Raw genomic sequence first — 68,033 nt, forward strand, 5'->3', positions numbered from 1 at the left:
CTTGTTTGAATTGTTCCTTCGTAGACAACACCAAAAGATCCTCTGCCCACTTCTTCCCAGAAGTTACCTGTAGCTTCTGCAAGTTCTTGTAGGTGAAGCAACGTAATTTATTTCCATTGTGCTTTAAGCTGGTGGGAATTTCTTCTTGTTGATGAAGAAAAAACCGGGACAAAATGCACTGATGAGCACAACATTTACAAATACTAAGCTACCTAAAAGAACTCCTGATGTTACAGGAATTGCATCCAGGTTCAGATTCTTATTACCAGGGACTAATGGAGGAGCATTAGCATCAATTTTCTCATATTTGATAAAAGCCTTACTGTTGACACTACTATCTGCTCTTCCATTAGAGAGTGGAAGCTTCTTCTTCCAGCATTCTTCGCCTCTGGAAATGGCAATGGCACTAGACAATCATACAAGCAATATCTTTTGCAATCTTCTTCAGTAGAATTCTCAAAATGCTCGTAGTCAGACAAGGGCCAATCTGTATCTGTAAGTATTTCAAAATCATAAAGATCTTCACTGGAACTCTGGCCTTCTTCATTACAGCTTAGTTCAAAATCCGGCTTGCAGCTTCCATGCGTATCAGTCTCATCAATCAAAGAATACCCCAATCACATCTTGGCCTTCTACCATCTTGCAAGACTTTTTAGGCACAGATGAATATTCTTGCTTATACTCTTCTAATTTGTCTGAAGAGTCCACTCTGACTTATTAAGTTTCCACATTTAGGAAGCTTCTGAGAACAATTATAACAGATTTCTGATCTATTCTGGAACTTAAAATTAATTTGTCAAACCCTAAAAAATCTTGATATGGTAAGTATAGGCCAATTTCCAAACATAAAGCAAATTTCAAGCTTCAACAATATTGATGACTTATGCTAAAGTTTAAGTTCCCAAACAATGCTTCAAAGCCAACTGGGTATTTCACTTAAATATCAAAAATTCAAACTGCATATTTCAGCTTTCAAACTCATTGTGAAGTATAAGTACTGCTCTTTTGTTACTCTCCAGTAACTAATCCTGTTCTTCTGAGTTTCGTATGCATATATAATAAAGAATCTTCTTCAATTATGATCATTACCACAACAAAAATTAGATGTTGATAAATAATAGTCACCAACGTAAAAAAAGATCGCATTATACTGAAAATTTTCTTCTTGTAGGTGCACATTTGAAATCTTCAAACAATTCGTGACATTTCAAGTTTAATATGAGGATAAACCCCCTTGAGCTATTTCTTAGTATTTTCATTTCCAGGGGTTCTACAACAGAATCATAATAATTGACTGAATTAAATTTTTTTTTTTTTTTTTTTTTTTCTGAACATGATTAGAATGCTACAAATGCTTCATATCTTCACTTTAAAAAAGGCCATACAATATCCAATCTTTTTGTTCCCATAAGTACGGTAATTAAGTTCAAGATGTTTAGTTAATTAAGATACAAATGATGGCTGGTTTAGTTTAATGATATTTTCATATGATAAATTATCTGTTTTTTTTTTTTTCTTTTTTTTTTTTTACACTCTGTTAGTTTTATTCAAAAGCTTCATCACTTCTCAATCTGAGAGACTCATCTTCAGCTATATGATTATTCGGAAAGTGGTATCAATCTTGAATCTTGATGTGCATTCCTTCATTTCAGTTCAGAAATGAGAAATTCTGAAACCATTATAGATCATATAGTTGATGTTTTATAGTTTTTTTATGGAACATATTTAATTACAGTAGCAGCTTCATAGATCTTTGAAACCTAGCAACAAATGCACAAAAAGATGAAGCATTCATCCCTATACTCATCAATTGAAAACAGTAAGGCGATAGACGTAGTGCAGCGGGAACATCTAAAATAAACGTCTAACTAGTCAGTATAACAGATCAACTTGTAACGGAAGCTTTTGGAATCAACGATATAAAACTAGCAGTCTTTGAAGTAATCTGATAATATTTCTGATATATTCCTACAGAGTTCTGTTAATATAATTCACTTCCTCTCATCCTAAATCTACTTGAGAAACCAAAGGTTGCAAAGGAAAATAATTAATAAATACATGGAAACATAGTGACTTAAAAAAAAAAAAAGTATAGAGATCCAATTCTCCTACCTATCCAACAATAAAAGTAAGAAAACTGCAAAAATTCAGAAAGAGAGTTTCTCTTTCTAGCTAAGATCTCTACACAAAAGCTGATAAAATTTACTTGTTCTGGCTAGGATTTGATTCACTTGGTGGCTCCTTCTTAAGGCTCGTCTCCATGGCTTTCTGGGGATCATTAACAGCTTTATGCAACTTGTTTAGATTTGCAGAAAGTGAAGTAACAGAACCTCGCAATCTCCTTGGTTTGTTTCTTTCTCTATAATGACTATGTCCCTCATGGTCAAGAGAAACTAGTGACAACATGAGGAGAAAAACCAGAATTAAGGCAAAGACAGTAACCAAAGCTCTATGAATAGTTTTCATGGTGTAGCTTGCTTGAAAAGGAAATGTAAAGTAATAGAGATGGTTTTGGAACCAACAAAATTGCAAGGACCTTTCTAAGGTAGTTAGAAATGCATGTTTCTTACATATAGTTTGTGCTCAAGTCTGACAAAGTGCAATACATAGATGCAACTTAATAACTGTATAGTCTAGTAGGAGACTGTAAGGTTGTTAGGCACTTATTCATTTCACAGTAAAATAGCAATGGTAACTGACAGATGTGAACTATTTCCTACCAGGTTCAGAAATGATTGGAACAGGAATAAAAATATTTGATTAGTATGAACTTAAGGAAACTTAGAAGACTAAGTAGGTCAAAGAAATTTATAATAACAAAAAAGTTGCATGTTAAGATTCCCATTTTTAACATGCTTTAGAATTTGGTAGAGGCATTATTTGACTAGCCTAAGTCCCTGGTAAACATTTAACTTGGCAGATATAAGCTTAGTATTTTCCTTGTTTTGTTCTTTAATGGGTTGGAACTTGGAAGCAGCTGAGCATGTGATGGTGAATTGAATATTATATTTCTCTGACTTCTCTGCAATCCCCAAATAGTTAAACAACATGTCTCATGTGACTTATCACATGAGACCAAATCAGTCACTGTCCTCACTGCTTTATTTTATCTTCATAAGTTTTGTATCTCTATTAAGTATAATAAAACACAGCTAAAGTTAGCTGGGTAAGCCTACTTTTCTAGAAATGAATCACCATCATCTTCTGGGAAATGCCAGTTTATCTTCCACTTTTTCCAACAAGTATATTCTCTAATTTGACTTGGCTCTATCTAAATCTTCTAGTTTGATCCCTGTCTTAAAGCATTGAATTATACTAACAAGTTCCTGCGCACTGTTAGTGTCATAGCAGCAATGGCACCTATAATCAATATTCTACCCCAACTAAATTTAGCTGGCCTGTCAGCCATGACCAAAATCCTTAGGATTTGTATCAAAATCTTTAATTACAAATTTCCCTCAAGGCCGCCTGTTTTCCTGAGATTCAAGTATTGGTGGAATATAGAACACTGATCTCCCAAGGCATTTTAAAAATGAAGTATCCACCTGGAACAATTTCTAATGCAAAATTAGAAATATATCTAGATTTAGCAGGCTTTCCTACACTTTTACTATAGTATAGGATATTCAATTTTGCATCAATGATTAGTCAGCAATGAATTTCAGTAGTGACTGAAAGCTATCTATTTGCATAAAATGCAACTCCATTACCGTAGCTAGCAGAAAAATGGGCAAAGATGTCTGCTTAAGATAATCATATGGCAAGATCTGCTCAAGTGACTCCTGAAAGTTAAAGAACAGAGATTTCAGTGTAAAGTTTTCTTTGGATATTCAAAGGTTCATGTGTATTGAAGATTCTCATTGTCCCAGAAAACATGTGGTCTATTACCATCAGTATGAGAATAGAAGATGCAATGCTGACTTTGAAACCCTTTGATGAAAGATCAGACTGAGTGGCAGACTTGTATTTATGCCCATCGATTGTGTATCAGATTCTCAGAAAACAAATTTTGACAAGATTTCACGGATCAGAAACAGTGATCCATCACTTAACTGCCTCAACAGTTAAGAATCATCATAATTGCCAGAACTCTTATCAGGTTTATACATATTTTTAGTAGTCCTATTACCCACCAGTCCCCATAGTTCCGAGGAGAACTGTTTTTGAAGCTCTTGATCTATTTTTAAAACCCAAATTTAGTTATCAGGCATCACAAGATCCTAAAATCCATTTTCCATGCCTACAGTAAGTCCTGCACTGCAGGCTGCAGGTTTGCAAAGGTGTCTAAAGATTAAAGAAGATACAACTTCAAACACACGTTATTCACAAAAATCATATCAATGAATCAATAATGTGAGTACAGAATTGACATAATTGATCTGCTTGGAATACAAACCACAGCTCACTATATTTTCTCATTATCCTACATTATTGATACATTATCCTTCCTGATAAGACTAACATAGCCAAACTGTCTAGCAAAACAAGAAACTAACTGCTCATGAATTACATCTTCTGCAGGAAGCAGAATACCTGTTTCCCTTCTTAAAGATGTTACTTCTTTATCTGGAATCCCGCAAGGCACAATATGCTTAAAATAGTTTAAATCGGGATCAATGTTGAAGGCCAATCCATGAGAAGTGACTCCATATTGTATCCGAACTCCAATTGCACCTATCTTTCTATCTCCAACCCAAACCCCAGTTTCACCTGTATTTCCAGCACGAGCTTTTACTCCATATAATGATGCTAATTCAATCATAGTTAACTCAAGTTTTTCCACATAATTCCGGGCACCAATTCCAATGTCACGAAGAGAAACAATGGGATATAATATTGCTTGATGTGGACCATGAAATGTAATGTCTCCTCCTCTCTGTGTGTAATGAAGTTCGGCTCCTATCTGTTTTAGTTCAGACACGGGAATTAATAAATTGTGATCAGTCCGGCGTTTTCCAAGGGTATATGTGGGTGGATGCTGTAGGCACAAGAGAGTATCTGGGATCTTATTAATTTTTCTATCAGACATAAGTTTTTCCTGCAGCTTAAGTGCATCCAAGTAGCTGACAGTCCCCAATTTCCAGACCTCAAGAGTTCGAGGAAGTCTCATCCCCTGTAGATCAAGACATGATTAATTACATAGCATTGCTTCATCATCACATGGTGCCATTTCAAATTATTGGGTTAAATCACATGGCGCCCACTATCCACTATGGACTAAAGACATACTTTGCATGTTTCAAATCCATAGATACCAAAACCTAAAAGAAAGCAAATGCTACCCCACACATGTTAAATTTGGCCAAGATTAGCAATTCTAAATTGTGAAATCATCTAGTATATATGATGTCAAATGGCTAAATAAAGCAGACTAAATCATTAAATCATATCACTTTTTTCTAGGATAAGATAATCAGGAAATCATTTAATCACCAAGAAGAAATAGGTAACAACAAAACCATAAGAACATGATAAGTACTCTTTCCCAAAAACATATTTCTTTTTTCAAGTTCAAAAATATGTCAATACATGTTCAGTTAAATTTGTAAAGAGCAGATCTCAAAAAGCACCACAACTTTTTTCCCCTTCATAATGTTTGAAAATGGAACTTTTCTCCCTTAAAAAAGGCTCCAATATCTCCACATTCTCAATTTAAAGTTCAAGAATTTGATAAAAATAACAGAAATATTACTACTAGATGATTATTTGCCATTTTTATAAATTAAGATACCAGAAAAGATGTGAGACATGTTTTCACTGTTTTATAATTTTTGTATGCTGGTTCAACATGCATTTTTACCATTTTTATTTTCTGAAAAAACATTCTCAAAATAAACTATCCGTATCATTGCAGATCTAGAACAAACTCAATTTCTCATTTCATTATACAGAACAGTGTTGCAAAAAGAATTATGCACAATTATCCCCAACGGCTACTAAACCACTAAAATTATATTGTGTGATAGCGGCTGAGAACAATCATTGATGAAGATACAAGATCTACAAGATCTTACAAAATGGGTATCACCAGAAATTAACAAATAAAAAATGAGAGACCAGCATCTTCCACTTCATTGACAAATAAAGCATAAGACAACACCACTTCTTCACAGCTTCCCTTCATGCTCATCTGTTTTCCCTTACCTAAATCGATATCATCTCTTTTATTCTTTTTCTCTAAATTCTTTTATTCAAACTTACGTATTTAACCAAAACTCCTCCCACAGCCGGTGTGAGCGAAATTCCATCCCAAGACCTCTTATACAACCCGAGAAAATCTAAACAACTGAAATAACTAGCACCTACACGTCTCATATTAGCTAATTCAGTTTATATGATCCATCGTGGTTGTACAAGACATTTTGAGATCGAATCGTGCTCGTAACAGGGTGAGATAAATTGGTTTAATTTTGTAACTTTAAAAAACAAAAATAAGAATATATACATACCCACAAATCTACATACTATCTACCCATCAAGGCTAATTAAGAACTACATAAAACTTCCACAGAAACCCAGAAACAGAATTGCGAAAGACGCAATTAAAAATGCACATAAAACTCACAGCGGCATTTCATCGAACAAATTATTGACATATTTCAACATTACATTTTTATTTTTTTTTTGAAGGATTTTATCTGAAAATAAAGCTTTAAAGTCCATAAGAAATCACAAGTTATCAGAAAATAAATTGAATAAAACGAATATATATAAAATATAAATTTGGAAATTAGAATGAGCAGAGGCTTACCGAATCCGACCGTTACAGGCTGCTTCTGAAGATGAGAAAGCAGGATAATTTAAAGGAGTTAATTTTCTGGAGCTTTTTATGTTATAAAATTTAAATTAGATTTTTTTTTAAATATTTCTGTAAATAGTTAAAAAAATATATTAATTTTGTGAATAGTAAAAAATATAGCTCTTTGTTTTAGGAAAATGAAAAGGGGTTTGATCTTTTTAAAACGGTCTGTGAATGTGATCCTAAAAATTAATATAAAAGTAGAAAATAATTAAAAGTCAGTTTCTACAGTTTTCTATAAATTATAGTTCTTAAATATCATATCAAATAAATTTTAAAATATTAAAAATATCCATATACGACTCAAAATTTGAGAAATATTTTTATTTTTTAATCTCAAATCAAACATATGCATAATTTTTTAATTACTTTTAAGTGATAGGTATTTCTTGAATATATAGAATTAATTTTTTCAATAATAAATAAAAATGATACGATGATTAGTAAAAATGCATATAGAAGGAACTTTTAACAAACATTTAACATTGTTTCAAAATAATATTATGAATCGAAATTTAAAAAATAAAAAATAGTTTAAATTATACGATGTACTATTAAATATTTTTCTACATCAATTTTTAAGTATATTCATTATTTTAAAAAAATATGTTCTTTTAGTTTCTTTTAATTTTGTTTATTCTTATTTAATCTAGAATGTAGGTATTGAGATATATTGGTTTGAGCTATTTTTTAGAATAAAAAATAAATAAGAAATAAAATTATAATCTCTTAAAATTTATTTATAGAATATAGATGTATGTGAGATAACAATTTGTTATTTTATTGAATAATCATTTTATTATAAAAATTATTTTTTTTAAGACTGGCATACAATATAAAATCACTATTAATTAATTAATTTTGTTACACTAAATAATAATGGCATGGTGCAAAATTTTGTCTAATGATAATTAGAAAATAAAATAATTTTATTTAATAAAGTAATATATTTAAGATTTTATTACTATTTATCTTTAATATAATAATATTACTCTATACAAAAATATAACATATAAATTGTGAATTATATTTATTTACTTATTTCTTATGATAATTATAATTCTAAAAATAACATGAAAAATTAAACTTTGATTGCAGATAATTTTCCATGATCCAGATGAGGATAATTTTGGAATAATTTAATCATATATATCCTTTAGGAATGTACAAAAAATAAATAAATGTAACAAAATCCCTTAAATAATCATTCAATCTATCAAAGAAAAGTCACACAAATGTTGAACCTATTTCCTTAATCAGTTGAAATAAGACGGCCATTTTGTATGATTTATTTGAATAGAACTTATTAAAGAAGAGTTTATTTTGATAGAACTTAGGAAATCATAACTTTTATGAAAAAAATTATTAATTGTTTGTTTAAAAAAATTATAGTGTTAATTTACCAAAAAGCGTTTAAAATAACATAAAACAATGACATTTTTGAAATTTCAACGCTTTAAATAAACTTAAAAAAAGTTTATGGAATATATTGCATAAAATAGTTTATTTTAAACCTTATAAGCATATTTGAAATACAATAAGTTACCGAACAATCCAAAAAAATAATAATTCAAAAGTGTTAATGACTTTGAATACGCTCTTTCAGCCCGTAGATAAATCCAATTAAACAAACTCTTATTATTATTTATTAATTTCTTAATTATTGTCTTTCATATAACAATTTATATAAATAATTTCCTAATAAACTATTAATTACTTTCACAATATTCCAACAACCAACATGCAAACATGAATATCTCCTAAATTTTATTTTATATTTTAGTTAAAAGTAATCATGAAAATGTATTATATAACTACCAACATAAAATATATACGAACATGTTTTCCCTTTAATCTTTGTTATTTATATTCATGAATTTTTTTTTGTATAGTTATAAAAGAGATGAGAAGAAAAAGATTTAAAAGTTGTCAACCAAACAAGAGAGAATATTTAAAAGAGCATTAATAGAAGAGAATATTGGAGAGAAAAAAAAATTCATATTTAATTACATGCAATTATGCATTGGGCAAGACGCAAGACCGCTGGCGTGTACCATTAATAACGCTTATATATATATATATATATATATATAAGCAAGACGGATCCAAAAATTTATGTTAGGGTGAGTCATAATAACAACTAATTATATATTAATATTTTTATCAGGATAGGTTAAAATCCAGAAATTGTACATATTAATATATATATTTTTTTTTTAAAATTTGGGGATGAGTCATGCTAGTTCTACATCTGCAATGTATATGAGGATATGTGAATTCATACAAGGTAAAAAGAGCTCACTGCTAGGCCTTCAATTGGACCAAGGTGCCATCTAAAAATACAAATGCATTGCGAACTCAATACCTACAGCTTTCTTCTTCCAAAAATTTGAAATACCCTGGTTTGGAAACAAAAATAAATAAACTATATACAGAAGATAAATCTGCTTAATCTAATCGAAGAGAAAATAACATAGAGCCCTGTGAGGCAAATCTAAATCAAGAAAGTTTCCTTTTAGTTCACTCCAATATCTCAATCTTCAATTATGAAACTAAACTAACCATTACAAAATCAAAAATAAGAAGGAAAAATTAATATGATTTATGTATTCATAATACTACTCTATACAAACCATCACATATAAATTGTGAATTATATTTATTTAATTATTTGTTATTAAAATTATAATCCTAAAAATAACATGAAAATATAAACTTTAATTGCAGATAATTTTCCATGATTCAGTTGAGGATAATTTTGAAATAATTTAATCATATTAATCATTTGGGAACATACGGAATTAAATAATGTCATAAATCCCCTAAATAGTCATGCAATCTGTAAAAGAACAATCACAAAAATTGTTTATATCACGATTGATCATATATATAAATAATTTAGTATTATATTTGCATTTTTTTTTAATTAACATTTTAGATTGGGTGATTTTAACTTTCGTTCCTAAGATTTGAAATATATTGCACTTATCTCTAGTACTATAGAGTAAACAACATTTTCCTACCCAAATAATGGCTTAATAACACTTTCCTACTCACAGACTTTTAAGATACTACTTTATTATCCAAATTTATGTTTCATTTCCGATTCTGACATCGTTGCAATCCCACACCACCACCATTCGCTTACTCGATCATCACTCACCAAACCCCTCCGACCCATCTCTCATTGATCCCGTTAATCATCGGCAATCGAGCGATTAGGGTTTACGTAGCCGTCCTTTCCAAGTCAAATTTCAATTAATCCCAACCACCAAAATCTAACATTCCACCACCAAAAGACTCATCGACCTTCTTTCTTCAAAAGCCTCAATAACTTGGACCGAGTTTGCTCTATGTTCACTGTCGAAATATAAATTTAAGTAATAAAATAGTATTTTAAAATCTGTGGGTGAAAAAATATCATTAAGCTATTATTTGGGTGGGAAAAAGTTATTAACTCAGTAATATGGGATACAAATAGTTTAGTTCAGTTAGGAGAAACTTTTCAATAAAAAATCTATAGTACCCTTATGTTCTAATTCTCATGTTCATAGAAATAAATAAAATATATATTAAAAAAAAAAAGCAAAAAGTAAACAGTACACCTCTAAAAGAAGTTAATCTTTTTTTTGTAAGAGTAATAATTAATATCCAAATATAATATAGATTATTTTTAGTGGATTATAAAATCTGCTTAATTTAACAATAATGCAACAATTAAAACATCATCTAATAATCACTCATCACAATTCTAAACACAATAAAATCATCAAAGCTAAAACCAGAGTAACACAAAAGATTTAAAACATCCAACCTTTTAATTTATTTTATATTTTACTATTCCCAATAATGCATCATGAATTTTACATAATCAATAATATATTGGGTTATTTATTGACCTTTTAAAGTTTAATCAAATAGAAAATTTGTCTTTGAAATTTCAAAAAATAGTGAAATCTTCTTACTTTGATGAATAACAACTTAATTATCCCTTTTTCGTTTATTTTAATATAAAAAATTTATGATAAAAGGTTAATCTTTATTACTATAACTATACATAAATTTTTGTTATTAATTATACTTATAAAAAATTATTGTAATTAACCTTAATTTATATGTTAAAGTATTATAACATGAGATGCGTCATTTCACGTTCACAAATATTTTGCTAGTGAATGGTCGTTCATTAACTATGGACGGCCGTTCACTTACGATGGACTCCCATCCATATTATATGGACAGGAGTCCATTTACTATGGATGGAAGTCCACATTTAAAGGACACCCGTTTATCAGTAAATGGAAAAAACAATATAAACAAAAATAATGGACAGTCGTTAGTAGGTTATCGACGATCATCCCTAAATAAAGGATGGGAGTCCACATATAATGGACGCCCGTCCAATCTTTAAATAGTAAAATTTTTATAAACAAAAGTAATGGACTGGCATTCATATGTTAATGGACGCCCGTCCATTATTAATGGGTTTAAAAAATAAAAAAAAAATTAGGGATGCCCGTTCATCATTTATGGATGGTCGTCCCTGAATTTTGGACGGGTGTCCTCAAATAAGAGACACCTGTCCATAATGTAAATTAAAAAAAAAAAAAAAAACAAAATTTGGGACGGGCGTCCCTAACTTGTGGATGGGCGTCCACATATAAAGGACGCTCGTCCTTTATTTTTGAACAAGCATCCGTATTGTAAATTAAAAGAAAAATTAAAAAAAATTAGGTTAAAACACAAATTTGGGGGAAGTTTTTAAAATTAAAACACAACTGCTTCATCTTCGGTCTTCTTCTTTGTCTTCGTTCCCCATCTCTGCTCTTCTTCTTCATCTTCATTCCTCATCTACGCTCTTCTTCTTCTTCAAAGTTCTCATCTGCCTCACTCTTCTTCTCCGTCGAAGATCCTCATCTGCCGTGATTCTTCTTCAAGTTCCCCATTTGCCATTATTATTGTGAGGTAATTAGTTATTTTGGCTTCTAAATTTTTTTTTTTTTTTTTATGTTGGATCAATGTGTTGGATTTGAAATTTGTGTTGAATGGAATTGGGGTGGAATATTATTTGTGTTGTGATTTCTTGAATTGAATTGATAAAGAGAAATCTAGTCAATTTGGTGGGACTGGTTTGTGTGACTAATAAATAGAATTGTTCACAGTTTGTAATTGTGATTTATTGCATTAATTTTCTCACCTCAAAATCCTCCCAACGTGTTGTCAAATAACAACCTGCAATTGTGATTTGTAATTTTGCTTTTAAAAGCCACTTCAAAGAAATTTATCTCTTTTGAGTGTTTTTGGCTTGGAAAAAGCTTAGATTGTGTTTACTGTAGAGTTTGGGTTGAATGAACTCATATTCTTATTCACCAACCTTGTTCACTAGCATCTTCGAAAATGTATTATCTTATATTGCTTTGAAATTGTCTCAGTATTGAGATATTTATGATAATCATGCTTCAAAGAATTTACCTACAGAAATATGTATAGTAACCATTGACATGTAAAATTTTATTCTCATTTTCTATATACTCCGTGTTTCCTATAAAATAAAAAAATGACAGTTTGAGATGACACTAATTTAGAAAATCCAGTTCACTTCATAAATTTATCAATATTTGATTAAATCATTTATCTTCACTGAAGAGAGTATAAACAATGGTTAATTTTCAAAAATAGTAATTTATTCTATCCATTTAGTGCAGTTTAGAGTAAATTGACTTTAATATATATAATATATTATATATATATATTTTAAGTTGCTAGGTGAATAATCATTTTCATGTTAATTTCGTGATTATTTTAACTAAAATAAAATTATATAAAGTTTAATTTTTTTTTTTTTTTTTTTTTTTTTTTTTTTTTTTGCTGATTATTGTGAAAGTGGCTAATATATCGTTTTTTTTTATTCAATATAACTCAAATATAGTTTGTTAGGAAATTAATAATATAAAATACAGTAATACAGTTTAAAGTAAATTGATAATATGAATAAATTAATTACATTTTTTGTACTTGGTAGCTAGTAAAAAAAAAAAAAAAAAAAAATGTTAGATTTGATCTTGTAATTGAGAATTTGAGCTAATTGATAGCATTCTCGTGAAAAATCATGCTGACCTCATGAAAAATCATGCCAACCGATAATTTTCTATATTAACATGCTAGGTGTCACAATTTCATTTTTAAAGACAAGTCAAACAAACTCAACATTTACACTACTAAATGTAATCAATCACAACAACATCCATCCAACCAATCTCTTAGCTTTGGTTTCCCGATTTACTGTAGAGAATGTTGAAGACTTTTTTACCCATAAAAAATCCGTGCACCCGCCCCCAAAGTTTAATTTAATTTCCTCAAATATCTCAATCTTCAATTTAACAGAAAAAGGAAAAACTTAAATACATTAGTGTTATCATTTTGATGTAATACCACTCTACATATTTATATAAATATATCATAAATAAATTGTGAATTACATTTATGTATTTATTTATTATTATAATAACAATAACAATAACAATAATAATAATAATAATCTCAAAACAACATAAAAACTTACTCCTTGATTGTACACAAATTTTGTGTTCATCATATTAATAGCCACTAAAATCTGAAATATTAATTCAAAACTGGTAAATTAACACTAAATTCATTTTACCATATTTCAATGGAGAAATCATCAATTCTAGAAACTCATAATTTATACATAATAAACTTTAAAAGAAAATTGAAACTTTTTTAGCAATAACATAAAAATAAAAAAAAATCCCTAAAGAAAATTCTAAGTTTATTTCATATGTGTATAGGCAAAATGCATAAATTAGTACTACACCCATTTCTTAGAGTGAAAATAAAACATTAATAATAATCTCAAAATGTTTGAGAAAAAAATAAGCTCTAGTTTATCCGCGGTGGTGAAATTGTACTTTTAATTTTAGTCACAACTGGTTTTTTAGTTCATTCTAATATGTCAATTTTCCATTCAAAATTGATACCATAAGATCAGAAAAAGAGTAAACAACAATTTCCCACCCAAGGTTTGGCGATCTGCAAGCTCCCACTATGGTTTTATAAATTTTAGATTTTCACTCTTAAATTAACAGAAAACTGTTTAATCTAACAATTAAAATGGTTAAATGGTCATTTCAAATAAGAAAATTTCAAAATAACCCTTAACTTCTCAAATTCATCCCGCCGAAAATTTTTTAAAATAACCCTTCACTTCTCAAATTCACCCCACCAACAATTTTAGGCCATTCCAGCTTGTTCCCGGCACAGTCGACCACTCTCGACACTACCATTACAATGCCCTCAACCCCCACATCAAAAGCCCCAACCTCCCCGCCTAATTGAACCCCCCAATTGTCGGCTGCTACTCTTAGTTTCAATCGGTGTTTCATCCAAATTCTGACAGGTCCTGGCACTGGAAACCACCCCTGACAGCACCAATAACATTATCGGCTTCCCCCCCACCGAAACCCCCAACATCATTGATCGAAATTGCCTGTCGATTGCCGCTGCTTCTCCCTCAGGTTTTCGCATGTTATCGCGCCATTCCAGCCAAATTCCAGTGCACTCAAGTGAAAAAGTTAAGGTTTTTGGTGAGGAGGATAAGGGGATGTTGATGGTGGTGTAGGGGAGGTCTAATGGTGCTGAAATCAGTCTGGATTTTTGGCTTGGTCGAGATCTCCTATAGGGGCTATTGGAGAGAAATTTGAGATGTGGAGGTTATTTGGAGAGAAAACTAACAATGCTAATTTAAGGGTGAGAATCTAAAATTTATGAAACCATGGGTGGGAACTTGCAAATTCACCAAACCTTGGGTGGGAACATGTCGTTTACTCTCAGAAAAATGAAAAACTTGGCCGCTTTGATTTGTAATTCAAAAATAATTTTTGAGAATCAAAATACAATTCAAAATTTTTAGTTGTATTTTAATATTTGAAAATATATCTTATATAAAGTTTTAAAATTAATTTTAAATTAAAAATTGTAAAAAGCTGTGAAAACAACTTTTAATCTTTCTTTAATATTACATTAGTTTTCAGGATTGTATTCGAAAAAATTTGAAAACAATTCTACTCATTTTTAACAAACATATTTTCATAAGATTGGTTGTATACCTTGTTTTAAAAAACCAAATAATTGTATTTAAATTTTATATTAAACGGACCCTTATATATCTTATCGTCGTTATTATGAAGTAATATTAATACTACTTTGCATTATATATATGTATGATAAATAAACTATGAATTAGATTTATGTTTTTTTTTTTTTTTTTTTTTTATTATAATAATACAAAAAGCAACATGAAAATTTACACCTTGATTGCACATAAAATCTAAAATAAAGAATTATATAATATGTATGCAATTTATTAAAATAAGGTTGCGGTGATGTGGCTTATGACTTGCCACGATGGAGTCAACTCTTTTATTGTGATAAAGATCAGATTGTTTGATAAGAACCAGCTCCTCATTTTGTGTCCTTCGGTCCGTATCTTTTGCAACCATCTCATTCTCTCCTTACACCTCAATAGAAGCATAGGTATGAAGAAGATTTTAGGTTGTGGTTCATCTCACAACTGTGGAGAAATCCAATACAGGTGGAGGCTGATCTTAGGAGTGACTCTTGTTTATAAATCAATCTTGTTGACTATGGAGAAAAGATAGAGCATTCATAGGGGAGCCTAGGGGTTTCTATTCAAGTGTGTTCTTTCTTTGTTTTCTTATCTGTGTTGAAATTCTCTGTACATCTTGGCATTGTGATTAATGATATTCTATTTTGAGCGTTGGAGAGTGGATGTAGGCCGCAAAGCCGAACCACTATAAATTTGTTGTGTCTCTTACCTTTTGCTCTTTCATTTTGATTTATATGCTTTGAGTGATTTGAGTTAGAGTATTCTGATTTTCAGATCTGATTTGTCATTTTGATTCCATTACTAAGCCATTTGTGATAATTCTATAAATCCTAGAATCTTAACAAAGGTTAATTATGTATTTATTGTTAACATAATTATAGATTCTAAAATATTAATTACTTTTACAATAATCAACTCCAAAATTTATAAGTTGACAATTAAATAATTTCATTAATACTTTTATGAAGTTAAATTTTTCAATAAAAAAATATACAATATACATAGAATAATTATTTCTCTAGTCAGAACGTCTTGGTATAAGTTTTTCTGGACCATGTATATACTGGATTGTAAAATATCATTTCAATCCAATATAATGAATGCAATGGTGAATACGTGTATCCTGACACTAACAGAATTTATATCAGGACATTCTAATTAGAGAATGACTTTACAAACATGAATACATAGTTGAACTTATTTATTTATTTTTGTTAAATTAATCATAAAAGCAACATGAAAATATGTTATCATTCTTGCATCATGGATTCATGGCTGCACATAAATATAAGAACTATACTTATATATCATTTTAGAAAACTATCTGAAAATATATTTTTTTTAGATGAAAAATAAATGTCACATATAAATTGTGAATTATATTTATTTACGTATTTGTTATTATAATTATAATCCTGAAAATATAAACTTTGATTACAGATAATTTTCCATGATCCAGTTGAGCATAATTTTGAAATAATTTAATCATTTAGAAACATACCATAAATAAATAAATGTCATAAAATCCCCTAAATAGTCATGCAATCTTTAAAAGAACAATCACAAAAATTGTTTATATACATATATATTTGAATTAATATTTTAGATTGGGTTATTTAAACTTTCATCCTTAAGATTTAAAATATATTACACTTATCTCTAGTATAGGATACAAATAGTTTAGCCCCGTTAGGAGAAACTTTTCAATCAAAAATCTATAGTACCCTTATTTTCTAGTTCTCATGTTAATCGAAATAAATAAAATATATATTAAAAAAAAAAAAACCTCTAAAAGAAGTTAATTTTTTTTTTCTAAGAGTAATAATTAATGTCCAAATATAATATAGATTATTTTTAGCAGATTATAAAATCTGCTTAATTTCACAATAATGCAACAATAAAAACATCATCTGATAATCACCCATCACAATTCTAAACACAAAAAATCATCAAAGCTAAAACCAGAGTAACACAAAAAAATTAAAACATCCAACCTTTTATTTTATTTTATATTTTATTCATTCCCAATAATGCGTGAATAAGATAATAGAGGTATTATAGGCTTTTTATTTAAAAATCTCACTTGATTGTTGATGTGGTATTATATCTTATATGTATCGTGAATTTTACATCATCAATAATGCGTGACAATTTTTGCTATTTGATTAAACTTAAAGGTTATTTCTCAACCTTTAAGTTTAATCAAATAGTAAAATTGTCATTGAAATTTCAAAAAATAGTACAAATCTTTATGCTTTAATGAGTAACTACCTAATCGTTGTTTTGTCATTTATTTTATTATCAAAACTTAATGGTAGAAAATTTTTGTTATTACTATAACTATAAGGGAATTTGTGTTATTAGTTATACTTATAGGAAATTATTGTAATTAACCATAATTAATTTATATTTTAAAGTATTATAACATCAGATGCCTTATGAATTTTCGAAAATTAATAATTTATTTATTAGAATATTGTAAAGTGTTACATAATACAAAACAATCCATATATATATATATGGATAAAGATTTTTTTGCAAATATTAAACAGAATAAAGATTATATGAACAAGATGCTTAATTTAATCAATGGCATGTATTAATTTAGGTGGGAAAAAAATTAGCCAAAAATAGAGGGGGTTATATTAATTAACCAACTCTTCCAACACCATACGTCGATACACATATAACCAACATATCCAAATCAAATACCAAAACTACCTTCGTCCCTAACCTCCCAACACTTAAAAAAAAAACTTTATCCATTTTTAAACTTTCACAACATAAACAACACCATACCCAGAAGAAAAAAAAAAAAAAAAAAATCACGTCAACCCAGCTTTTGCACAATTCATTATCTAGTTTGCATAATTTTCCACGCTAACTGGTTAAATTGCACTACATGTAGTAATTTCATTTTCAAGGCCAACTCAACCTTAACACTTCTAAATATAATCAATCACAACAATACCCACCACAATATGACAATAACAACATCCATAAAAACTTAAAGAATCTCTAACGATTTCTTATTCAAGCAAAAAATTCGTTCAATTATCTAAATTTCATCGTTTAATTTCTTCTCCCACCAGAAAGTCTATGTATTTCAACAAATCTTGTCACTTTAATCAAGAATCTATAGCCATGATTGATGTTGCATCCTACCAAGAACCATAATTTATTTTCTCTTAAAGGATAGAATTCATTAATTAATATATGGATAAATTTGTCATTATAAAATTCATTAATAAGTGAGGTTTCTTTAGTCTATCAAGGATAGTGAGGTTTCTTTTTCTTATGGGGGGGGGGGGGGGGGGGGGGGGGGGGGGGGGGGGGGGGGGTGGAATTGTAACACTCACATTGAGGTACGTAACTCTACTTATGTCTTAATACCCTTAGTATTATGTATTCTAAGGTGAAAGATTGAAAGCGTTGACATTTTCACTTTTCGCCGCGGCAAAGGAGTTTTGTCGCCGCGGCAATGAACTCACTGCCCAATTTGTGTGTCAGAAATTTTGAACTCCACTGAGGCAAAGAAACAAGTTTGTCGGGGCAAAGAATTCTCCAGAATTTTTGATAAAATTCTGGAAAACTTGCTTAAGGACAAAATGGTCATTCCACCCATAATTAGTTGAAAGTGTGCGGAGTGAAAAGAAGTAGAATGCAATGGAAATGAGGATATTATTGTAATTGACTAAAGGGCAAAGATGGAATTTCATCACCCACATCGAGGTACGTAACTCTACTTATGTCTTAATGCCCTTAGTATTATGTATTCTACGGTGAAAGATTGAAAGAGTTGACATTTTCACTTTTTGCCACGGCAATGAACTCATTGTCCAATTTGTGTGTCAAAAATTTCGGACTTCGCCGAGGCAAAGAAACAAGTTCGTCAAGGCAAAGAGTTCTCCTGAATTTTTTATACCAAAAATGTAATAAATCTTTATAGCTAGTATACTTTGGGAAATATAAAGTGAAACTCACTAAATATGTCATAGAAAAACATATATGTATATAAGGTAGTGGGCCCAAAAAAATAACTTTACTTTATATACAAATCTCTATGTCGAGTAACAAAGTTACAAACATAAACACTTAGTACAATCAGACAGTGTTGCCTTTCTTCTCTATTACCTGACGTTCCATCCGACCACATCTTATCTAATACCTGCAAAAACAGTAAAATTCACGGAGTGAGCACTAATTGCTCAGTAAGTAAACCTACTATGCTACTCCTTCTTCCTCCGTCACTCATATTCTGAATTTCTTTCCTTACATCAAACTTCTCTATTCTTCTCTGGTCTTTTTAAAATTCTAGTTTCTCGCTTACTGATATGTAACCACAATTAGTAAAGCTAATTCTGGATAGTAGAAATGGCATAATGCATATGCACAAATGCATAGGAAATGCATTTTCTTTTATGTATTTCTGTTTTCTTATTCTATTTTCTTTCTTTTTCTGTGTTTCTCTTCTTTCTTTCTTACAATTCTTTCTTTCTTACAATTCTTTCTGTCTTACTATCTTTCTTTCTTTCTATTCTGGTTTGCTGATCATACTCGGTTGAGACATGGATTTGGAACCCTGGCCGTGTGAGTGTATTATGAAATTCTTACTGGGTACAGTCCTCATCCACATGCACTTCTAACGGACTGTATAAATTCTTCTTTCTACTCTGAGGCCGCTCACTAAAGGCGGCGTGCATGTGGGGCTATTCTGTTTCTTTGTCACTCATGGGCTCCCTATCGCAAAACCTTCTCTTCTCTTATCTTTCTTTTAAATAAGAATTCAGTTTCTTTTCTTTTCTTTAATAATTGATCTATAATGAATTTTCTTTTCTTTCTTTCTCTTTGTTCTTTAATGTTCTCATATATGTATGTATGCATGTAGATGGGCTTATTCTTGTTATTCTTTCTAAATTCAAATGTTTAAATGCAAGAATGCAATATGGCATGTGGACATGTCATTCTCTACCATCTATAAACTCATATCAAAATAACAAGCTATCATATTTTTGCATGCACTTCACTTAGACATTTCATCAAACAATTTGTATGCACATACAAACACTAAAATGGCTATACTTCTACATCTCTCTCAAGCCACCAAAATTTGGAGCAAAACTCCCTAAAATCAACTTCAAACCTGGCCAGGAAATCACACTCTACAATTCTACAATTCTACTGCAATTCTTTCATAAGTCATCCAAACTTCCACCAAGTCACCACATACATACATATAAGAATCTCTCTACATAATTATTGCTCAAATCATAACTAGGGTTGGATTCAATTACCTTAGATGTGAGCAACACAAACACTTTAGTCTTCCCTTTGTACAACTCTCTTTCTCTTTAACCCTAAGCATATAAACCATAAGAATTCAACACTTTTAAAAAATTTAATCTCACATCTTAGTGCAAGAATCTTACCTTTGAATGCTTAAGATTGAAATTCCACCAAAAGTGAACCAAATTCTATGGATTTCCTTGGACAATAATTGGAGAAAATTTGAGAGTTTTGGGGGAGGAAGGTGGCATGAAAAGGGGTAGAAGTGGCTAGGGTTTCATCTCTTGAACCCTTAATATCACATAATATTATTTATAGGTTCTCATTTTACCCTTGCAAAAAAAAAAAAAAAAGAAATGCTTAATTTGATGAAAAAAATAATTGTTTGTTATAGACAATTTTCCTTTTTTTTTTTTATTAATGCTGATTTTAACAAGTGATTTATATAGTTTGTATTATTATATATATATATATATATACTATATATATATATATATATATATAAGTCGAGATATGTCTATAAAATTTAACAACTTCCATGAAAGATTCAAAAAATGAATTGAAATTGAAAGAAAAGGAAAAGGAAAAATTAATTGCACACAACCTCAAACAAAACAATTATACGTATATTTATTCGTAGATACAAGATAATATTAACCATACATGTGTATTCTACTCTTCTCGCTCTAAAGTTTAGAGAAAAATCAAACGCTTAGCTTTGGTTTCCCGGTTGATTGTCGAGTAAGGAGAAGCAATAAAAAATCCATACGCCCTCCCCATCTATTTTGGACATTAAGAAAGATTAATTTTAATTTACTCAAATATCTCAGTCTTGAATTTAACATAAAAAGGAAAAACTTAAACACAATAGTGTTATCATTTTGATGTAATACCACTCCACATATTTATATAAAAATATCATAAATAAATTGTGAATTACATTTTTGTATTTATTTGTTATTATAATAACAATAACAATAATAATAATAATAATAATCTCAAAACAACATAAAAACTTACACCTTGATTTTACACAAAATTTGTGTTCATCACACTGATAGCCACTAATATCTAAAATATAAACTTTGGGTGAAAAAGTAATATTTTAAAACTTTTTGAGTGGAAAAAGTCATTAAGGCAAACCTTGGGTGGGAAAACATTGTTTACTCGTAATAATATTCTCAAAAGTCAAAACATAATTTTAGACACAATTGGTTTTTTAGTTCATTCTAATATGTCAATCTTCCATTCAAAATTGAAACAACAATATAAGAAAAATGAAAAATTGAACCTATTTGATTTGTAATTTAAAAATAATTTTTAAAAATCAAAATACAATTTAAAATTTTGAGTTGTATTTTAATATTTAAAAATTTATCCGATATAAAATGTTAAAATTGATTTTAAATTAAAAATTGTTGAAAATTGTGAAAATGACTTTTAATCATTTTTTAATTTTACATTAGTTTTTAGGATTGTATTCGCAAAATGTTTTTGAAAACAATTCTACTTATTTTTAGCAAACTCATTTTCATAAAATTTGTTGTATACCTTGTTTTAAAAAGCAAATAATTGTATTTAAATTCTATATCTAACCGACCCTTGTATATAATATTGTTGTTATTTTGATGTAATATTAATACCACTCTGCATTTTATAAAAATGCATATATCATAAATAAACTATGAATTGGATTTACATCTTTCTTTTTTTTTTTTTTTTTTTGGTTATTATAATAATACAAAAAGCTGCATGAAATTTTACACTTTGACTGCACATAAAATCTAAAATAAAGAATTATGTAATATAATTATACATAATATAAATGATTTAACATAATTTATTAAAATAAGGTTAATTATGTATTAATTGTTAACATAATTATACATTCTAAAATATTAATTATTTTTACAATAATTAACTCCAAAATTTATAAGTTGACAATTAAAATAATTTCATTAAAACTTTTATGAAGTTAAATTTTTCAATAAAAAAATATACATTATAGATGGAATAATTCAATAATGCTAGGTTTGCAACCTTTTTTTACAACATTCTCTCACAATCATCGACGCAGCAACTCATCATTAGTCAATTCGCAAATAAGTAAGTGAGATCCATTTTACAAGTTGACCAATGACAAACTGTTACGTCGAAGATTGTGAGAGAATTTTATGAAATTATGTTATAGACCTAGCATTACTCAGAATAATTCTCTAGTCAAAACGTCCTGATATAAGCTTATCTGAACCATGACATATGCTAGATTGTAAAATATCATTTTTGTCTAATATAATGAATCCAATGATAAATACATATATCCTCACACTAACAAAATTTATATCAGGACATTTTTGCTGGAGAATGACTTTACAAACATGAATATATAGTTAAAACACTTGAACTTCTTCATTTATTTTTTTTTTGTTAAAATAATCATAAAAGCAACATGAAAAATGTATTATTCTTGCAGAGTAATGCTATATACACTAACCAATGTGTACTAATCCCAATACTAACATTAAAAATTGTAAAAAAAATTTAAAGAGAATTTCAAATTGAATAATACTGTGCGTACTAACGGATTTTACTAACCAATGTACTAACCTTTGTTAAAATCACACATAGTACCCGTACTATGCGCATGATACACGTACTATGCTTTAAGTTAGTACACCAGTTTGTAAAATCCATTAGTATCCATAGCATTACCCAATAAGAATAATACTTTGCGTACTAACGGATTTTACTAACCAGTATACTAACCTTTGTTAAAATCATACATAGCACCCGCACTATGCGTATGATACCCGTACTATGCTTTAGTTAGTACACAGATTAATACCCATCCGTTAGTACCCATAACATCACTCATTTAATAATCTCCAAAAATCACTAGAACGCTTGAGACTTTGCGATCGCTTGAGGTGGATTAAATTAAACACATATATACCCCTTAAAACACAAGTTAAAATAATCTATACAAACAATGGAAAAGTCATTAGTAGCAGTCCAAAATTATGCAACTAGAGATTATATAAACAAGATGATTACTTTATCGAAATTTTGCCAAGAAACTTGCAACAAGCAAAATAAAAATAATTCATTAATTTTAACTAAATAAAATATTTCCAACTGCATAAACGGTTAGAAGTGCATAAACAGATAAAGGGTATACAAATTCTACATTTTTATTGTAGCAGCAAAAAAGAACTTGATTCTGCTATTATATACAAGAAGTTGTAAATCTTCTTTTGGGTATATATGCATATAACATAATGAGCAAGAAAGCGGCAAAGTTTACGAAGAACAAGAAAGCATACAAACACCAGGTCGATATGCCCAGGCTGGGGGCAGGCGCGCATATTTTTCCATTCCAGGTTGCTCATCGTATGGTTGTTCCATGATCTTGAGAAGCCTTTGAACTTCTGAGAAATCGCCTTGCTCAGCTACGTCAATAGCGCTCTGGCATAAATAGTTTCTGAGAACGTATTTGGGGTTCACTGAATCCATGGACACCTTCCTTTCCTCGTCTGAGATGCCACTAGAAGCCAGCTGTGGAAGCAAGGAGAAATTAGATGTTGGCTTCGCATTAATGAACTAACAGGTCTACATATTTCGAAAAGCCACGTTTGCCCAAAATAAAGGGATTTGTATGTGCCATGAAAGCTGAAAATGAGCACTCGAAACTGAAAAGTGCAGCATGATCCAAAGGTTTCCAACTTCCAAACAAAATTTTTTGTAAAATTGCCAACACAAGGAGGAAAATGATTCAAACATCTCATCATCAGGGAAATGAAGATGAAAAAGGATAAAAAAATGTTTCATTTTACCTAGAAAAAATTCATTAGATATAACACAATTTCAATATTGGTTGTAAAAACCTTACAAAAACATATATATTCAAATAGACAAAAGCTGTATTTTACCTCGTGAATATAGGATTGCACCCAGCTGATCCATGCCTCCTTCCGCTCCTTGCCAATATCTAGCAAAGCAGCCTTCAGTGGAACTAACAACTCACCCTCTGGAATGCTGGTATCAGCTTTGAGGTTGGATAGTAACCGGAAGAAATTTGTGTAATCAACTTTATCAACAGCCAAGTTGTTAAGAAGTTTACTGATCAGCTGTTTATTGTACTTTGGGAGACCAAGTTTCTTCGTCATAATAGCTTGATACTCGTCCATGAATTTTGTTCCATATCTGTAACAAGCCAAAGCATGCATGCATCTGTCATCAACTGCCCACTACAGAACAAAGGCGGCTTTTAAGAGGAAGACAGGATCAACTAAAAGATACCTTTCCATGGCGTAATTTGACTCTTTATCATCTATCAGCTTGGCAGCTGATAGAGTTGAGGCGAATTGTGCAATATTCCACAAGCCAATATCGGGCTGATTAGCAAAACAGTATCTTCTTCCTGGAAGATCCGTAGTATTTGGGGTATAACTTGGATCAAAAGCATCCAAAAACCCAAACGGACCATAATCAATAGTGAGACCCAAAATGCTCATATTGTCCGTATTCAGCACACCGTGAGTAAAACCAACACCCTGCCATCTTGCAACCAAGGAAGCGGTACGCTCAGCAATCTCCACTATCCATGCTGATGTAATCCAGGAAAAAATAAAAAGATCAGAAAAAAGTTAAAGTTGTACCCAAAGTATGTCCAGAAATAATCAATGCACTTGCAAAAACCCATATATAAAAAGGTGGATCTAATGGTAGATGAGAGAAGAAGAGTTTGTTGACAAAAAGTGAGCACACAATCAGTTTTAGCATTATAAGCTGCAGTAAATGGCATGCAGCTAATATTGAAAGTTAAGAACATTTAAAGTTAACATCACAACGTGAACCTGGCTACCTGCCTCAAACAGAGCCTTCATTTTTCCCGATAGGAAACAAAAGAACTTCCATTTGTTACATCAAAGAAGAAAATGGATAAATGCAGACACTCTCCAACCAGTCATGAGCCCCCTATTTCAGTTCAAAGTAGCTCATAATTTATGTATAAATTCTTTCCTAATTTCACCCGGAACTTATAGGGATCACATAGTGAAAGTAAGTCCATCCCAATCAATTCCAAATCTATAAAACCAGAGATAGGACCAGGAATGCTGGTCACTAAATGATTATCCTAAATAAGCATAAGAGTTTCATCCAGTGAGAACAACCAATCCATAGCCGTATTAACTGAAATTGTGCTTTAAAACCTTCGAAAGAGCACAAAGACATTAAAGACATCCAGAAATTAGAAGGATGGACACATAAATTTCAAAAACGGACCTACTCCATTTGCAGTCCAAATTTTTCAGCCATTTGAAAGAGGAATTGCATTTCACAAACAATCATCTTGAACACTATATTGGCATCTATGCCACAATATAGTTACTCATATTAACATAGTTACCTGCATACTTGTTTGAAGTTAGGTCAACAACAGAATGATCTTCATCACCTAAGCTAAAAGATAAGCTATCGCTTTTACTCATATTCTCAATATGGGGGAAATGATGTCTAATTGCATAGTCTGCCAAAGCACGGACAATATCAAAGTCCTCTTTTCCTCTAGAAGCATGTATTTGATATGAACCAAAGCGCAGAAAAGATTGAGCAACTCTGCAAACAATTGCACCAGGTTCTTCCTTTGGATTGCCACTGCATGAAAAGAGACAGAGAACCATTATCAAAACCAGCATATATCGTACACTAACATCTATAATGATTAATAAAACATTATTTAAATGGCCAAGATTTTGCAAGTCCGGGTAAACTTTAATATAGGCTTAAATCAACCTATTGCAAAAGATAACCAAAATGTCATAATACTTATTCTTAAGGATACTAAAACCACTGGCTATTTCAATTGTTCCAACAGAAACTAAATTTGCACTCATAATGCAGCTTGACCATGCCTAAACTATTTCAATTCTCTACCAAAAATCTTTATTGGACATTACATTATTGAATTTAGGAAATTATATAGCCTTATGGTCGGAAACATATCACACAAAAGTAACCATTTAACAACATACTCATCATAATTAAAACCCTGTTAGTTTCAGGACATACTCATAAAACATGTCTCGAGTAACATATTTTCCTGTTGTCACAAGACAAAGTGCACGAGTTGTAGGGATTCCTAGAAAGTGCATTGCTTCACTGCAAAGAAATTCCCTAATGCTACTACGCAGTACAGCAAGGCCATCGGCAAACCGGCTATATGGAGTCTTCCCAGCACCTTTAAGCTGTAATTCCCACCTTTCAGACTTTGAATTTATAATCTCTCCAAGAGTAATTGCCCGACCATCACCCAGCTGACCAGCCCACATACCAAATTGATGTCCTCCATAACATTGAGCATATGGCATTCTGTGATAGGGAAGAGATCAATTATGAACAACACAAGTATCACAAAGGATATGGGAGTGCAAAAGACATGAATAGAAAAACTTACGCTCCCACCAAAGGAGAAGCCCCAGAAAAGAAGAGGGGAAAATCTGGTCTCTCAAATCTGAGATCATAAAGAAAGTTTTACAATTAGTCCAAGAGATAATGAGACACCATACATCCGAAAAATAAATTAAAACAAAAAGGCAAAGATCTACATGAATTAAGTGTTGAAAATGTGGAAACTGGAGGTTTCAGAAGCATGGTAAGCAATACTCTTGTGCTTAGTAGTTTGCAGTAAATTGAGAGCTAAAAACAACATGAATTCAAATCATATCATAGAAAAACTACTTAAAGTGTCTTCACTTTGAAACGATAGAATTACCTCCAGATTAGCCTTACGATAATATATGAGTATGTACAAAAAAATAAAAAAAATAAAAAAAAATTATAAAATTTCAGGTATTTGTGTTCTATCATAATATCCAGAAATTATATGCTAAAAAGTAATTCTCGACAAGAGCAAACACTAAAAGGCTTATCTGTGGAATCACAATTTCGTAGTTAAAAAGATGGTTAGTTACCAAGATTATAGTTACTGTTAATCCTTTGACTGTAACATATAGAAAGGCTAACAAAAGACTGAATACAAGACTATCAAAAGTCATTTTTTTATCTATTAAAGCTTCAAAGAAAAAATTTGGTGGCTTCAGCTTCTAACATCCATCATTTTAGAAACAACATGAACTTGCCAAGAATGTGAGAGAAGAAAAGACTCACTCTTTAGGATCCAACTCAAGCAACTGAGCAACTGATTCTGACCCAGCAACAAGCTGAGGATTCTCTACTTCAGCTGATGGAGAAACTTTCGTATAACAAGCATGCAACACCTATAAATTATAAAATTGAAGAAAGTGGATCAAAATATATTGACGACGTCGAATCAGTCAGTACAGAACTAGATTGTACAATGATGTAAAACCTCAAATCAACAACCTTCTTATCACATCACCTCAAGCTAAAAATAAAAAAAGACAACAATATTTCATTCATTTCAACATTCCGCAACTTTAGCACACAAACACAACAACAAAGTCAACAAATCAACAACCTTATTATCTCATCAAAACCAATGTTTTATAGATGGAATTTTCCTTATCTTAAGATGTACATTCTTATTAAACCCAAACAACCACACCTCCTCTTTTAACAAATTCGATTAACAAAAGATTCACCTTTGGTTAAATCCCATTTAAACAAACACATCTTTACCCTTCTTCAACCCAAATGTAAGTTCCACCAACAAAAAGATCATTTTCGCTATCTTTAATTACCCCTTTTGATCTCCCAGAATCCTCGACTGTTACAACAAATTCAACACCTGAGACTACTAGCAAACTCTAGAACCTTGTTAATATAAAATAAATAAATAAAACCAGCAGGATATAATATCCACACCATGGCCTTAATTTTAACAGAAAATATTTAGATTTTCTAGCTCATCAAACTCCATATCACACCCGTAAAGTTCACAGCTTTACAATTTAAGTTCAGACTTTAACCAAAACAAACAACACCACCACATAAACAAATGTCCATTTTAACAGAAAAAATTTGGACTTTCTAGCTCACCAAACACCATATCACACCCATAAAATTCAAACTCCAAACTTTAACTTGAAAAACCAACAACACTACACTAATAAAAATATTAAAAACAATAAGTTAATAAAAACAAAAAAAAAAAATTGGCCTTGATTTTAACAAAAAAGAAGTAAATTTCTAGCTCATCAAACACCAGATAACACCAATAAAATTCGCGACTTCACAATGCAAGCTCCAAACTGTAACTTAAAAAACCCACAACAAAACACTTATAAAGACATTTACAACAATAAATCTACAAAATAAAAATACAACCTTCAATTTAACAGAAAATATTTAGATTTTCTAGCTCATCAAACTCAATATCACATCCACAAAGTTCATAAACTCTAACTTCGAAATACAACACCACCACACTAATAATGATAATTAACAACAACAAATCAATAAAAATAAACATATGACACTACTTTTTACAGAAAATTCTTAGATTTTTTAGCTCACAAAATTCCATATCAAACCCATAAAGTTCATTAATTTACAATTCATGCTCCAATATTTCACTTCAAAATGCAACACTACCACACTAATAATGATATTAATAACAACAAATCAATAAAAATAAATAAAGTGGCCTCTAATTCTAACAGAAAATTCTTAGATTTTCTAGCTCACCAAATACCATATCAAACCCATAAAGTTCATAACTTTACAATTCAAGCTCTAAACTTTCACTTCAAAATACAACACCAACACACTAATAATGATATTAACAACAACAAATCAATAAAAATAAACAAATGGCTATCATTCTAACCAAAAATATTCTTAGATTTTCTAGCTCACCAAACACCATACCAAATGCATAAAGTTCATGACTTTGCAACTCAAGTTCCAAACTTTCACTTCAAAATACAACACCACCACACTAACAATGATATTAACAACAAATTAATAAAAATAAATAAATGGCTCTCATTCTAACAGCTTGTATTTTCTAGCTCACCAAACACCACATCAAACCCATAACGTTCATGACTTTACCACTGAAGCCCCAAACTTTAACTTAAAAAACCAACACCAACACAATTAAAGCCATTAACAAAAAGAAATTAATGAAAAAAAAAAAAGGAAAAACCATACACATAAAAAAAATTAAAATTCCAAAAATTAAAAATAAAACTAACCTCACGTGGAAGTATATCAGTCCTAGGATCACCAGGCAACTCTCTGACAAACGAGTGGTCCCAATTCAGATCTTCGAGTTTCAACTTAACCTTATTCGCATCACCGTCACGGCCGCCATCCAAGCTCTGATTCTTCAAATCATGCGTGACGGAGTCGACGGACGCAGCCGCAGGCAGTGAACTCGACTCCATGTGAACACAACTACTCCTACTACTAAAACTAAAACTACTGCCGCGTCGGCTAACGTGGCATGCGAGGGAGGAAGGGAAGAACGGTAATTTGAGGAAGCGAGGAGATTGGGTCTGGCGGAGGAAGCGGAGAGAAGAAGAAGCGAGTGATGGTTTTGGTGAGATATGAGAAAGAGAAAGAAGCAGCATTTTTTTTTCTTTTCTTTTTTCTTTTTTTTGGGCAAAAAGATTAATTAATTAATTAAAATGAAGGAAATTAAAAAAAGGAAAAAGGGAAAAATGGGGTTTGAGAAGTGATTTTTAGAAAAGCGCTTTTGACTTTTTTTTTGGCTTTTTTATGGGGGGTTTTGTTTGGTCGGTTCGCTGATTGGGGAGGATTAGGAGTGTTGTATGGACGGTCTAACGGGTATAGATTACGTGAGCAAGTACGCTTCACACGTGTCAATTGTATTTTTTTTTAAGACTTTGTACTTTTTTAAATATTAAATATATTTTTAGTATATTTAGAAAATTAAATTAAATTTCCGAATAGTTATTAGGAAACCATATTTTCATAAATTCATTGTCAAGAATATTAAGTTTTGCTTAAAATGATCACTCATCGTGATTAATTGGGTATAAGAATTTTTTATAGTAAATCTTCAGTGTGAAGTCTATTTTGTAGTAAATACCCGTTTGTTTCATAATTGCGAACTTCCATTTTTTACGGATTATTAAATTATTTTGTTTAAATTTGAAATTTTACTAAAAAATTTAACAGGATTAAAAGGTTAATATATTTTTTAGAAATTAAATTGTTAATAAAATTTAAAAAATAATTTGATAAAATTTCTAAAACCAAGCATACTTACTACACAAATAACTAAACACACAAGAGTTTGTTATAAAAAAATAAAAATAAAAACCTTGAAAATAGTATCGTAAAACTAAGTAAAAAAATAAAGATAATTTATTTTATTTTAAAATTTCAAGAAAAGATAAGGGAAAAATCATGCTGATATCTGAGACGTTGATGGTCATGGACACTTGTCTGGATGTGGTATATATTGGCCAGATCTAAATCAAATTGGGAGCGCCCCAAGCAAACACCTGCCACGGTGCCACCCCGAACATTGGCTTAGGAAATAGGAATCACTAATCAGCCAACATCTACGACCGTCTCTCATAATTTTCGACTTGACAATTTGCCACTGATTAAATCACAATTTGCCACTGATTAAATCACAAAAGAGTGGACGAAACTTACACAAGCAAATGAAACTTATTTACGAACGGATCAATGACAAATAGATAAAACTTATATTATAAATGAATTAATAATGAACTATTGTGTCAAGAGTTATGAGAGAAAATTGTGATATTGAATTATAAACCTAACATTACTCGTCTTTTATACAAGGTAATATGGCATAAAACAAATATACGAATGAATATTACTGTTCATTTAATAATTTCATAAAAAATATTTACAACGATGAGATATGTAATTATATATCAAAAAACAATAATTACATGTTTGTTTGTTACTTTTCAAATTCTTAAAATATTTTTATTCTAAATTAAAATTAGTTATACTAGTAAAGCTTATGTCAAACTAATTAATCTAGACTAAACCATCGCAATTTATATTAGTTTAGTTTGATTTGGATATAAACCAGTAATTTCATGTATAATTCTGTACTTTTTTTTTTAATCTTTATTTAAATAGCATTTAAAATATTTTTGTTGATACAGAATTCTGCACCAACTAGCGTGATCCGATCGACCTTGCCAAGATCGAAACCGATATGTATATGATTAGTGAAAATCAGCAATGAATATGAATGAAATGAATTAAAAACAAAGAGATTTTTAGATTGGTTCGACAAGGTTAACAGCCTACGTCCACAGTGTTTTTGTATTTGCTGTGAGAGCTTACAATGCAATTTTATTTAAGGGGATTTTTATACAAGATTTGTACAAAGAAAAGAACGAAATTAAGGGAATTACAATTGATCTAAATCGCAATTCCGATATTCTCGCAATTGGGCGCTGTGATTGCACAGTGATCGCTGTTGATCGAGTCATCCCCGTAATATCCGGGATCTGAAGTAATCTGGAGATTGATTGAATGATTCCTTGAATTGTTCACGACTAGCTTATGTTGGGTCAATCAATCATAGTTGCCGAGCTCATTCTGGGTCAAGCTATATCCTTGAGTTAACGCGAGCTTGGCGGAAAAATCACACATAACATCTAACCCCTAATGTTTGATGCTCGTTTCAGGCTTCGATGACTGTTGCTCGATCTGATGTCAAGCTCGGCTTCGACAGTAAGTCTCCGAGTGCATGTTCGATCGGGCCCCCATGATCAACCTTGTGCTTGGCCTACATACCTCACACTTGGATCGTTATTCCTCATGGTACATGTCAAAACTCAGAATATGAACAGTTAGGGTATAAAGGTAATTTCTGCGTGGTCATGCTGCATTAAATGCGACAACCTTTGCCAGTTACATTTCATCGCACATGGGCAAAGACAGATGTTCACACGTGAATTCGAGGTGACGTGCAACGACAGTTATTATTATAGCAATCTGATGGTTCATCGCTCCTTGCAGATGGTCGACACGTGGCCATGTCTATGGGCTGAGATTACTCGATGAATGAAGGGTTAGGATCGACTGTAAGTCGACGGCCACGATTAAACTCCGCCCCTTCGTCTCCCATGCAAACCACTATAAAAGGTGGTGAAAAACCTCAGAATAGTCACGCTGACTCTGGTTCTCTTTTGCCAATATTCTTACGTCATCACGGTGGTTTTTCTCACTAGTTTCCATCACTTTCCTTGTTCTGGTAAGGCTCTTCCCCCTATCTTCTTCTGTTTTCCTGATTTTCGCATCATAGGGTGGCTACTGTAAGACCCTTACCAAGAGCAAGGGCAGGCGTGTGGTTTTCATCCTTAGCCACAACCTCGCTAAAACAACACACGGGTGTGCATTGAAAAAGGATGGCTGAGATCAGGTGTGGGGTGTTTGAGTGTTGGGACGCTGAACACTTACTGATGAGATAGCTCGTGGGTGTGGACACTTGTGAGCTAAGACGTGCGCGAGCAGGCGTGTCGTTAACGTGGGTGTGGGTACGCCCTCGAGCAGGCTAGGCTGCCATGAGCAGGCTAGACTGTGGCACGAATAGGCAAGACAGTGGCACACGAGCTGGGGCATGTGCGAACATACAAGTTAGATAACAAGCAGCTAAATTCAGGCATGGGGCAGAGACCAACGTGCGTGAGGTGCATGGGGGCGTGCACTAGATTGATGGGAACAATCAGACAAGGCTGCATGGTTGTTGGACTAAGGTTGTGGGACTGTTATATGTGTCCAGATACATTTGTATGTAAACCAACTGTCATGTAACTATTGATAAGGTTGTAAAACTGCTATGTAACTGTTGTGCCCATTTGTATATAAGGCAGGCAGGCTGTATATTCGTGAGAGAGTGAGAGGGCAAGGGTTATATGTGTTTGTAAACCTTGTTGTAACTTGAGTGCTAAGTCTGTGATAGAGGGATCAGATTGTAAACAGTGGGATACACTGTGTGAGTGCTTGAGTTTCCTTGTATTCGGATTGAAATAATATAAGGTTGGGTTTTCTCGTGTCTGTTGTGCATTTACTCTCACTAGCCTCTGTTGGATTGTGTTTGCAATTTTGTAACAGGGAAACGCACAACTTGGTGAAGGCTGACAAGTGTTGGTGCGCTTGTGCCAGGCAGTGCCTAGAGACGAGATTAGGCCCTATGACAGCTACTATAGTGGTCACATTAAACCAACTGTCATGTAACTATTGATAAGGTTGTAAAACTGCTATGTAACTGTTGTGCCCATTTGTATATAAGGCAGGCAGGCTGTATATTCGTGAGAGAGTGAGAGGGCAAGGGTTATATGTGTTTGTAAACCTTGTTTTAACTTGAGTGCTAAATCTGTGATAGAGGGATCCGATTATAAATAGTGGGATACACTGTGTGAGTGCTTGAGTTTCCTTGTATTTGGATTGAAATAATATAAGGTTGGGTTTTCCCGTATCTGTTGTGAATGTACTCTCACTAGCCTCTGTTGGATTGTGTTTGCAATTTTGTAACAGGGAAATGCACAACTGGTGAAGGCTGACAAGTGTTGGTGCGCTTGTACCGTGTAGTGCCTAGAGACGAGATTAGGCCCTATGACAGTGGTATCAGAGCCCGGTTTTAACCAAGTTCGTTTTTCTAATTTCTTTATTGTTGTTTCATGCTAGAAAGAGTTGAGATGGACGCTATAAGGGAAAGATTGACGCGGTTAAAGGAGATGCTGGGTGAGACTCAAGATGGCCAGAATATGACCATCAATGAGAGACTTGATCAGGTTGATCAAAATTTTGAAATTCTCCATAATCAATTTATGGAAATGGTGGACCAAACCAACAGGAGATTGGAGGCCCTAGAGAATGACAATGCCTTGTTGAAACATGCTCTCCCTCGTAGTCTTGATGGGGGAAGTACAGCCAAGATAAGAGTGCACGAACCAAAGGCTTTTCAGGGTGCTAGAAACGCCAAGGAGTTGGAAAATTTCTTGTGGGATATGGAGTAGTACTTTGAGGCAGCGAAAGTCCCTGATGTGGAGAAAGTCTCGATCACTAGCATGTATTTGGCTGGTGATGCAAAATTATGGTGGCACACAAGGTTAGCAGATGATGTGAGTGCGGGTAGGCCCAAGGTTGATACTTGGGAGAAACTAAATAAGGAATTGAAGGATCAATTCTTGCCGGGGAACACATCATGGAATGCCAGGGACCGAATGAAAAAGCTCCAACAAAAGGGTACTGTGAGGGAGTATGTCAAGGAGTTTAGTTCCTTGTTGTTAGACATACAAAATATGTCCGAGGAGGACAAATTGTTTAACTTTATGTCAGGTTTGCAACGCTGGGCGCAAGTGGAATTGCGAAGGCAGAAGGTGCATGATCTGTCTAGTGCTATTGCTGCAGCAGATGGGTTGATTGATTTTAAAAGTAGCAAGGAGAGAGATCATGTTGTTGCAGTAAAAGCCAAAAAGAAGGACAACCGAGAATTTAAGGGAAGTAAGAAAAAGGACTTCCACTTTCAGAAGAGAAATTCTGCTAGTGAAAAGGGGAAGGTCGTTGCTACTAGTAGTTTTTTCCAAGGAAAACAAGGAGGGAAAAATGATGTCTGGTTGTTTCATATGTGGAGGGCCACATAGGGCAAGGGATTGCCCAAAGAGAGAGAAGCTAAATGCTTTGATGGGTGAAGAGGGAGACCCTAATGGTGAGCAAGTCACTATGAATCTGATGTAGTTTATGAATGCTATGAGGGCAAAAACGGATTCAAGCAAAACAAGGGTGATACTTACCTTAGAGTTGTGAGCAAGGGTGCCGCTCGAAATGCTCTACTGTTTGTGGATTTGAAAGTGAGGGATAGCCAAGTTAAAGCTTTGCTGGACACATGAGCAAGTCATAACTTTGTGGCAGATCGGGTTGTTTCCAAGTTGGGGCTAGCATTTTCCAAGAGTCCTACAATGGTGAAGGCTGTGAATTCGAGTGCACATGGGGTGACTGGAATAGCTTACAACATGCAAGTTTGTGTGGGCTGCTGGACGGGTAAAATTAATTTAATTGCTATTCCTTTAGATGATTTTGATGTTGTTTTGGGAATAGATTTTTTTAAAGCAGCCAAGGTGTCGGTGGTGCCATACTTGAATGGCATGATGATAAATCATGAATCAAGTCCTTGTTTTGTACCTTGCTGTTCCTTGGGAGTGAGTAGCAAACCAGGACAAGCTAAGCTTACTACTATCTTAGCCACGGCAGTAAAGCGTGGGCTAAAGAAAGAACAGGAAACGTATTTGGCAGCATTGATAGAAATCAAACCTGATAAGAAGGTTGAAGTGCCGAATGCAGTGGCAGAATTGTTACAAGACTTTGCTGATGTTATGCCACGGGAGTTGCCCAAAGAACTTCCTCCAAGACGAGCAATTGATCACAAGATTGAGTTGGAACCAGGGGAGTTCCCACCTGCTCGTCCACCCTATAGAATGTCACCCATGGAGTTAAAAGAACTCCGAAAACAACTTGATGATTTACTTGATGCAGGTGCAGTGAGACCTTCAAAGGCTCCGTATGGTGCTCTTGTGTTGTTTCAGAAAAAACAAGATGGTTCCCTTCGGATGTGTGTGGACTATAGGGCGTTGAACAAGGTGACGATTCGGAACAAGTATCCTGTTCCCCTTGTTCAAGACCTCCTGGATAGGCTGAGTGGGGCTTCAGTTTTCACTAAGTTAGACTTGCGATCAGGATATTGACAAGTCAGAATTGCTACAGGAGATGAGCCCAAAACCACTTGTGTGACCAGGTATGGTTCTTATGAATTCTTAGTCATGCCATTTGGCTTGACAAATGCACCGACTACATTTTGCAATTTGATAAATGATGTACTGTATGAATTCTTGGATGAATTTGTTGTGGTATACTTGGATGATATTGTGATATATAGTCGAAATTTGGATGAGCATTTGATTCATATGAGGAAGGTACTAACGCAGTTGAGAGAACATCAGTTGTATGTGAAAATGGAGAAGTGTGAGTTTGCTAAACAAGAAATAATGTTCTTGGGGCACTTGGTGAGTAAGGGCCAAGTGAGGATGGATCCTAAGAAGGTGCAGGCGATTGTAGAGTGGGTAGCTCCTACAAAAGTCCTAGAGTTGAGATCTTTCTTAGGATTAGCAAACTATTACCGCAAGTTTATTGTAGGGCACTCAAAGAAGGCAGCACTGTTGACAGATTTGTTGAAAAAGGGGCAACAATGGGACTGGACATAATTATGTTCTAAGACTTTTGAAAGGTTGAAGGAAGCCATTGCCTCTGAACCGGTGTTGAGATTGATGCTTCGGAGAAAGCTATCGGTGGGGTGTTGGTCCAAGAGGGACATCCCATAGCTTTTGAGAGCTGAAATTTAAATGGGGCAGAGCAGTGGTATTCTGCTCATGAGAAAGAGATGGTAGTCGTGGTTCATTGTTTGCAGGTGTGGAGAGTATACTTGTTGGGCACAAAATTTGTGGTGTTGACAGACAATGTGGCTAATACTTTCTTCAAGACACAAAAGAAATTGTCCCCAAAACAGGCCTGGTGGCAAGAGCTTTTGGCTGAGTAAGATTTTGCATGGCAACACAAGCCAGGAAGGCACAATCAGGTTGCTGATGCATTGAGCAGGAAACAAGTGGTTGCTGCTCTATATGCAATAACTTGGGCTGAATCTGACATGTTAGACAGGTTGCGAGTGGCAGCTGATCAGGATGCTAAGTATAAGGACTTGGTGACACAAGAGACAGGGATGATACTATACGGCGTTACTGGTTAGAGGATGGGTTATTGTATGCCAAAAGAGACAGGGTGTATGTTCCAAGTAAGGGTGGACTGAGACGAGCGTTATTGAAGGAAGTCCATGATTCACCTTGGGCTGGACATCCTGTTAGGGAGAGAACTTTGGCATTATTGACAAGAGATTATTATTGGCCTAGAATGGAAGCTGATATTGAGTCCTATGTGAAAACTTGTTTGGTGTGTCAACTGGACAAGACAGAAAGGAGAAAGGTAGCAGGGTTGTTGCAACCTCTACCCATTCTGGAGAAGCCTTGGGTGTCAGCCTCTCTTGACTTCATCAGTGGGTTCCCAAAGGTAGAAGCTATGTCTTCTGTCCTTGTTGTTGTGGATAGATTTTTAAAATATGTAGTTTTTATAGCAGCACCAAAAGCTTGTTCAGCGGAGACAGCTGCTGCCTTGTTTTATAAAAATGTTGTGAAATATTTCAGAGTACCAGTAGACTTGGTTAGTGATCGGGATGCACGGTTTACTGGAAGGTTTTGGACTACTCTATTCAATATGATGGGAACCGAACTGAAGTTTTCTACAGCTAATCATCCACAAACGGATGGTCAGACTGAACGGGTGAATGCATTGCTGGAGGAGTATCTTCGGCATTATGTTACAGCTAGTCAACGAAATTGGCTAGAGTTGTTGGATTCTGCACAGTTTTGCTACAATCTGCACAAATCATCTTCGATAGAGTTGAGTCCTTTTGAGTTGGTGTTGGGGCAGCAACCTCTGACCCCAATTGAGATTGCTAGACAGCTAGCAAAGGGAAAATTTCCTACTGCTGACAAGGTGGCTAGAACAGACAAGAGATAATTAACCAAGCTCAAGACAGCTTGCGGAAGGCAAGCAAAAGGATGAAAAAGTATGCTGATGCTAAGAGGAGGCCGTTAGAGTTTGATGTGGGTGACCAGGTGCTACTCAAGCTCACTCCTCAGATTTGGAAGAAAATCAACAACAAACGGGTGCATAGGGCATTGGTTCCAAAGTATGATGGACCGTTTAAGGTTGTAAGCAGAGTGGGTGATATTGCCTACAAGTTGAAACTACCTGAGCGGATAAAGGTACATCCCACATTCCATGTGAGCTTCTTGAAACCTTTCCATGCAGATAAAGATGATTCTTCAAGGACCCAAGCTAAGAGAGCTCCTCCAATGATCAGGAAACAATTTGATGATGAGATTGAGAAAATTTTATATCACAGTAGGATGGGGCAACATAAGAAGAATCGCCGAATTAAATATTTGGTGAAGTGGAAGAGGGGGAAAGACAGCAAGGTTTCGTGGGAAGGAGACATAGATCTGTGGCAGTTTGAGGATGTTGTGCAGGAGTACATTTCCACCATTCCGACGAGGACGTCGGACTCTTCGGGTGGGGGTGGTTTGTAAGACCCTTACCAAGAGCAAGGGTAGGCGTATGGCTTTGATCCTTAGCCACGGCCTCGCCAAGACAACACACGGGTGTGCGTTGAAAAAGGATGGCTGAGATCAGGTGTAGGGTGTTTGAGTGTTGGGACGCCGAACACTTACTGATGAGATAGCTCGCGGGTGTGGACACTTGCTAGCTAAGACGTGCATGAGCAGGCAGGTCGTTAACGTGGGTGTGGGTACGCCCACGAGCAGGCTAGGCTACCACGAATAGGCTAGACAGTGCCACGAACAGGCTAGACTGTGGCACGAATAGGCAAGACAATGGCACACGAGCTGGGACATGTGCGAACATACAAGTTAGATAACCAACAGCTAAATTCAGGCATGGGGCAGAGACCAACGTGCGTGAGGTGCATGGGGGCGTGCACTAGATTGATGGGAACAATCAGACAAGGCTGCATGGTTGCTAGACTAAGGTTGTGGGACAGTTATATGTGTCCAGATACATTTGTATGTAAACCAACTATCATGTAACTATTGATAAGGTTGTAAAACTGCTATGTAACTGTTGTGCCCATTTGTATATAAGGCAGGCAGGCTGTATATTCGTGAGAGAGTGAGAGGGCAAGGGTTATATGTGTTTGTAAACCTTGTTGTAACTTGAGTGCTAAGTCTGTGATAGAGGGATCAGATTGTAAACAGTGGGATACACTGTGTGAGTGCTTGAGTTTCCTTGTATTCGGATTGAAATAATATAAGGTTGGGTTTTCTCGTGTCTGTTGTGCATTTACTCTCACTAGCCTCTGTTGGATTGTGTTTGCAATTTTGTAACAGGGAAACGCACAACTTGGTGAAGGCTGACAAGTGTTGGTGCGCTTGTGCCAGGCAGTGCCTAGAGACGAGATTAGGCCCTATGACAGCTACTATACTGGTCACATTGAATGTCTTAACATTTCAGCAAGGTTTTTTGTTGCGTCTTCAGCGATCTTAGGTTTTAAAAGAGGTTTAACATGGTGGCTACCGGTATCTCGAGTAGGTCACGTACCTTCGTCGTATTGCGCAAGCTTTCTTGGGTGCCTGAAATAGAAGCGAGTGTGGAATGGTCGATGATTTGTTCGAGCTCCGACACATGTTCGCTTCTTTTTTTAGGTACCCAGAAGCAAGCTACAACCATGTCTTCCTCCAGTAGTTGTACCATAGACCAAATGTTTGATTCGCCAGTAGGCTCGGCGGCCCTTGAGGATGTGTCCCCCGAGGTCTCTGAAGAATTTGTCACTTGAAGCTCGGAACCCGATGCTGTGGGCTTATGCGATCGTGCTTCGATTCAGCTAGCCCAATCTCCGCTGTCTCCAGCCCATAGGCTATGAAGAGAACCACAATCCTCGATTACTCCCGCAAATCTCAAACACATAAGAGCAGTCTACGCGCCGCAGCTTAACTTGATGCTTTTGGGGGAATATTCTCAGGAAAAACCCCCCACATGGATGGGTAGCAACCTCTGAGACTCTCCTTAGGTGTGGGGTATCCATTCCCTCGCACTACTTCATTAATAACATATTGAGGCGATTCAACATTTTTCCTCTTCAACGGATGGCCAACTCTTACGTGATCATTATCGCGATGTACATCGCATACATGATCGTTGAATTGGGCGAGTCATTCGTCAAAGAGCTCGTCTGCTTGTACAGGCTCAAAAAAGGGTAAGACCAGACGTACTACCTTTCCAAAGTGAGGAGAGTATGTTTTAATGGGCTGATCAACATCTCGAAGAGAGTTCCACACTGGGATTCATAGTTCTTTTTCTACGAAGCCCAAGAGGCCAGTGCCTTCGCTGCGAAAGTGAGTAAGGTTCGGGCCTTCCGTGTACGTGCGAGGATTGTTCTCGAGTTGTACATTTTAATTAATCATCCTATTTTGTTTTTGCAGTTAACATCGAACAGAATTATCTTCTAGCCACACAGAGGCTGCAACATTTTACTTACCTTCTGGACAATCAGCATAACGTTAACGAGCTTCTTACGCTTCCTCACCTGAAAGCATACGGCTTCTTCCGGGACGAGGCCAATTTCTTAGCACTTTTGGAGAAAGGTTAAGTTGTTCCTTGCTCACGCTTACTTTCTTGTGCAAAATACATTGCTAATTCTCTTGCCTTTTTTCTTATAGAAATGTGGGCCGAAAAATGGAAAAAGAAGAAAATGGCTGCCTCCGCAACGGCTACGAAGGATCTGGCTACTTCGGGGACAAAGCAACCGTTGAACTTGCCAGCTCGAAGCGTGCCAGTGGCGAGCTTAGGTGAGGCCCAAGCGCGAAGAAGCCCACAACTGCCACTAAGATAGTTGGCAGGAAAAGCATTACAAAGCCCCAAAAGGGGCCAGCGAATAAAGCGTCCGAACCAACTAGAGGTTCAGAAAAAAAATAAAGCACCCAAGCAGCAAATTGGCTCGGGCAAAGAGGTCGCTACGCAAGCTGGCGGCCTTCGAAAGGAAGCTGCCAAAATCTTGGCCAAGAAGAAATCCGCCCCTGCTAGCGAGGTAGGTGCTTATAGGGGGAGCAAACCTGGCTCGTCCCAGCCAAAGAATAAGGAAACAAACGAAGCAATCCAAGTTACGATCGATAGACTGATCAACTAATTTCGGCCACGGATTGTGTCACCATGTGAACATTTGCTATCGTCAGGGACTCGTCTCCCTCCCATATGTTGGTTTTAACCTGCTGCTATGCGGCAAAGGTACCGATAGTTTGCGCCCCCTTTTCTTTTGCAGGTTGTTCTTGCTTCTTTTTTACTCCTCTTCTCCTCTTTTCAATTTGCCATGGTGGCCAACTCCTGTACGAGGAATGCAACAACAATTTAAATGCGAACCACCAGAAATGACAGGCTATAAAGACGGTGAAGGAAGACGCTATGGCTAAGGCCGAGCTTGCAGAGAAAGAGGTCAGGCTTTCTGAGCTCAAGCGGCTCAGTGGCGAAGTCGCGACCTTTCAAGTCAAGGAAAGGGAATTCCTTGACAAGCTTAAAATGAGTGAGGCTGCTCGGGCTAAGGTAGTAGAGGTCGCAGAGACTTTGGCGCAGCAGCGATGTCCCAACAACAAACTGAACTCTAAGATATCCTTGACTCAGAAAGCTACCCCGAGCTGGGAGGCCAAATCCAAACAGTCTTCGCTCGACCTAGGCTGAGAGGTGGAAGATCGTCAGGAGGTTGAAGCTGAGGCTAGACAGCTCGGGCTTCAGATTAACGAACTGAACGAGGCCATTATTACTCAGGCTTTGGAAACATTTGTCTTCCTTGTCTAGAAATTGTGGGATGCACATCCTTCAATCAACTTCTCTTTCCTTCTCCGAGCTTATCAGAAGAAAGTTAAAAGGATGAGGGTCGAAGCCCAAAGGGAGACCTATGTTTACTCGGACGAGTCAGAGGAAGAGGGCGAGGACCAAGGGGAGGCTGAAAAAGGCGAGAAGAAGGTCGAGCCCCAGCTCCAGGTCGAGGATTTAACTCCCCTGAACATGATTCCACTAGCTGAGGTTCCCGACCTTAATGAGGAAGTCACCGCTCCTCCTATTGACGAGTCATCTGTTCCTCAGGGTGTCGACCTTCTTAGACAGGTTGAGGATGAAGCTCCTACTCCTCCATTAGTCCGAAGGATTCCTTTTTTTTTTTTTTTTTTTTTTTATTATTTTAATAATTGCCCAGTTGTAATCGAGCTATAATTAATGAAAGAAAATTTTTCATCACTTCTTTTTCGAGCAATGGCTGTTATATTTCTGTGGAGTCATTTAATTCGTCCTAGTCAAACTTTGAGATCCGAATTTGCTCTAAGTCATGCGTAGCTCGCTTCTTTAGGAGCTTTTTAGATTTTTGCGAGAAAATCTTTATGCAACATTTAGCATCAATTTTGGATTTGTTGTCCTTTTTGGGCTTTCATCCCTGGCTTAAGGTCGATTTTCCCCGACATGCTTTTTCTTGGATTTTTCAAGTTTAACCTCGTTGATTTGGGATTTTCAATCCCGATTTTTGCAAGGAAATCTAATGCGACAATAAACTTCGATTTTAGACTTATTGTCCCTTTCGAGTTCTTTGGTCGCCGGCTTGAGGCCGATTTCCTTCGATGTGTTTTTTCCTTGAAATTAATTTCAATTTTAACTTCGTTGACTTGGGGATGTTTCACCCTCAATGAGTTGGATTTTGGCGTGGCTTGTTTGAGATAAGTTGTCTTTCCTGGACTCTTGACTCCATGTTTTTAGAATATCATCGCTTAGATCGCGATTTAGTAAAACGCTAACGATCTTAAGATGTTAACAATGAATGGAAGAAAATAATGAATAGTACCTCGTTTATTAATCAAGTGTTTTGGCCGTGAATGGCCTTACAGTAAATACTAAACATAAGAACGAGTGAAACATGAGCTGCTTATTAATAATACCTTCACAAGTGCTCGGCGTTCGAAGCTCGCATTATTACTTCATCGTTGAGACGTTCCAAGCGAAAGGACCCTGGTACGAGCTTTTTGGATATCCTAAAGGGACCCTCCCATTTGGGCCCAAGTGCCCCCAAGTTTGAGTTTTGAGTACCTTGGATGACCTTTCTAAGAATCAGATTGCCCACTTCAAAGTCTTTGTTTTTGACCTTGGTATTAAAGTATCGTTTGGCTTGCTGTTGATAAGAGGTGAGTCTTAACTGAGATTTGGTCTAATGTTCTTCGATAGGTCTAGCCTTAGGCAAAGAATGTCTTCGTTTGCTTCTTCGTCAATGACTTCTCTTCGAAATGAACTGATTCCTACTTCAACCAAGACCATCGCCTCACATCCATAAGATAAAGAAAATGGGGTTTCGCCCGTCAAGCTTCTAGCGGTCGTCTTGTAGGACCATAAAGCCTCTGGCAGCTCGTCAGCCCATTTGCCTTTAAGGTTGTCGAACTTCTTCTTTATGGTGTGCTTGATTACTTTGTTCACAGCCTCTACTTGTCTGTTGGCTTGAGGCTGATAGACGGTAGCGAAACTCTTCTTAATGTCGAGCTGCTCGCAGTAGGCCCTGAAATCATCACTATCGAATTGCTTCCCATTGTCGGTTATTATTGTGTGGAGAATGCCAAACTGACTAAATGATGTTCTTATAGACAAAATCCTTCAGCCTGCTCGACATTATTGTTGACAGTGGTTCGGCTTCTGCCCACTTGGTGAAATAATCCACGACAACTACCGCGAATTTAACACCCCCTTTTCCTTGAGGCAATGGGCTAATAAGGTCGATGTCCCAAATCGCGAACGACCATGGGCTTGTTAGAGTGGTCAATTCTTGCGATGGAGCTCGCGAAATATCTACAAATCTCTAGCCTATATCACATCTGTGGACATAGTCTGTTGCATCATCATAAACTGTTGGCCAGTAATATCCCTAGCGAAGCACCTTGTAAGCTAGAGATTTGCCCCTTACGTGGTTTCCACAAATTCCCTCATGTATTTCTCTTGGAACATAATTTGCATCCTCGTGGTCAATACATCGCAGCAACAATACATTGAATCCACGCTTGTACAGTCTATCGTTGATGAGCGTGTACCGAACTGCCTTCACGCGGAGTGCTCTAGCTTCGGTTCTGTCCTCTGGTAGTGTGTCGTCCTTCAAGTAAGTGGTGATTGCATTCATCCAACTGTACCTTTGACTTGTGATCAACACTAGGCCTTGTAGAGCAGGGATGCTTGGTTTCGGGTAGAATTCAACTGGAATTGAATTGGCCTTTTCATTTTTCATTGCTGAGGCCAAACGACCTAATGCATCTGCCTGCGAGTTTTTCTCCTTTGGGATGTGGTGAATGGAAAAGGATCTAAACTATCCAAGCTTGGTCTCTACTTGTTGAAGGTATGATGTCATCCTATCTTCCTTTACTTGGTATTCCCCAGTAACTTGATGGACCACGAGATGTGAGTCACTACAGATCTTGATGAACTATACCCCCATTTCCTTAGTGAGACGAATACCTGCAAGCAATGCCTCATACTCAGCTTTGTTATTGGAGGCATTGAACCCGAACATTACCGCGGCTCTTATTGGGTCTCAATTTAGACTTTCGAGCAAGAGGCCCGCTCCTGCTCCCTTTTCATTTGAGGAGCCATCCACGTACAGAGTCCATAGCTATAAGTCATCACTCTTTGGTTTCCGTTGCTTGATTTCTCCTGAGGTATCTGACTCTTAAGGGCTTGGCTTGGCCTCTGGTTGATAGGAGAACTCAAATATAAAATCTGCCACAGCCTAGCCTTTGATTGATGTCCTCGGGATATACTTGATGTTGTATTGACTCATCTCCATCGTCTATTAGATCAGTCTACCTGATCCCTCGGGCTTCTACATTATCTTCTTCAATGGGAAGTTTGTTAGCACATGGATGTAGTGTGCTTGAAAATAGGGTCGTAGTATTCTGGCAACAACAACGAGGGCGTAGGCAAGCTTCTCCATCTCTGGGTACCTCATCTCCACGTCGAGCAGTCTCTTGGTCACATAATACACTAGTCATTGTATTCTTTCCTCTTCATGTACCAACGCCGTGCTGACAGCGAGCTTTCATACCGACAAGTACAATAATAGCAGCTTGCCCTAGATGGGCTTTAACAATAGGGGAGGCATTCTGAGGTGTTTCTTCAGCTCTTAGGAGGCTCTTTCACACTCTTTTGTCCACTTGAAACCTTTCTTCCCCTTCAAGGTCTCAAAGAATAGTAAACATCTATCCGTGGCTCAGGAAACAAACCTGCTAAGCACGGCCACATGTCTAGTCAAGCTCTATAACTATTTTATGCTAGTTGGACTTTTTATGTCGAGCAGGGCCTGAATCTTCTCTAGGTTAGCTTCTATACCCCGTTGGTTCACGAGGAAGCCTAGGAATTTCCCAGAGCTCACCCCGAAAGCACATTTCAATGGATTGAGCTTCATGTAATACTTTCTGAGGATGTCGAACATTTCCCCTAGGTGCTCAATATGGCTTTCGATGACCTTTGATGACGAGCATGTCGTCCATTTATACTTCCATGGAATGGCCGATTTGGTTGACGAACATCTTGTTCACTGAGCGCTGGTAGGTCGTCCCTGCGTTCTTGAGGCCAAACAGCATAACCCTGTAACAATAAATTCCATGGTCAGTAATAAATTAAGTATGCTCTTCATCAGGTTGGTACATCGGGATCTAATTATATCCCGAGTACACGTCCATAAAGCTAAGTAGTGCATTTCTCGTTGTCGCATCTATTAGCTAGTCGATTCGTGGCAGTGAAAAGTTGTCTTTCAGACAAGCTTTGTTCAGATCCGTGAAGTCAATGCAAGTCTGCCACTTGCCATTCGGCTTCTTGACTAGGATTGGGTTGGCAAGCCAGTCCAGGTACTTGACTTCCCTAATGAAGTTGATTTCCAAAAGTTTGTCGACTTCATCCATGGCCCTTCTTTTCTGTCTTATAGGCCGAGTCTGTGGGTACAGATTCAACCTGTGGCATATCACCTCGAGGCTGATCCCAACCATATCCGCATGCACCCATGCGAATACATTGAGGTTCTTCTTCAAGAACCCGATCAGATTATCGACCATCTCTCTGGTCAAGTTGTTGCTAATCTTTAGTACACGAGTTGGATCCTCTTTGCTAACACTTATTTCTAGCAGCTCTTCGGTCGGTCCCACCGCAGGCTCTTCTTTGTGTATGCGAGGATCTATAGTGTCCTCTAGCAGTCCGGGTTAAGCTTGGATTCTACGATGATCATTGTCTTTGGGTGCAGCCATTTCTGTACAGCATTTATAGCCTGATTGTAGCATTCTCGAGATTCTTTAGTGTAGCTTCTAATTGTCGCGACTCCCTCGGAAGTCATAAATCTCATCGTCTGGTAGTGCATCGATGTGACTGCACTTAAATCATCTAAGATTGTCCTTCCAAGGATGACGTTATACGTGGTCAGGTAGTCCACCACCAGGAATTCGGTCATCACAGTTCTGACCTTTGGCTCTGTCCCCAGAGTTATGGGAAGGTCGATAGTATCTTTGGAAACCAGGTTGTCCCTAATGAATCCATAGAGTGGCAAGGGGCATGCTCGCAGGTTCCTTTCTATGAATCCCATTCCTCGGAAGGCTCTCAAGAAAATGATGTTTGTCGCCCTCCTGTTGTCGACCGTAACCCTTAATACCCTTGCATTGCCAATCTTGATTGCGATTACAATCACGTCATGATTATGATGAGGGGATGTTTCGCACTCATCGACTGTGAACCCCACTACCTCGCTTTCCTGTTTGGGTCACTTGGGCGGCTTCTGTTCGTAACTCATTATTCAGGAAACTGAGTCCGTTCTGGCCTCCCAAGCGTATTGCTTGCGAGCTCGTCTCGAGCTTCACGCTATATGCAGTCCTCTGTAGATCATATTTATGAAGACCTCGTTGGGGTTTGGCAAAGCCTATTGAGCCGAGGTCTGTACCTGACTTGGGACTGGGTTATTTTGCTCGCTAGGATTCTCTCGAGCTGGTTCTGCCTTAACAAATTCTTTCAAATGACCTCTTCTTATCAGGTCCTCGATGGCATCCTATAGAGCTCGGCAGTCATTCGTATTGTGCTCGACATCCCTATGGTACCAACAATATTTCTACCGATATCTTCTGTCTGGTGCCCCCTCATCCTTTTTGGAGAGGGCAACCTATTTGCCTCTCGGGACACTTCATAAATGTGGATGATGTCTTGAGTGAGGGGGCTGTACTCTGCATATTATAGGAAAGGCTGCATATCTCCGCGGTTATCTACTCTCTGTTTCTTTTAAAATCTGCTGTGATCCCTATTGCTGCAGTCTTGGCCCCCACGCTTATCCGAGGGGCAATCCTGTCTTCTATCCGAGGGCCCCCGTGTCGAGCTTCTAGCTAATGCCGCTAACAAGCTTCTGGCTAGTGCCGCTAACGAGCTCTCTACTCACTGGTATTTTGCGGCCATCTGGTAGAATTTGGCCAAGCTCACATGATCTTCACTCTAGAGCTCTTTCCACAGCTTCGTGTTAGGTTTGATCCCTGTGATCAGTAGAGTCCAAATGGATTCTTCAGGGGCATCAGTGACCTTTGTCTACTCGTTCTGAAACCTCATTAAATACGAGGTTAATGATTCATCTCGCTCTTGGAGAATGTTGCTCAAATAGCTGAGCGGCATTGCGAACTATCTCCTTACCTGAAATTGCTATAAGTACAGTGTGGAGAATTGTTGTCAGGAGTTGATGGAGTTCGCCTTAAGTCGTTTGTACCACCTCTTGGCATCTTCGACTAATATGACTGCGAAGCACCAGTATTTCACTAAATCATTGACCTGGTGTAGCTCTATCAGGTCATTAAAGTTATCGACGTGGTCCCTGAGGTCCCCTTTCTTGTCGAACTTGCTCTGTAGCACCTTAAACCCTTGTGGAAGCAGGGCTTAGCGAACTTCCTTTGTAAAGGGGGAACTTACTACCTCCTCTGCCAGATTGTTCTGGCGAGCTTTTAGATCGTCGAGCATCCTTTGCGTGCAATCTAAGTCTTCACTTTGGTTGTCTTGGTTAGCTTTGTTAAGTTGTACCTCGAGTAAATGAGTTTGCAAGTCTGTTGCTTGCGAAACTCCTCCGGCGCACGCGTTGATGTGCGAGGTCGAGTCATGATGGCTGGGTTGGTAGGTCCTATCATGCTTGTTCGTGCATTGCTCATGACGTCGGTCATAACCAGAATGTCGATCATTGTTAGATTGACGCATATGGCTTGCTTCACGAGCCTGTGAAGATCGATCTTGTCTTGGGCGTGGGTTAAAATCGGCACGCTAATGCTGGGGATATCACCAAGATTCTCGATTGTGTTCGTCACCTTTGCTTTCCCTCAGCGGCTGCTTCCCTGGTCACCTCCTAGGGTTTGTTTGCCTGCGGGACTCACACTCATGTGTTAAGTGTTTCCTGCAACGTTGGAGGTGTTGATCACCCCTCGACGGCGACAAAGTGGACTGTCCACCTGTAGAATTCATACCTATTGGGGTGGCGTTGGCGAAGCACAACTGGTCAAGGTTCTGGGCAATTAGTTGTTGGTTCCTCAGCTTAGCCATGTTCTGTTGCACCGCCTATGCAACCATTGTCCTTATCATTTCTATCAGCTGGCCATTCTGGGATTTGACATCCTTGCCCCTAGGTTGTTTGCAGCGTGCTGAGCTGGTGGCACAGATGGTCGGTGGTCGATGTCCAGCGTTCTCCTATTGCACCTCATAATGGGTGGTTTCCACGTTCTCATGATTTTTGGTGGTAGTTCTTGATCTGGTGAACACCATTTTGGTCTTGGGACAAGTAAATTACACGAACGTTTGCCGGAATCTTTGAAATATTGGTGGAGGTTCAGGCCCTCCTTCTAGCGCCAAAATGTTGATACATAATTTTGCACCAACTAGCGTGATCCAATCGACCTTGCCAGGATCGGAACCGATGTGTGCGTGATTAGTGAAAATCAGCAATGAATATGAATTAAATGAATTAAAAACAAAGAGATTTTTAAAGTGGTTCGGCGAGGTTAATAGCCTACGTCCACTGTGTTTTTGTATTTGCTATGAGAGTTTACAATGCAATTCTTATCTGAAAATTGTAACCCCTTCCTCATCGTTTGAGAGGGTTTTTATACAAGATTTGTACAAAGAAAATAGCGAAATTGAGGGGATTACAATTTATCTGAATCGCAATTCCGATATTCTCGCGATTGGGCGTTGTGATTGCGCAGTGATCGCTGTTGATCTAGTCATTCCTGTAATATATGGGATCTAAAGTAATCTGGAGATTGATTGAATGATTCCTTGAATTGTTCGCGACTAGCTTATGCTGGGTCGAGCTATATCTCGACGAGCTTATGTTGGGGTGATCAATCATAGTTGTCGAGCTCATTCTGGGTCGAGTTATATCCTTGAGTTGGCCCGAGCGTGGCGGAAAAATCACACACAACAGTTTTTTTTTTTTTTTTTTTTCCTTCAAAAGACATTTTAACCATTATAGATCAGCAATACAAACTTGATACGGAAGTGTTTTGACCGTTTGAAAGCACTTTTTTTCAAAATTACTTCCTCAAAGCCAAAGCAGCACCAGTATTCTTTTTGTTTAACTTTAGGGTTTGTTTAGCAAGGAAGTTATGAGAAAAGAGTTTCTAAGAGAAAGAGAAAGAGGAAAAGAAAGACGTACCCAAAGAGATATTGAACGAGGAATTGTAAGGAAAGAATGAGAGAGAGAGTTACGGGGATAGCATGAGTAGAGGATTTACTTACTGAGCATTGTTTAGTGCTCACCCCGTTGTTTTCCTATGTTTTGAAGGACCTAGGTGAGGACACTGTCGAATGGATGTCGGCGTTCGAGAAGGAGTGGCTACACTGTCCCTTGTGTTTTTGATGACTTATGTTTATGTTATGCATTTTGTGTAAAAATGTATATGTTTGTAAATAATATGTATATATATTTAATAAAAGAAAATTTTGGGCCCAATTTCTTTATTTTCTTTTTATGTATTTCATTATAATCTTTTGAGTAGTAGTGGCTATTACAACCAAATCATAACAAATCTGCTAGGCTGTAGCAATAATTGAATACCAGACCATATCTAACTAGATCTATTTCAGCCTCACAGCCAAATCAAACCACTGGATCCACACCCACCTCACGACCATCTTTTGCCGCATTGTAGCCCCTTCCTAGTGGATCCAATGCATCCTCACAAGCTCCACTAAATTCCACTACTACCTCTAGAAGAAACAAGAATGCAATCACAATTAGATGGTATTAGGGTGAGTGTGTAATGACTCCCTCTCTAGCTAGTATAATCGTAAAATAAACAGTAAAACTCACTAAATATATATATTACGAAAATATATATGTAGATGAGTATAAAATAATGGGCCCAATTTTTCTTTATATATACAAAACTATACATAGTGTAAATAAATTTCTCAAGAAGCTCGACAGTGTTGCCCGACCCTTCCGCATCTTAACATTCCAAGTGACCGCATCTCATCTACTACCTGCAAAAACATTGAAAACAACAGGGTGAGCACTAATTGCTCAATAAGTAAGCCCGTTATGCTACCCTTCTATCTCAGTTGCTCATATTCTGAATTCTTTCCTTACATCACACTTCTCTCTTCTTCTCTGTTCTTTTCTATTCTTTCTCTCTGTTCTTTCCCTATTCTTTTTCTGTTCTATCTCTCTGATCTTTCTCTATTCTTTTTCTGTTCTTTCTCTCTGTTCTTTCTCTATTCTTTTTCTGTTCTTTCTCTATTCTTGTTTCTCACTTACTAACATGTAAGCACAATTGGAGAAACTAATTCTGAATAATATGAATGCCATAATGCATGTGTATAAATGCATAAAGAATTCAATTTCTTTTCTGTTTTCTATTTCTCTTCTTTCTTTCTGTTCTATTCTTTCTTTCTGTGTTCTATTGTTTCTTTCTTTCTTTATGTTCTGTTCTTTCTTTCTGTGTTCTATTGTTTCTTTCTTTATGTTCTGTTCTTTCTTTTTGTGTTCTATTCTTTCTTTCTTTCTGTTCTTTCTTTCTATGCCGATCACACTCGGTTGAGGCATGGATTCGGAACCCTGGCCATATGAGTGGGTACAATCCTCATCTACATGCACTTCTATCGGACTGTACAACTCTTCTTTCTAATTCTGAGACTGCTCACTAAAGGCGGCGTGCATGTAGGTAAATTCTGTTGGTACAATTCTCATCCACATACACTTCTAACGAACTATACACTTACTTCTTTCAAATTCTGAGGCCGCTCACTAAAGGCGGCGTGTATGTGGGATTATTCTTCTTTGTCACTCACGGGTTCCCCATCGCAACAACCTTCTCTTCTCTTATCTTTTTACAATTAATTCTTTTCTTTCTTTTTCTTTATTCTTTACTATTTTTATCCATGTGTATGTGCATGGAACTATGCTCATTCTTTGCTATTCTTTCTAAGTGCAAATTTGAGAATGTGAGAATGCATTATGGCATATAAAAATATCATTAGAGAACTAGTATTTTCTACCAACAACATTCCCATACTTGAAATCAATCATAGATTATTAGACTAAAAAATATTTTGAGGTAGTCATTCTGCACAAGTCATATTCAAGAAGGAATATCTCGAGTTATACACATCGGATTGCTACGATCTTGGTCTTGTTTTAAAGCTTAGAGACATGGCTGCAACTTTTATGTTTAGATCTCAACCCAGTTCAATCAGTAAGATGCCCAAAAATCACTTAGAAGGTCACGGTTGTGATAGGGCAACCATGGTAACATGTTTTCTCTTAGGATTTTCATCAAACAAATTGCATGCATACTCAAACTCTATTTGGCTATACTTATACTTCTTTCTCAAGCCACCAATATTTGGAGCAAAACACAATTAAATAAACACTAAACATGGCCAAGAAACTACACTACATAAAGTCTACTCAAACTCTTTCTAAATTCAACCAAACTTCCATCAATCACCATATAGGCAAAGTCTACATTCTCATGGCTGAATTTTAATTATCATCAAGTATCAATCTCATCAAAACTTCTTAAAAACATAAGCACATACATACATGTACAAATCTTTACAAACTTACTCAAATCAATCTTAGGGTTGGATTTACTTACCTTGATCTTGGGTAGTTCCACACTAGAAACTCTCTCTTTGGGTAGATCTCCTCTTCTTCTTAAACCCTAAGCATATAACTATAAGAATTCAACACTTTAAAAATTAATCTCATATCATATTGCAAGAACTCTTACCTTTGGATGCTTAGGATTGAATATCTACCAAAATCCAACCAAAAATCCTCTAAATTGCCTTGGAAATTTGATGAAGAAAATGAGAGAATTTGGAGATGAAAGTGGCGTGTGAGGGAGTAGAGAATGATAGGGTTTTCAAGAATGAACTCAAAATATCTCATTTATTACTTCTACTTTTCCATTTTGCCCTTGCACTTTCTATGAAATTTCATCTATGTCCCTTAGTCAATTACAATAATGCCCTCATTTTTATTAACTTTTCCATGAAATTCTATCTCTTTTCACTCCCCAATTTTTCAAATAATTATGAGTGAAAAGACCATTTTACCCTTAATGAAATTTTAAGGCATTTTCTTTACACTTGTTCAAGATAACTTTAACAAAATTCAACTAAGGGTATTAGCGAATACGTAAAGCTACGTACCCCGATGTGGGCGTTACAAAGTGTGAGACCCTTAAGGATGCCAAGGGCATGGGTAGGCGTGTGGCTTTCATCCTTGGCCATGGCCTTGCCAAGACAATACACGGGAGTATGCTAAACAAGGATGGGCGAGATAAGGTATAGGGTGCTTGCGCGTTGGGATGCCAGGTACTCACTGATGAGATGGCTAGCGGGTATGGGCACTTGCAAGCTTGAACATGCGCGTGGAGGCATGTATTAACATAGGTGTGGGGCCTCCATGGGTAGGTCAAGCAGAGGCACACGAGCTAGGACGTGTGCAATCATGCAAGACAAACAACAAGTGGTTGAGTACATGCATGAGGTAGAGAGCAATGTGTGTGGGGTGCATGTGGTCGTGCACTAGATGATGGGATGATCAGACAAGGCTGCATGGTTGTTGGACAAAGGCTGTGGGATGGTTATATTTGTCTAGATAGACCTGTATGTAAGCCAACTGCTATGTAACTGTTAGATACGGTTGTAACTGCTGTTGTAACCTCTATGTAACTGTTATGCCAACATGTATATAAGGTAAACAGGTTGTAAATTCGTGAGAGAGTGAGAAAAGGCAAGGGATATGTGTGTGTATACCTTTGTTGTAACTTGGGTGTTGAATCTGTAATTGGAATCAGATTGTAATCAGTGGGAAACATTGTGTGGGTGCTTAAGTTTTCTTGTATTCGAAATCTACAATATAAGGTTGGGTTTTCCCGTATATTATGTGCATTATACTTTCATTAGCCTCTCTTGTGTATTGTGTTTACAATTTGTAACAGGGATACGCACACTTGAGGAAGGCTGACAAGTGCTTGGTGTGCTTATGCTGTACAGTGCCTAGAAGGGAGTTTAAGCCCTGTGACAGTGGTATCAGAGCCCGGTTGTAACCAGGTTCGTTCTTATATTTTCCTTATTGTTGTTTCATGCCAAGAAGGGTTGAGATGGACGCCTTAAGGGAAAAAGTGACTCAGTTAAAGGAGATGCTGGGTGATTCAAGATGGCCAAGCTACGACCATCAATGAGAGACTTGGTCAGAGTTTTTTAATTCTCCATAAGCAATTTATGGAAATGGTGGGCATGACCAACAAGAGACTGGAGGCCCTAGAGAATGACAATGCCTTGCTGAAGCATGCTCTCCCTCGTAGTCTTGATAGGGGAAGTACAACCAAGATAAAAGTACCCGAACCTAAGGCTTTTCAGGGTGCTAGAAACGCCAAGGAGTTGGAAAATTTCTTGTGGGATATGGAGCAGTACTTTGAGGCTGCAAAAGTCCCTGATGTTGAGAAGGTCTCGATAACTAGTATGTATTTGGCTGGTGATGCTAAATTACGGTGGTGCACAAGATTGGCAGATGATGTGAGTGCGGGTAGACCCAAGGTTGATACTTGGGAGAAACTCAAGAAGAAATTGAAGGATCAATTCTTGCCAGGAAATACATCATGAAATGCTAGGGATCGGATGAAAAAGCTCCAGAAAAGGGTATTGTGAGGGAGTATGTAAAGGAGTTTAGTTTCTTGTTGTTAGACCTTTTAAATATGTCTGAGGAGGACAAGTTGTTTTAACTTTATGTTAGGTTTGCAAGGTTGGGCGCAAGTTGAATTGAGAAGGCAAAAAGTGTAGGATTTGCCTAGTGCTATTGCTGCAGCGGATGGGTTGGTAGACTTCAAAAGTAGCAAGGAGAGAGAGCCTGTTGTTGCAGCAAAAGCAAAGAAGAATGAATACCGAGAAATAAAGGGAAGCAAGAAGAAGGACTTCCAATTTCAGAAGAGAAATTCTACTAACAAAAAGGGGAAAGCAGTTACTGGTAGTAATTTCTCTAAGGAGAACAAAGAGGGTAAAATGATGTCTGGTTGTTTCATTTGTGGAGGACCACATAGGGCAAGGGATTGCCCAAAGAGAGAAAAGATTAATACTTTGATGGGTGAAGAGGGAGAGTCTAGTGGTGAGTAGATCACTATGAATCTGATGCAATTGATGAATGCAATGAGGGCATAAATGGATTCAAAGAAGAACAAGGGTGAAACTTACCTTGGAATTATGAGCAAGGATGCCGCTCGAAATGCTCTACTGTTTGTTGATTTCAAAGTGAGGGATAGTCAAGTTAAAGCCTTGTTGGATACGGGAGTAACTCATAATTTTGTGGTAGATAAGGTTGTTTCAAAGTTGGGGCTAGCACTTTCCAAGAGTCCTACAACGGTAAAGGTTGTGAACTCCAGTGCACGCGGGCTAACTGGAATAGCTTACAATGTGCAGGTATATGTGGGCTGTTGGACGGGTAAGATCAACTTGACTGCTGTTCCTTTAGATGATTTTGATATTATTCTTGGGATAAAGTTCTTCAAGGCAGCAAAGGTGTCAGTGATACCTTACTTGAGTGGCATGATGGTAAATCATGAATCAAGTCCTTGTTTTGTATCTTGCTATTCATCGGGGGTGAGTAGCAAACCAGGACATGCTAAGCTTACCACCATCTCAGCCACGATAGTGAAGCGTGGGCTGAAGAAAGGGCAGGAAACGTATTTGGCAGCAATGATAGAGATAAAGCCTGATAAGAAGGTTGAAGTGTCGGATGCTATGACAGAGTTATTACGAGAGTTTGCTAATGTTATGCCATGGGAGTTACCCAAAGAATTTCCTCCAAGACGAGCAATTGATCACAAGATTGAGTTGGAACCAAGGGCATTTCCATCTACTCGTCCACCATATAGAATGTTTCCCATGGAGTTGAAAGAACTCTGAAAACAACTTGATGAATTACTTGATGTAGGTGTAGTGAGACCTTCAAAGGCTCCTTATGGTGCTCCTGTATTGTTTCAGAAAAAGCAAAATGGTTCCTTTCGGATGTGTGTGGACTATAGGGTGTTAAACAAGATTACAATTCAGAACAAGTATCTTGTTCCCCTTGTTCAAGATCTCCTGGATAGATTGAGTGGAGCTTCAGTTTTCACTAAGTTGGACTTGCGATCGGGAAATTGGCAAGTCAGAATTGCTGCGGGAGATGAGCCTAAGACCACTTGTGTGACCAAGTATGGTCCTTATGAATTTTTAGTGATGCCGTTTGTTTTGACAAATGCACCGGCTACATTTTGCAATTTGATGAATGATGTACTATATGAGTTCTTGGATGAATTTGTGGTTGTATACTTGGATGATATTGTGATCTATAGTCGGAGTTTGAATGAGCATTTAGTTCATTTGAAAAGGGTACTAATGTGGTTGAGAGAACATTAACTATATGTAAAGATGGAAAAATGTGAGTTTGCTAAACAGGAAATCATGTTCTTGGGGCACTTGGTGAGTAAGGGCCAAGTGAGGATGGATCCAAAGAAGGTGCAGACAATTGTGCAATGGTCGGCTCCTACAAAAGTTCCTGAGTTGAGATCTTTCTTAGGTTTGGCAAACTATTATCGCAAGTTCATTACAGGGTACTCAAAGAAGGCAGCATAGTTGACAGACTTGCTGAAAAAGGGGCAACAGTGGGGGTGGACAGAATCATGTTCCAAGGCTTTCGAAAAGTTGAAAGAAGCCATTGCCTCAAAACCGGTGTTGAGATTGCCAAATTTTGAGTTACCTTTTGAAGTGCATATGGATGCTTCAGAGAAAATCATTGGTGGGGTGTTGGTACATGAGGGACATCCCATAGCTTTTGAGAGTCAAAAGTTAAATGGGACAAAGCAACTGTATTCTGCACATGAGAAAGAAATGGTGGCTGTTGTGCATTGTTTGCAGGTGTGGAAAGTGTACTTGTTGGGCACGAAGTTTGTAGTGTTAACAGACAATGTGGCTAATACTTTCTTCAAGATACAAAAGAAGTTGTCCCCAAAACAGGCCCGGTGGCAAGAACTTTTGGCTGAGTATGATTTTGCATGGCAACACAAGCCGGGAAGGCACAATCAAGTTGTTGATGCTTTGAGCAAGAAACAGGTGGTTGCTACTCTATATGCAATAACTTAGGTGGAATCTAACATGTTGGATAGGTTGTGAGTGGCTGCCAATCAAGATGCTGAGTGCAGGGACTTGGTGACACAAGTTCGTGATGGAACTATACGACGTTATTGGTTAGAGGATGAGTTGTTGCATGCCAAAGGAGATAGGTTGTATGTCCCAAATAAGGGTGGATTGAGACGATTGTTGTTGAAAGAAGTCCACAATTCACCTTGGGCAGGACATCCTAGTAGAGAGAGAACCTTGGCTTTGTTGACGAGAGATTATTATTGGCCTAAAATGGAAGCCGATATCGAATCCTATGTGAATACTTGTCTGGTTTGTCAATTAGACAAGACAGAAAGAAGAAAGGTAGCACGGTTGTTACAGCCCCTGCCCATTCTGGAAAGGCCTTGTGCGTCAGCTTCTCTCGACTTCATCAGCGGGTTCCCAAAGGTGGAAGGTATGTCTTTAGTCCTTGTGGTGGACAGATTTTCAAAATATGTTGTTTTTATGGCAGCACCAGATGCTTGTTCAGTGGAGATAGCTGTTGCCTTATTTTATAAAAACGTGGTGAAATATTTTGGAGTACTAGTAGACTTGGTTAGTGATCGCGATGCACGGTTCACTAGGCGGTTTTGGATTACTCTTTTCAATATGATGGGAACTGAACTGAAGTTTTCTACAGCCAATCACCCACAGACGGATGGTCAGACTGAACGGGTGAATGCATTGCTAGAGGAGTATCTTCGGCATTATGTTATTGCTAGCCAACGAAATTGGCTAGAGTTGTTGGATTCTGCACAGTTTTGCTACTATTTGCACAAGTGATCTTTAACAGAGCTGAGTCCATTTGAGTTGGTGTTGGGGCAACAACCCTTGATCCCAATAAAGATTGCTAGACAACCAGCAAAGGGGAAATTTCCTGCTACTGACAAGGTGACTAGGGACAAGCAAGAGATTATTGACCAAGCTCAAGATAGCTTGCGGAAGGCAAGTAAAAGGATGAAAAAGTATGCTGATGCTAAGATGAGACGTTAGAGTTTGATGTTGGTGACCAGGTACAACTCAAACTCACTCCTTATATTTGGAAGAAGATCAATAGCAAACGGGTGCATAGGGCATTAGTTCCAAAGTATGATGGACCATTTGAGGTTATAGGCAAAGTAGGTGTTGTTGCTTATAGGTTGAAACTGCCTGAACGGATCAAGGTACATCCCACATTTCATGTGAGCTTCTTGAAACCATTTCATGTGGACAAAGAGGACTCTTCAAGGACCCAAGCTAAGAGAGCTCCTCCCATGATCAGAAAACAGTTTGATGATGAGATTGAGAAGATTTTAGATCATCGAATGATGGGACAACATAAGAACAATCGCTGAATTAAGTATTTGGTGAAGTGGAAAAAGGGGAAAGACAGTGAGGTTTCGTGGGAAAGAGATATAGATTTGTGGCAGTTTGAGAACATTGTACAAGAGTACATTTCCATCATTCCGATGAGGACATCGGGCTCTTCTGGTGGGGGTGGTTTGTGAGACCCTTAAGGATGCCAAGGGCATGGGCAGGCGTGTGGCTTTCGTCCTTGGCCACAGCCTTGCCAAGACAATACACGGGTGTATGTTAAACAAGGATGGGCGAGATCAAGTATGGGGTGCTTCAGCGTTGGGACGCCAAGTACTCACTGATGAGATGACTAGCGAGTGTGGGCACTTGCAAGCTTCATGCACGTGGAGGCATGTATTAACATAGGTGTGGGACGCCCATGGGCAGGTCAAGCAAAGGCACACAAGCTGGGACGTGTGTAAACATGCAAGACAAACAACAAGTGGCTGAGTACATGCATGAGGTAGAGAGCAATGTGCGCGGGGTGCATGTGGTCGTGCACTAGATGATGGGATGATCAGACAAGGCTGCATGGTTGCTGGACAAAGGCTGTGGGACAGTTATATTTGTCTAGATAGACTTGTATGTAAGCCAACTGCTATGTAACTACTAGATATGGTTGTAACTGCTGTTGTAACCTCTATGTAACTGTTATGCCAACATGTATATAAGGCAAGCAGGTTGTAAATTCGTGAGAGAGTGAAAGAGGGCAAGGGATATGTGTGTGTATACCTTTGTTGTAACTTGGGTGTTGAATATATGATTGGGATCAGATTTTAATAAGTGGGAAACACTGTGTGGGTGCTTAAGTTTCCTTGTATTCGGAATCTATAATATAAGGTTGGGTTTTCCCGTATATTTTGTGCATTATACTTTCATTAGCCTCTCTTGTGTATTGTGTTTGCAATTTGTAACAGGGATACACACACTTGAGGAAGGCTGACAAGTGCTTGGTATGCTTGTGTTATGTAGTGCCAAGAAGGGAGTTTAGGCCCTATGACAGTCGAGTATGAGAAAGACGAAGAAGGAAGAAAGAAAGAAGTATGATTCGATTAAGAGGAAGTGAGGAATTGGGCATTTGGGCTAACTTTTTGAACTGCAATTACAAAATAACCCCAACTTAGTTGCTGAAATTACATGTTGACTCGGTTCTTAAACTGGTTCCAAATCGGGTACCTTATTCCCAGTTCTGGTTTCAGTTCTCAGGTTGATTCCGGTTTCTTAAGATGATGGAACTAAAACCAGAACTGCATAGTACTGGTTCCTTAAATTTGGGAACCAGAACCTACCCGCATAATGTCGATTCCTAGTAGGAATCGAAACCGAAAAGCCAAGTGCCCTACAATTTTGGGTGGACCTGATTTTTTTGCTCACCTCCAATATCAGCCACCACTATCACTTTATTTTTGTGTACATATAGATCTTTGTTAGAAGGTCAACATTAATTTGTTTAGTTGATTTTCAAGTCTTAATTAGGAAAAGGAGTTTGCCAAAAGAGAAATTAAATTTTGTGAACTTCTCTATAACCTCCAAGGATTTAAGGGGACCATGCATAATAAACATCTTAGGGATAGTTTGGATTAGTGCAAGTTTGCTTTAACTCAACTTAGATAATAACCAACTTTGAAAATAAATTGGAATGTATTTGGTGAATGCTACTTTTGTAATTGATGTAATTTTTAAAATCTATTATTGTTTGGTTGATAAATAGATTTTGAAATTGTTGTTGTACGTATAATGACCAAAAAAAAAAAAAAAAAAAAATTATTTCTCAAAATATTTTTATAATTATTTTAAAGAGTGTTTAAAAATGTATTAAAATAATTCATAAATTATTAGTTAATTAATATTTCAAAATAATGGTCTGGCTGGCAATGGTCAATCGCAAATTAGACCATCATTGACCGTGGTCAACATTGATCAACGTTGGTGCGTTGAAGCGATAGTAGGTCCCATTAAGGTCAACAACTCCCAATCTACAAGAATTTGGTGATTCCATCAGTGTCCAAGACTTGTTTAGGCCATAGAAGGTGATCGAATCTTTTGCCACCTCCAACGGCCAAAATAAACGACAAAATCACTAGATTCTTATAGATCGAGTGTTGTCTGTTCCTCTAAAATCAATTGTGGCTTCAACAACCACCACCAATTAGTGGTGGTTAACTGGTGATTGTCCAACGCCAATGGTGCTAGTAACCAGCTCTATTTCTATATATATTTTTTTTATAATTTATAAATAAATTACAAAATTATTTATTTGATGACTTAAATATTGATTTAAGTTTATTCTGTAATTTGAAGAATATGTATGGGTATATCTGTCATTTTACAATGTAAAATCAACTCTAGAAATAATCTAATTTTTAAAAGCTATCGAACTAACTTTTAGAATCTTTTTTTATAAAACTAATTACGTTACAATCAACTTCAAATTTATATAATCAATTTAAAAGTTGTTTACCAAACACTTTTATTTTGTTATAGCTTAAGAATTAAGTGATTAATTTTTAAGCAACAATAATTGAAAACGCACCCTTAATCCAAAACATTTAATTTATAATAAGTTAACTCGAATTTATAAATGATAGACACTAAAAATGGCATATGGTAAAACTACACAGTAACACTTTTCCTTAAAGTGTTATTGTAAACTATCTATGGTAATACTTAATGTTAACTTTTTATAACACATTTTATATTAATGGTAACTCTTTTTTTAAAATATTGTTAATATATATCTACAATAGTATTTTTAAAAGTGTTACAATAGACTTAATAATATAATAGTTTTTTTTATAATGTTACTATATAATCAAAATATAATAACATTTTAAAAGTATTACCATAAATCCAACTATTGACCGAAAAAGAAAATATTGTTCGTGCTAACCTGAAATAAGGTTGATTTTGTCTCATTTATATTGTTTAGGGATCAAATTATCATATTATTTGGGGTTTACTTTGTCACCTTTCATTCATGTAGGGGCCAAATTAAAAGTCACCATATAATCAAAATCCAATAACACTTTAGAAGTGTTACCATATACCTAATTATTATCCAGGAAAAAAACACCTATTACTCGCCAACCCAAAATTTCCAAAAAAAAATAATAATAACTCTTTTCATTTACATTATACATTACTCCCTTTTATCATTCAGTAGCCATAACCATCTAACTCTCAAAACTTGATTGACAGATTTATAATCTTCACAATCATCGGTTGTGCGCATTCGGGGCCTTGATGGATTGTCACCCTACGCAGATTCATGCGGGGGTCCTGCTCCTCGATGAGTGGGCGACGGCCCCTTCACGGTAAGCCCAATTAGCAGTTGGGTTTAAAATTATTTTATTAATATTTGGCATTAGAATTAGAACTAATTTAGTCATAAAACTAATATTGCATACAGTAAAATTGGAAGATAAAATTTATGGTAACACTTTTTATTAAAATGTTATGCTAGCTATTTATGATAGCAACACTTCATCCTAGTATAACATATTATCCATCAATGCTAGCTCTTTTTTGTAAATGTTATTAAACATTATATACAGTAACATTCTTAAAATGTAACTAAAAGTAAATCCAAATTAGTAAAACTATAAAATAAGCTATCAAAGCCCCATTTATAAACCGGGAAAATAAAACACAACATACCCGTAAAACCAATATTTCCCAAAAACTTAAACGCTATTGAGATAAGGATTCTCACTCTCTATGAAGACTGGGTAAGTTTTAATCTCTTTATTCTTCTTCGGTTTAAGGGTTCTCTATTACAACTGGGTAAGTATTTTCTATGTTTTTAGAGTAGGTTATTTTTACATATTTGTTTTTTTAATTTGTAACATAAGTCCTTCATTAATCATCTCCGAATTTTGCAGGAGACAAGATGGTTGTTGGTGGGGTGACTGTTGTTGCGGTGGTGATGGATTGAGAGAATTTTCCACAGAAGCCACGATTGTTAAGAGAGACAAACATTTTTGTGTAAGGGACTGTTTGGTGTTCTATAGGTCTAGGGTTTGTGTTCTGTTTTCGTTTACGAGTTCATTTGAATATATGGAGTTGATTTATGCATACTTTGGTTTGAGTTTTATGATTTCTTTCTTTCTTTTTTTTTTTTCTTTTTTTTTTAATTATTTAATTTGGGTTATTAAATTGTTTTATGATTTCTTTCTTCTTTTTTTTTCTTTTTTTTTTTAATTTTTAAATTTGGGTTATTAAATTAAAAAATGGGAATGCTTAGGCCTAAAGAATTTTGTCCCTTTCCTTTGAAACTCTTCTAGTAAACTTGTACGCACAACCAAGTAATTGTCTATTTAAATTACCAACCCTTTTCAAAAGAAAAAAAAGACCATAATTAATTTTAACTAAAAAATTAATGTACAATCTGAATAGCAACAGGTTATTCCATAGTTTAAATTAATTATTTTTTCTTGACTTTGTATTTGCTGTAGAAATGGATTTTAGTGATTTTGTTTGTATATTTGTGGGTTATTTGGAATTTGGATGAGGGTGGATGGGTTACTGGGTGATTATTTGCCATTTGGACTTGGATTTTGGTGGGTATGTTTTACTGTTACTTACAGTTTGGTGTTGATGGTGGTATTTAATGGTGGTGGGGACTTAGTGTCTTGAAAATGAACTCTTTTAAATATTTGATATGATATGTCTCCTTTAATTAATTTGCGGTTTATTTCTTTCTCCAGCTAATTGCCTTTTGTCTTTTATATTCTGATTCATTGAAGGAATCAATTTTTGTCTCCATATATAGACTATGGAGGATTATATGTAGGTTTTGTTTCGTTCGGGATGATATAAAATTAATCCTGTAATATTTATTTAATTTTCAAGATTTCATCGTTTGATTGTTAAGTAATAAAATATTACGTAATCTTTTATTACAAATAGTGTTTACTGTATATTAGGGGTAAATAGATTTCCTTCCCAAGGGGTGTTAATATAAGATTACCGAGGTAATCTTAATTTTGACCATATTTTACCCTTAATCTTTTATCTTTTTTGACACATTTGCCCTCATATATCTACCAAATAACAATTACCCCAGACCCCCTACATTTGAAAGTATAGCTAAAACACCCTAGCCACAAAAAAGTTTAAAAGTTAACAAAATACCCCCAGCCACCCAAGACCACTGTTGGCCGCTAGCCACCACCGCTAGCCGCTGGCGAAAGTCATCATATCGAGGCAAGATCGACGAGATCTTGCCAGTCGTGTGCCGGTAAAGACGTTTTCGGCCATGGATTTGTGATTCATGGCCGGAAACGACCAGATCTGGCCGTTTCACAGCCAAAGATATGGTTGTGAAATGTCATAGATCTGGCCATGAAACGGCCATATTCACGACTAGATCTAGCCACTTTATTAGGCCTTATCGGTGCACGACTAGCCAAATCTGGCCGGTCGTGCGCCATTATGTCAACTGTCGACGGTCGTGGCTGGCTGCCGGCAGTGGCTTGGGGTAGGTGGGGGTGATTTTGCTACAAATTAAAGTTTTATATGGCTAGAGTGTTTTAGCAAAATTTCAAATATAGGGGTTAAAAGAAATAATTTAAAAAATAATAGAATAAAATAATATTATATTATTATTTAAAAAGGAAGGCAATTTAGTAATCTACATAACATACCCACTCATTTATTCTCCCAACCAAACATATTATTATAACATACCTACCAATTTATTCCAACCAACCAAACACATTTCTCTAAAGATTCCATGGTAATCTATCTTTCCAGTAATACTACATTCTCCTGTAATACAACATTCCCTTAACCAAACGCACCCATAGGGTTTAATAATATTATAATTTTGATTTATTATCCCAATCATGGTGTGGGGCATTTGGGCTGCAACAGGTTCGATGGAGGGGATTAAGTTGGTAGACTTGGCGACGAAGGAGGAGGTTTATATTCCCAATTACTATGAATATAACCTGAAAATTACGTCAACCATGTCTTTATAATCAATTTCTGCTATAGATCTAGCTATCAGATTTTGTTTTGTACTATTTGACATAGCAAGTTTGGACTTTGAGTAGTTGTTGTTCTCTTCAAGGGTTTTTCATGTAATGTGCTTCTTCAAGTCTTGAATTTTTGGTAGTTTTGTTCTCTTCTAGAAAATATACACAACAATTTATGACTCTTACTGAATTTGTATTATTGTATATCTATAGACTTTTTGGGGCCGTTTGGATGGGGTTGATATTAAATAAAGGGGGTAATATATGTTAAATTGAGTAGATAACCATGTTTGGTTGTTTTGTAAAAGAACATTCCCTCAAAAAAAAAAAAAAAAAAATGTCAAACAGTGCCAATTTAGGGGTAAATTGCTGAGAATAATATTACATGGGGGGAGGCTGTTATTAAAACATTCCTCCAGTAATCCAAATTTCTATCCAATCTTGCCCCAAAACAGTGGACAATACGGACGAAAATATCCTTTGCTTTGTTAATAATTAGAAAACAACCAATTTGAGCAAGTAGGCGGATTTGTCCTCAGTTTTTTAATTTTCCGAACAAAATTGCATTGGTTATTATCATTATTTTCAGAAATGCCATGAAATATTGGTATACCAATATTATCCTCACATATTTGCATATGGTGACCAATATGCCCTTTTATTTCAATAAAACTACAATATAAAAAGAAAAAAATTCTCAGCCCTAATAAACATTTCGACCGAGATTCTACCCTAAACCTCCATCACCGCCATTGGAGTCTTCTTCTTCTTGATCTCGTTTGCCACTTCATCAATCCGATCGCCATTTTCCGATAAGTCTCTCACCCTCTTTCCATTGTATGTTTCATTTTGTGTTTGGTTTGCGTTCGTTAGTCTAATTTCTCCCTCTTGCCTCTGCCATTGGTTGACCATCTCTACCGCAGCAACCTCGAGTCTTCATCTCCATCTGTTTGCTCCATACAACACTGCCCTACAATAATTGATTTGAACCTCAAATGAAATGAAATGAGTCCGTGAGATATGATTGTGTGAATGCTTTGCTTGCTTGTGTTAATGTCTTGATTTTTTGCTGTGTAGTGGTCCGTGAGATATGACTCTGTGAATGCTTTGGTTGCTTGTGTTAATGTGTTGAATTTTTGCTGCATAGTGGTCCGTGATATATGAATCTGTGATTTAATGTGTGTTACTCTTGACTAAATGTATACAGAAAAATTAATGTAAGTTATGATATTTCTTTTTTATTTCTGTTGTTATATGTCTTCTATAACATATGCAAACTCCCTTTTTTTCTTCTTTCCTTTTTGTTTTTAGCATGAGTAGAATATTATGTATATGATATTTTGTTATACAAAATCTTACAAGGAATTTGTAGTATATGTGTATACGTGGGTATAATATTTTATTTGAGCTTAGTGTACAGCCCATATTTTGAGGAGTCTAGCTGTTTGCTCTTACCACCCATCTTTGCCACAACAGAGAGTTGTACATGCATCCAATTTTGTGTATAGTTATGCACACTATGTGTTTGTTGGCATTTGTCTTTCTATCTTCATCTTTCTTCTTTTCAAGACAATACATTATGTTCATTCGTTGCTCACACACACATGTACATTCATTCATTCATTCATTCATGCATAAAATAATATATCCTCATCCACTTCTTCTTTTCTCAATAAGAGGTGTTTAATTTGTTTTCTTTATTTATAAAAACAATGGTTTTTTTGTTTGGATTATTGTCTTGTAACATGTTTTGCAATCATTTTCCTTCCTCAACCCTCATTCCACTTCCATTAGAATTCGGCACTTGTTTTGTCTTTCAATGATTATCATTCTTCTTTCCAGCCCATCAAACACTGTTGGTTCGTAACTTACCACACTCAAAATACATGGCAACACATGCACACAGTTGTATTCTCATTCTAATAAAGGAATATGATTATTATCTTTCTGGTTTCTTCTATTTTAGTTAGTTGAATGGATTGAGCACATTTCCAAGATCTAAATACATTTTTCTTTTTTATTTCGTAACATCAATTTGATAAAAATTAATTGAATTACATGCTGAGAGATTAATCCATGGTATATGATTGATCATAAGCACAGATAATTCCTATATGAACACTACTTTGCATTTTGTCAGATTTTGTTTGGGAAATAATGTGCTTTAGGATATGCAAGTGCTATTTTTTAGATTCTTATGTATGTATCTGATTTCTTGCTTGATTGACTTGTACATGATTGATTGACTTTATTATGCTTTGATACATGAATTATGTGAAATAGCTATGGCTCGTTTAACAGTCAGGCGGAAGATGCACTTGGTTGCCCTTTTAGTCTTCTATTTAGACATGTTGGAAACCATGTACACCATGCTCGTCCTTCTTGGCTTGGCTAATGTACTTAATATACGGGGTAGACGTAGGGCTGGTATATCATATGCTACTGAGTCTATGTCTAGGTTTAAGGTTAGGTCGTTGAATTTACACACCATGTTTTTCCAAAGTGATGAGTTATGTTTTGAGAGTTGTAGGATGAATAGGGCTCTATTTGACAAATTATTTAATTTACTTACTATACATGTTAACTTAAAATCCACTCGTCATTCATCCGTAGAAGAATTAGTAGGGACTTTTCATCACATCTTTGCCCATAACTAGAAGATTAGAGTCATGAAATGTCAAATGCGTAGATCCATTGAGATAGTAAGCCGCAATTTTCACTTAGTATTGAACACTGTGTTAAGGTTGCATAACTTGACGGTTTAAAAAACCAGAGCCCATTCCCAAAACTCAACCGATGACAAGTGGAAATGGTTCAAGGCACAATGTAATGACTCAGTTTAGGATGCACATGTAGTTCAGTAGCTTATTAAAATTGGACTTAGTGTTTTGTCTAAAATATTTTTCTTGTTTTGTGTTAGAACTGTTTAGGAGCTTTAGATGGAACATACATAAAGGTTCACGTGCCTGTTGACGATATACCTAGGTATCGATCTAGGAAAAATAAAATTGCAACAAATGTCCTTGGTGTATGCACACCAAACATGTAGTTTATATATGTCCTCCTAGGTGGGAAGGTTCCGCTGCAGATGGTAGAGTTCTTAAGGATGTCATTACTAAGAGAAATGGATTAAAGGTCCCCCAAGGTAATATAACAAAATAAATTGCATTTTTAATGTTAGGGTCTGCCATAATAGTACACTTATTAATTGTTATTGACTTGAAATTGATTATTTTAGGATAATACTATTTATGTAATGCTAGATACACTAACGGGGAAGGGTTTTTTGGCCCCTTATCGAGGACAAATATATCATTTGAGTGAATGGTGGCAAGGTCATCAACCGGCATCACCAGAAGAATTTCTCAACATGAAACACTCTCAAGCAAGGAATTGTATTGAGCGATGTTTTGGCATCCTGAAAGTTTGATGGGGAATATTGAAGGACACATCTTACTAGCCGATAAAAACTTAATGTAGAATCATTACTGCATGTTGTCTTTTGCACAATTTCATTGCCCATTGACCTGGTTGAAGGAGAGATGCAAGAAGAGGTCAACGATGAAGGGCAAGAGGATGACGATGGAGAACTGATCAAGCACGTCGAGCTTAGTGCTACGTGGACTACATTTAGCGACAATATAGTGGCTGAAATGTTCAATACTTGGATGGCTACATGGAATGCATGATTTTGCTAGTGTTGAGTTTATGTGTAGTGTTATGACTTTTTGAATTTCTATTTTCTGTTATTAGCCATGTATGAATGAACCAAAACACATATGCTTTGTTTATGGACTTGTACATTGAGTTACATTTGTCGTAATGTGGATGGTTGAATGTTAATTGATCCTCTTCATGTATTCTTCTTGTTGATTTACTTAAAATTATGGATATCATGCATATTTGTGTGTGCAAAGTAAGCTGTTTACATTCAATTGCTCGGACATTGTGTATATACAAAGTTCTAACCAGAATTTTTTTCGCAACATCACTAATCTACCTTTTTATTATTTCAGCAGTATAGAGAGGTCAACAACGCAGCCTATTGACTTCGAAAAGCGCATTAGCATGCATGACAATGCTGTGCCTACGAAAGAGGGTAGAAAGGCAAAGGCAAAGGCTAAAGGAAGTAAGCAGCAGTGGACAAAAAGGGAGGACGTTGTGTTGGTGGAGTGTCTGTTGGAGATGAAAGATTAGC

The 68,033-nt window shown here is 35.9% G+C and overlaps 2 protein-coding genes and 1 long non-coding RNA gene across 3 annotated transcripts; all 3 read right to left on the reverse strand.

Annotated features, from left to right (window-relative positions):
• Window positions 1-4,320: 4,320 nt before the first annotated feature.
• LOC116141368 (octanoyltransferase LIP2, mitochondrial) lies at window positions 4,321-6,814 on the reverse strand. The gene is made up of 2 exons (XM_031426881.1): window positions 6,752-6,814; window positions 4,321-5,113 (listed from the first exon to the last, which is right to left on the reverse strand). Exon 2 carries the CDS (start codon window positions 5,108-5,110, stop codon window positions 4,424-4,426), a length of 687 nt encoding a protein of 228 aa, XP_031282741.1. The 5' UTR covers window positions 5,111-5,113; window positions 6,752-6,814; the 3' UTR covers window positions 4,321-4,423.
• Window positions 6,815-18,978: 12,164 nt separating this feature from the next.
• LOC116141284 lies at window positions 18,979-20,475 on the reverse strand. The gene is made up of 3 exons (XR_004129775.1): window positions 20,375-20,475; window positions 20,240-20,302; window positions 18,979-19,113 (listed from the first exon to the last, which is right to left on the reverse strand). It is a non-coding gene; the product is annotated as an uncharacterized LOC116141284 (long non-coding RNA).
• Window positions 20,476-23,313: 2,838 nt separating this feature from the next.
• On the reverse strand, window positions 23,314-29,824 carry LOC116141335 (protein adenylyltransferase SelO-like). The gene is made up of 8 exons (XM_031426856.1): window positions 29,414-29,824; window positions 27,402-27,511; window positions 26,689-26,745; window positions 26,304-26,603; window positions 25,642-25,889; window positions 24,531-24,837; window positions 24,161-24,434; window positions 23,314-23,786 (listed from the first exon to the last, which is right to left on the reverse strand). The coding sequence occupies exons 1-8, from the start codon at window positions 29,789-29,791 to the stop codon at window positions 23,532-23,534; spliced, it is 1,929 nt and encodes a 642-aa protein (XP_031282716.1). The 5' UTR covers window positions 29,792-29,824; the 3' UTR covers window positions 23,314-23,531.
• Window positions 29,825-68,033: the final 38,209 nt, after the last annotated feature.

This window comes from Pistacia vera, unplaced genomic scaffold (genome assembly GCF_008641045.1).
Source record: "Pistacia vera cultivar Batoury unplaced genomic scaffold, PisVer_v2 Contig1112, whole genome shotgun sequence".
Classification (NCBI taxonomy): Eukaryota; Viridiplantae; Streptophyta; class Magnoliopsida; order Sapindales; family Anacardiaceae; genus Pistacia; species Pistacia vera.

Coding starts and splice junctions, on each gene's coding strand:
- LOC116141368 (XM_031426881.1), bottom strand. CDS start 5,110: ATGAGACTTCCTCGAACTCTTGAGGTCTGGAAATTGGGGACTGTCAGC.
- LOC116141335 (XM_031426856.1), bottom strand. CDS start 29,791: ATGCTGCTTCTTTCTCTTTCTCATATCTCACCAAAACCATCACTCGCT. Junction 27,512..29,413: donor CTGATATACTTCCACGTGAG/GTTAGTTTTATT, acceptor TATAATTTATAG/GTGTTGCATGCTTGTTATAC. Junction 25,890..26,303: donor ACTCGAGACATGTTTTATGA/GTATGTCCTGAA, acceptor CTTTTCATGCAG/TGGCAATCCAAAGGAAGAAC.